The following is a 72,089-nucleotide window of genomic DNA, read 5'->3' as shown; positions in this document are numbered from 1 at the left end:
AGTCACAATCCATGAACACCTCAAAACTTGGTTCACGTTTCCCCTTGTAGATGAGAGGTTCAGGAAATTCGTAACACGGGAAATTCTCTCCTTCCTTGACGAATTGACCATTGAGCGTAAGGGGATAAGGATTTATAGTCATCTCCTTGTTTTCTTTTCGAGCTGCGTTCTGAGCAACCATCTTGATCACAGCTTGCTTCATATCTTCCTTTGTTGGTATGAATCCCAGGCTAAAAGTGTCCTTCTTTAACGAGCTTAGATGGCCCCAAAGTTCAGCTATCTTCTTTTTGATGCCAAGGGTCATCCCAGGGAAATGCCCTTGTTTCTTCATAATCGCATTGATGTTGTCTTTAGAATAGGGGTCAAACTCGAGGTGGCACTTTTCATCTTCCTCGATCATAAGCACATCTTCTAGAGAAAACCCCCAGAGGTCCTCATCTTCCTCATCATGCTCGACATGAACGATGGGGGTATCAATGACTTGAATACGCATGGGAGAGGCATCAATGGTGATTGGAACCCCTCCAACTATAGCTTTAATTTTCTGGTGCACTGTTGATGGGATCGCCTTCAACTCATGAAGCCAAGGGCGACCTAACAATAAATTGAAAGAAACCTTGATGTCCACCACCTGAAACTTGGTGCGACGTTCGATGGCTCCAGTAGTGATATTCAACATGATTGTACCCACGGCTTGACGGCGAGTATTATCATAAGCTCGGATCCCCTGAGTAGAGGGAATTAATTCTTCATCTTTTATGCCCAACTTCTTCGCAGTGCGCAACGGGCATACATTGATTGCTGAGCCATTATCAACTAGGCTCATGGGAACATTCATTTGCCTACACACCACAGTAAGGTGTAGGGCTTTGTTATGTTGATCCCCTTCCGGGGGCAAATCCTTGTCAGAAAAGGAAATCAAGTTATTAGGACTTGGCAATTCAATAGTGATAAAGCTGACTAGTCCTTGAGGAGTCATGTCACTATCAACTCCTATCTTCACGAGGGCATTCATCACAGCCTTCCGATGCTCATGAGACGTAGCCAACAGCTTCCAAACGTTCATTTCCACCTTGGTTTTCTGCAATTGCTTGATCACATCGTTGCTTACAGGGTCTATGGGATCGACTATTGGTTGTGCTTGCGGTGGAGGTGTAGGTGAAGTGGGTTGTTGTAACCTTCCAGTTCTAGTGAGAACCTTGACTTCAGGGTCTCCCCAAACATCTTTGCTATCTTTCAGATTAACACCGCCAAGAGATGAACAAACTATATCTTTGAGATAGACGTCTTCATCATCGCTATCCCAAATCCCGTTAACTTCTTCACAACTTGAAATATAAACAACTTCTAGTAAAGGTTCATCCACAGGTTGGATGATTATTGACGGATCAAAGGAGACTTCATCTCCCATGATAGCCAAAGCATCAGAAAGAGGACCTGTTTGAATATTAGGCTTCTTGCCCCCTGGAGGGACAGGAAGTTGATTATCATCAATCAAGTCCTGGATTGCATCCTTCAACTTCCAACACTTTTTAGTAGTATGACCTTTGCCTTGATGGAATTTGCAATGAGCATTGGGGTCATAACTAGCAGTTCTGTTCTCTGGTCGAGGTTCTGGAAAAGGTCCAATTGGCATAATCAATCCTTGACTATGCAAGCGATCAAAAGCAGCATCATAAGTCATTCCCAAAGGCGTGTAAACCCTCCTTGGCCTTTGGAATCTCTGAGGGGCAGCATTAAGAGCCAGCACATCATTGATATTGACATTGTTGGTAGCATTATTGGGCTTGGAAGACGAAGAAGAAGGACTGTCGTTCTTCTTGTTTTTCCAAGTGTTGTTGTTATTATTATTGTTGCTACCAGCAGTCTTCATCAGTTCATCTTCGATATTGATCCCAATATCGTATACAGCTTCAAAAGTGTTCAGTGGCAGAAATTTCAGGTGTTGCTTATACTTGTGAGTCAGATTTGCAATAAACAGGCGAACTATCTCTTTCTCCTTGGGAGGATCCACCAACAGTGCAGCTGTTTCCCTCCACTTGCTTAAATAAGTAGTGAAGCCTTCATTCTCTTTCTGTTTGAGAATGGAGAGTTCACGTGCAGATGTTACACTTGTAGAGGTTCATGAAACTTTCGGTAACGTCCTCCCAAGTTGCAACGTGCTTGGATTCTAGAGAGTAGAACCATTGTTGACAGGCATGCTCCAGGGAAAGAGGGAACACAGTAGGGAAGAGTGTCACATCTAACCCCTTAAGAGCCATGGTTGCAGAAAAAGGCTTTCAAGTGAAACATAGGGTTATCAGTAGGCTTGAACTTGGGAATGTCAGTAGTGGAAAACTTCTCAGGGAGCCTGTCCCTTATGTTCAGAGAAGTGGCAGGTTGTTCTACATAGGTGAACTCCTCAGAGATCTTACTCATTTGTTCTCTGATTTTGTCTATCGCTGCTACAGCGGCATTGCTTTGATTGTTCTGTTCTACCGTGTGAACACTGGTACTGAGTACTTCCATCATAGCAGATAACCTGTCAATGGCATGGTTAATGTTTTCCATATCTTCCTTAGTGGCCATTGGTTGAAAGTAAATGGGAGATGGATTTCGTGGGGATGCTTGTGGTGGTTTTCTTGTACGCCTCTTAGGTTGTTGAGGTAGCGACTCAAACCGTAACAATCTACCCCTGCTTTTTGACCAAGTGCTATGACATTGAAATAAACGCACATTTAATGACTAGACTTATCCTTGACCCATCCGGAAAATAAGAAGGGAAAGAAGAAAAAAAGTTTTGAAAACAAAGAAAGCATGTATGGGAGGATACCATCCGACTTACTCCTAAAAAAACGGAAAAAAGACGCAAAACTTTCCTAATGTACGGTCACGAACAAAATAGTGAATGACTCGAGGAAAAGGTGTGTGAACTCGACACGACTAGTGAGTGATTAAGTGAGGTTATGGACACGTGTTATGACCGTACAGCTATACATGACACCAAGCTGGACACATAAACCACATTCGTACGCACACAGAACCAAAAAAGGACTAACGGGACATTTTCCTAGGCACCGTGTCACAGTGCTGACTGTCGTGACACGGTACAGTCCACCGTCAAACGGTAGAAAGTCCCGTGTCACGGCAGATTTGCTGTGACGCGGTGCTCAGTTCCAGGCCTTTTTGTGACGTTTTTCCAGATTTTTATCGATTTTATGGTCCGTACTAATTACTAAGTGGAAATAAAAACCCTCGGTCATAGATTAGTCCAAAAACAAAATGAACAAACACATATGGGTTAGTACCAAATAAACCACGTAGCATTTAGTCATGATGATGCAAAAAGTTCTCAACCTAAGGTCAAGTTCTATGTTCGACTATGGTCAAGCTTTGGGTGTAAAAAGGGTACCATGGTTAAGAGTTTGGACGCGTTAGCAAGGCAGCCTCCCTTGAGGGTGTATGCCAACGGGCGGCTCCGCGAGTTCGTGATGAAATCGAACTCGACTCCATGGTTTGGGTGGATTTAATGACTCGGATGAACCCTTATTGCCATGAGCGTTTTTGGGTTGATAGAGCTTAAATCCCCCGGGGATAAGACGTATGTAGAACACATACGGTTTTTCAGAAAAATCGAAGGAAGTCGACTGTGAGAAGGTTGGGATTAATCTTTTTCCCACCGGTTCAAACTGAACCGGTGGCAAAAGGCTCCCCTCAAAAACCCGCCTAAATTTCCCTATATTTTCCCCACCGGTTTTTAAAAACCGGTGGCCTTAGGGCGGTGCCAATCTCCTTTTTTCACCTAGTGTTTGGTCCCAAATTCAGTCTAAACTTTTTAACTCTTTCCTTTCAATTTATTTAATTTAATTTTTTATTATTTCATTGAAGTTTACTAACGCGTGTATTTTGTTATTCGAAAGAGGTACGAGGCATCAAAGTATGTAATCTCATTGCTTTATTCTTGTAGAAAGCATGTTTATTATTTGATTAATTCCTAGTATTATGTTAGGGTGTTATTATTGCTTTCTAGAATCATGTTTAGGGTGCCTCTTATTCTTTCTAATATCATGTTAGTACCATGTTAGGTTTAAAGCTTTGATCTTTATTGCTTAGTGACATGCTAGGATTTGTTATTAATCTTGTTAGTATCATGCCTAGGATCTTGCTAATATATTTAAGCTTTGTTAATATGATTGCTATTGTTATCAAGCTTTATTATGATTATGGTTATTATTATGTTGCTTGATGTATTTTATTATTATTATTGCTTGATTACGCCTTTTATGCATGTTTAAAGGGAATTTGTATTTGAAATCACGCTTAATAAGATAATTAATAATTTGGTTTAGGATAATATGATTTTAATTTAAGTGATCGCCAATAATAGTTTTATTTGTGCATTAATATTCAACCAACATAGATAAACAGGTTTAGGATTAATATAATGTTTGCATGTTAATCAGAAAGCGCACATGAATATGAGTAGAATAAAGTAGAGGCCTATTTTATAGGGCGAGTCCTTTCTTTTGTAGATTGGATTCGTACCCTCATCCCCGAACCCTATTTGGTTCAAGACCTTATGGAGTTGACGATCTCCTAGATCGTTATGGGGTGTAACCTTCACCTTGTGATTGGTTTACAAGTTCCTAAAACTTGTTGGCGACTCTTTTGCTCTCTTTTCTTTCCCTCTGGACGCCACCATACTTAAGTGCATGATCACAGTGGGGTTCAAGCTTGGGGTTATAATGCTTGAAATATTCCCTACATGACCCCTTTCCTCCATTTGTTTCAAATATTTCAACATCGCAACTGCATCACCACCAGCCATTTTCTTCCTCCTTTCCTTGTAGACCTCATGCTGTAGGTCTTTCACAGTATACTCAAGGTCTCCATTTGCTTTAGAAGCAAAACATCCATGAATTTGTGTCATAGTCACACCTTGTTCAAAATAATCAACCAAGACCTTCCTAGCTCTACTATTAAATTTCTTCATTCTATACTCTTTCACTAACTTTGCCTTCCGTGGTGTTGGGTTGTGGGTATGTTCCAATTGCACTTTCTTTATTTCCCACTCCCCATCGTGGTTAACACTAGCATACACCTTAGCCTCACAGAGACATTTTTTGGACTTCCTCTTCCGTTGCCTTAAGTCTTCCGCAAACCCAACTCCCCCAATTACTCCTCCGGAACCAGACACATCCATAGCCTTAGCTCTTTTTTTTGCTTCCTTCACCGCTCTCATGTCTGGTCTTCCCCAGCATTCACACCTCCATGTGGTTGCAATACGATCTCTTACAACACCTTTTGAATACGCACCTTGTGCCCTTGTCACTCCAAAACCTTGTTCTTGAGCGTATTCTTTGTAGTAACTCTCCACATCTTGCCATGTATTAAAAATCATTCCAACCTTAGGAGGATCAACAAGGTTATTCACTACCCTAACATTATTACTCCCAACTAATGTCTTCGTTGTACCAATTGAGTTCATAGGAGACATAAACTGCTCTGCATCCTGCTCAAAACCCTCTTCTTCACTTACCATATCTTCAGTATCAGTTCGTTCCATATCACTCAATTCATCCATACTATCAGCAACAAAGACTCCAAACCATCCATACTTTGAAAATCCAACTTTTCAACACCATCCATGCTATTCTCCATTACTTGCACAAACAAAGTACTATATCTACTGCAGTTCTGTGTGTCAAAAATTGACTATTATAAGTATAAAACCATGAATCTATTGAATGATCTCCAAACATAAATATAAACTAAAACAGATTACACCTTTCTACCCACTATTACTATAACGATACAGATGTTAAGTGCTCTTATAAAAATGTTTGCTCATTATTCATAACACAATTCGATAATACTCCTTATCACACCTAATTCAGTAAGCTAATTACCTATTTCATATTTATACTGATGATGGCAAATGAAGCATTATCATACTATCATGATACAATTCCATCCCATAACTAGGTTAAGTACTGCATACATCTTTCGTTCTATTATTAACAGAGATCGATCATAATTTATCATCAACAATAGTAATCAAAATAAAGTATGATAATCAAGTTGTTTCATGCTACATTACTGTAGACACCTAAAAATGTCTCCCCAAAACCAAACCCGATGATGAACAACCTTTCACCGCTATTATTGGTCGGGTTCATTATTTAATCCCGAGAGTGCTTAAAAATCATATTTAATCAAATTCGTATTTCTAAATAGTCCATGGATCAGTCTTGGTGTTTGGTAAAAGCATAGTTTTAATTTCAGCCCAAAACCTTTTTTTATTTTATTTTATTGTTTTATTATTTATTTTTGGCCCAAACCTTTTATTTATTTCCTTTTATTTATTTTCTTATTTTAGCCCAATTTTTAATAAATCAGAAAATAGCCCGAAATTATCAATCGGCACTTAAAATGCTGAATGAAATTAGGGTTTAAAATGAATTTAGACGGAAAAAGGACAAAACTGTCCCGCGTCAGGGCAAGGAATCCCGCGTCACGGGGATCTTTCCCGTCTGACGGCAAAGAATCCCGTGTCACGGGAGACCTGATGTGACACGGGTACAGTATGTGTCCCTTCCGCGTAAACCCTAACGCGTATTCTTCCCCCGCTTTCTAAAATATCCCGTGTCACACAAAAGTGCAACGTGTCACGGGATTTTCTACCGTCTGAAGGTGGAGTTTCCCGTGTCACGGTACATTTTGCCGTGTCACGGGAAACTGTTCTAGGGTTTCTGTCATTTTAGGGTTCCGTGTGTTCCCTCAGCACATTTTTCTATAAATACCCCCTCATTTCTGATGTACGGGGCATCAATTAACTCTCTCATTTCTCTTCTATGCTCTAGCCTAAACACTAGCCTACCCTTCTAATCTTTCAAAATACCTTCCTTAAGCACTCCAAGGAGTCCGTACTTTACCCGGGGTTCTATCCTTAAACCAAGGCATGAAAGGTAGAACTGTTTGAGGGTTTGGCCCCAAATCAACTCATTTATTTTAATTTAATTTCATTTTAATTATTGTTTAATTAATTTTCCTTGAAGTTACTAACGCGTTTATTGTTTTTTATAGTAGCAAGCAAACAAAATCAAAGTAAGGAATCATGTTCCTTTTATTTCTATTATTTTTCTAACGATTTTATATTGTTGGATTTATTGCTATATTGCTTCCAATATTAATGTTTGTTTATTCTATATTTATTAATCACCATGTTTCATGTTGAAGGGAATATGTAATTGAAAATCACGACTAATAAGATAATTTGGACAACCGGCTTAGGTTCCTTTTAATCTTACTGTTAAATCGAAGTGATCACTAATAATTAGAGTTATGTGTTGCATTAATATTAAATCAATTTAGCATAATAATAGTTTGGAGAGAATTGAATATTTTGTTTGTATGCCTTTGAGATCACAGGAATGCTTTTCACAATAAGAATCGAGTAGAGGCCAATACGGGCGAATGTGACTCCATGACTCACTTCGTACCATCATCCTCGATCCTCCTTTCGTGGTTTCGAACCATATGGAGTTAGTAATCTCATGGATTATGAATGGGGTGTAACCTTCACGGGTCAATCGTTGTTGCCTTCGTTGTCCCTTAATCGTGGTTGCCTTAAATGATCCGTGAACGGTTTACAAGTTCCTTAAAAACTTGTTGGCGGCTCCCTACTTTCCTTCTCCCTAATCGTTGTCCCTAATCGTAATGTCAATTCCCACTTCCTATGAGTGCCAAGCATATTCACAACATGCTTTTTACGTAGGCGCACTTCAAACGACGCCTACATTTTGGCGACTCCACTGGGGAGGATTCTTGGTTATTTATCGATTTGAGTGATTGGTATTTAATCGAGATGAGTGGATGAGACTTGAAAGATTCTTGAAAAATATTCCTGTGATTAATTTGGCATTTTTGCATAAGCATAGACGTTTTAACGTCGAATTTAGATCTGTCCCGTAGGAAAAATTGAACAACTTGATTGCGTACGAAGAAAAACAGGGTACCAGTCAGATTTCCTGACTGTCGTGTCACGGCAGAGTATGCCGTGTCACGGTACAGTGTACCGTTTGACGGTACACTATACCGCGACACGGGAATTTCTGCCGTGTCACGGCAGTCCTTAAATCAGCTCGGTGGCTTATTTTCTTGTTATATAACTCAACCCCTTAACACTATTATCTCTCATCTCTTTCTCATCTCTCCTTCTCTCTCCTCCTTCGTCCTCTTCATTCTCGATCTGAGCTCTCTTCTCTTTCTAATCTCTCCTTCGTCCTCTCTCCTCCGTTCTCCTCCTGCGTCCTCCCTCCTCTTGCGTTCTCCTCCGTTCTCATCCATCTCTTTCTAATCTCTCCTTCATCCTCTCTCCTCCGTTCTCCTCCTGCATCCTCCTGCCCATTACCCACGAAATCACCACCACGCCACCACGAAATCACCACCAGCAACACCAACATCAACAACACCGACAGATCTACATCATCAATAGCAATTTACGCCCTTTTTCGCAGTTTCTGGGTGTGATGTTTTGAGGTTAGGGTTTCTAGGTTTAATTGATTTTATAAATTGTAATTGCTATGTTTAATTGATTTTGGAATTTTCTGGGTTTATGGGTTTAATTGATGAGTGTTTATGGGTCTATGTTTCTGGGTTTAATTTTATTATTCGAGGGTTTCTGAGTTTATGTTAAATTCAAAATTGCATGAGTGTTCTGTTGAAATTGCATGCGTTTTTTGGGGTTTAATTATGCGATTATAATCAATTTGGGATTTTAATTCGTTTTTCCTCAATTTTTCTGGGTTTAAGTTGTTTTTAATTAATTGATTTTTCTAGGTTTTTTTAATTTCTGGGTTGTTTTTAATTTGATTTTTTTTTTCGGGTTTTCTGGGTCTTTTGGGTTTTCAGGGATTTATGTTTCATGAGTTTTATTAATTTTTTTGTTTTAATTGATGCAAGTTTATTGATTTAGATCTTAATAAATCGAAGAATCAAGATGCAGGAATATAAATCGAAGAACCAAGATGGGGTTTTTTCATTTTGATGTTGTAGTAATTTTTTTTTTTGATTTATATTGTAAATTTTTTTTTTATACGTTAGTAATTTTTTTTGATTATATGTTGTAATTTTTCCGATTATAATGAATGAACTTGGTCGAAATTTTTTTGATGTTGAATTTTTTTTTTAGTTAATTGGTCAATTATATTTAAAGTGAAAAAGACAAAAAAAAAAATTACATATACATGTTATTGCCACCGATTAACCGGTGGCATTTATGCTAAATAAAACATAAATAAAATTATGGGTAGCATTTGGGCCACCGGTTAACCAGTGGCAATAATTGTTTTTGCCACCAGTTTTGAACCGGTGGCTTTTTACTGGAGTATTGCCACCCCCCAATTAGGCACCGGTTCAAAACCGGTGGGTTATGGGGGGTTTGAACCGGTGCCTAATTCGATTTTTCTACTAGTGAAACCCTCAGAAAATTATAAACCTTTCACGTCTAGGGCGAAGGCAACTTCGAACTTGTCTAGGTGTGTTTAAGTCTTGTGTATGCGGTATTGTGTTTGCAAAAGGGTTGGTTTAGAAAGAGAGAGAGAATATCAAGTAAGCCTTGATGAGAGTTGATGATTGAAAAAGGGGAGATATGACCTCTATTTATAGGGAAAAAGAGGGTCGAAGAATTAAGAAAAGAATCCGAATTCGAATCGAAATAAAACTCGTAGACAGCAGTTTTTGCGTATTTTGTTTCTATCATATCATTTGATCCAGAAGTCCAAATAAGTCATATAATATGTCGTTGGAAATCTCTTGAAGTCTAATTTCTAATTCAATTAGAATCAGATAAAAATATTTTGTAGATAAAAAGATATGTCCGAAATAGTGAAAGGGTGTCAGTTTTGGATAGAGTTTCGTATTCCTTTCATATCTTTTTTGTTATATCACGGAATTAATATTATAATATATCATTGGAAAGATAATTTCAAGATCTATCCAACCATATAATATTTGGATAAAAAATATGATGCACGAAAATAACATCAGACTGTCTTTGAACATGTTTAAATCCGAATAGAATTAGAACTTTAAAAAAGGAAAGTTTTAAGAAAAGGAAAGTTTATATTTAAATAGAATTCCTTAATCTTATCTTTTAAAAAAAGGATAATTAATATCTTTTAGAATCTTATAGAAGATTCTAATCAATAATAGTTAGATTAGGAATAAGATTAAACCTTTGGACCCTCCACATGATCATTGGGTCGTAGGTAAAATCCAATTTGGGCCCAGTTTAGTATTTTGGCCATAACTTCCTCATTATTCATCGGAATTGGGCTTATAATATATCGTTGGAAAGATCTTTTCAAGCCCCATTGAACTACACTATTATTGTACCGTTATCATGGACAAAAAAAACTATATTGGACATTTTTATAAAATAGAGTGGGTTTTCGAAAACAGAAAGAAGGATTTTAATAGAATCTAACCGCAACACTAAACTTTTCACACTTTCACTTCATTCAATTATCATTTGACGCGAAAGGTATTCATCACTGGGTTTGGTTTTGGGGAGACACAAATGGGTGTCTACAGGTCACAATTTCTATCATTTTAAAAGGTTAGACGAAGAGGGTAGGTTGAAGGATGTGCTATGGATTGATGGGCGGAGTAGAGCCGCTTATGAAGAATTTGGTGATGTTATTTGTTTCGATGCTACATATCTGGCAAATGAGTATGAATATTTGCTAATTTTGTGGGAATAAACCACCATGGTCAGACCATACTACTGGGATGTGCATTGGTTGCCCATGAGGACACTGATACATTTAGGTGGGTATTTCAGGAGTGGCTGTCATGTATGAAGAAAAAGGCTCCAACAACAATTTTGACTGACCAGGCGGCAACAATGAGGAAGTCCCTCAAGGAAGTAATGCCTCTGATGCAACATCGATGGTGCATATGGCACATTATGCGGAAAATTCCCGAAAAATTAGGGACATGTGAAAGGTATACTATTCAGTAGCGTAAAAATTTGAAAAACTTGAGTCATATTTGTTTAATTGCAATAAATATCTTATTGTATTGAATTTTAGGTACAAGGATTTCAAGGGGTTGCTTAAGGCTATTGTGTATGAGAGTTTTACTGTGGAAGAGTTTGAAACCGGCTGGGGTGCCCTAATAACAAAATTTAATTTGGAAAACAATGAGCGGCTATCATGCCTATACACTAAGAGGCATATGTGGGTTTCGGCGTTCATGGTAGAATATTTTTGGGCAGGTATGAAGACAACTCAGCGGGTGGAGGGTATTAATAGTTTTTTTGATGGTTTTGTGAATCGGAAGATAAAGCTTTTCGAATTCCCTGTCAAGTATGCTCTGGCCATCCAGAAACGTGTTCGTGATGAGGCTGCTGCGGACGCAAATTGTGCTAATTATGTAAGAATAACAGTCACCGGGATTAAGGCGAAGAAGTTTTTCCAAAAGATATACACAGACACCAAGTTTCAAGAGGCGCAAACAGAATGCACTCGAATCATGTACTGTCATTTTAAGGAGAATAGAAGGTTGGATGCAAATACAATTGAATATGAAGTCGAAGATAGGGTATGGGTTGTACCGGAAGGGAAAAGCGAAGAGGTCATCACCGATAGAAGAAGATATTTTACAGCTACTTTCAACAAGGAAACTAATGAGGTGGTATGTGAATGCCGCAAATTCATTACTCATGGCATAATGTGCAAGCATATGATCCAAATTCTTGATAAGAATCATGTTGTTGAAATACCTGAGAAATATGTTATTAGTCGTTGGCGCAAGGACATTATCAGGTACCACTCTGCAGTTGAGGTGTCCTACCACGACCTAGATGAGAATGGGGTTGCCAAAAAATACAACAAGTTGCTGGCTGGGTTTGAAGATATTTTCGGTGATGATGATTTGGTCGATGATGAGATTGTAGACATGGTAAGTACTGCTCTGAAGCAAATACGAAAGGAAGTGGAACAATGCAGGCTCAACAAGGACACAAAAATGTGTCCATTTCAGATCCTAATACTTTAAAAAGCAAAGTATCTGGAGTTGATGCAAACGTTAGTCCAAATACTATGTCTACTGTTCGTATGCCATATAATGTATACGAAAATACCGTGGACATGAAAATGGAGCCACCAATAGTACGTGGTGGCTTGGACAGTGTTGTGAAAGATCCTGTGAAAATTAAAAAACCTCGGGGGCGGCCTAAAGGTTCCAGAAATAAGAGTCATGCTGAAATGTGCTACAAGGACCAAGGCAAAGCAAGTAAGAAAGCAAGGGAGGCTAAGACCAAGAAACAAGGTAAAACATAGGAAAATATCGAAAGATTGACAAGGGAAAAACCCGTTCTTCCGCGATGCATTGATACCTCACCTAAAGGGTCCATCACTAGGAATATTGGAAAAAGAGAAATGGTAGTGTTAAGATTTATGTAACGGTGTGATTACATTACCGTTTCCTTTAACGTAAACTAACTTTGAAATGGTAATTGTAGGTGCGAAAACTCAAATCGTTGGACGAGTTTGTCCCGTTAGTGGAATTGATGAAACAGGTAAGATTAATGATTAGTATTTGTTAATGATAATGATAACTCAGATACTGAATATTAACTTTTTGTACAGAAAAAACTGATGATAAATTCAAAGTGTAAGGCGATCGAAGAGAAGCGAAGTGCATTGTAACACCCTAGAAATTCCTTTCCTTTAAAATACACTTTCCCCTCTTGAAAATACGTTTAAGGAATATCTAAGACATTACCGCCACCGTGAAAACGGTTAAGGCAACAATCAAAGATACACAGCGGAAGACTTGAAAGTCAAAACTAAGAAATAACACAATTTAAAAACCGAACTAATCAAAAGTAATGTTGAAAATCAACAAAACTGAGTTAAATAAAATCCACTACAACTTGGAACCACTTATGGCCCTTATTCAAAAACCGATCAATCAAATAATAGTGTTAGTCCAACAATCAATAAAACAAAATATCCCAAACATAAACATTTCACATCCTAGTGGAAACTAGCATAATTCTCTCTTCACTCATGCCCCATCATGAACATGCCTCAATACCTGAAAAGAGTATCTCTACTTGCCCCCACTACTCTCCATTAAAATGGATCATCGTAGGGCCAAGATAAAGACATAGCCAGACACAAACAATACACACAATCAGCAAAGCTGAGTACATAAGCGTATTTAAACACACTAACATGCAACTCCTAGCATCACACATACTTACCTCATTGCACCTGTTTACAAGCACACACAACAAACAACAAGACTCTTTAACTGGACACTAAATAATTTATTTGGTGTTGATTACGCATCGAACGGGTTTTCAACTAAACCAAACCTACCTCAATAAATTGAGGCCCACTGACACGGGAGCTAACCGTGCCAGCATCACCTATGCCACACCCATTGGTGGCGGAATTCCAGCGCATAATAATAATAATAATAATAATAATAATAATAATAATAATAAAAGGGAATATACAGCGTCCTGTACTCCATTAGAAGTTATGGTTAAATATAAAACCCCATAACTCCCCCCATATGTTCATACTCAAGGTATATACGTTCCAAGAGTTTTGGTGCGTAATCTCTTTCACTTTACGTTATTTACATATTATTAGACTTGGTGATGACTCTCAAAGCATAACAATTCAATCATCAATAATAATTCAATCACTCAAATATACCAAATTAATTCTTGAATATTTAGTGACCACATAATATTTAATGTTGAGCCCTTTTTAATTCTACCTCAGTGTCAAAGACACCTTAAACGCATAGAGCGCCAACAATCCTATCCCTCGGTGTTAAAAACACCTTAAGTGCACAAAGGCACCAACATACAATTTGTTCCTTGTGTACATAGACACTTATATAGCTCCTTCCTCATGCTTAAAGCATCAATAAAAATTATATGAACCATAATAAAATTCCTTTTCAATAATCCAAACATAATTAAACAATTAGTTTGATTAAACATGCTCTCTATCATGCCATAAATAAATATGTAGTCCATATAATCATGCCAAAATATAATTTTCCAATCCATAGATCATCACAAATAATTCATGCTTCACAATTCAATCACCAACACCAATAATTCACAATTCAATACATGAACCTTAGCATGATACTACTTGTAATTGATTGAAATTAAGCCTAGCATGATCCTACATCATCAAAATATGCTAAGTACGCGAACGTACCTTGAATATGATCTTAAATTCGCCACAACTAGTAAAAATCGCTTACTTCAAAGTCTCCTACACATTAAAATTATAATAGTGTATCAAAGTCCACTCTAAACAAATTTCCAGCAATATATACTATTTTAAAACCCTTCATAAATTAATTAGAATAAGCTGAAATTATATTTAGAACACCATAATTAAGTCCCCTTTAATGGGTAATTTAAATTTCCTTTAAAAAACATAATATTTAGGGTTCTACATAAAATTCCTGCACTATTTTACCAATTAAAACTTGCTGAAAATTAGTCTTAAAGCACTTAAATTGAAGATCTAAATATTAATACATCATATACTTTCATAATTTCATAAATCAAGAACCTAGGGTTTCAAAAATTGGGGCTTTTTAATTAAAACCAAATCTGAAAATTAATTAACATAATTACAACATTCAAACATCAAAATTAAATCCCAAAACTCATAATTTATAATTAGATCTAAGCATAGATTAAATTAAGGTAAGAAAGATTAAGTTTTTTTTTTTTTTCGAGAGCCAAACACGGCAGCAGCAGCCACCGCGGCAAGGCTGGGCTGCTGCCGCCTGCCGCCACAGCTGCTGGTCGTGCGCCTGTGGCTGTGGTGGTGTGCGGTGGTGGTCCGGCCACGTGTGTGGCTGTGGTGGTGGCCGGCCGTGAGAAAGGGGAAGGGGAAGAGGAAGAAAAAAAAGAAAGAAAAGTAAGGAGAAAAGGGGAGAAGCTTACCTTGGGTTTTCTCCACTCTTGGCAAAGTTGATTTGCCTCATGAGTGGGATATTTATACCCCTTCTCTACCAACCCTTTTACCCTAAACTTTCCTCATTTAATTTTCCTAATCCCTTCCCAAATAAAACTTGTTAAAATTAAACTTTCTTAAATTAAAACCCCATCTTTTAAAATAAAATAATTAAATAAACTTTCCTTTTATAATAATATTAATAAAAATGCTTTAATTAAAATGATTATAACTAATTAAATATTTTATTAAATACATACTTTAAATAAAATACGTATAAAAATACGGGGTATTACAGTCTACCCCCCTTAAAAAAAAGTTTCGTCCCGAAACTTGGGGAACGAAATTGAAACCTTTTTCTTAATTATGTATAATATTGCTGTACTTTTTGTCACCCTTTTACTGCTTTATGTCTCTTGAGGGCATAAATACTTGAAATACTTGTTAAAATTCGTACAAAGAGCACCAAAAATGACTGAAATTTGGGTAAAAGCGCGAAATTCTACCGCATTCTACCCCCCCTTAAAGAAAATGAGTTACGCCCCCGTAACTCTACATACCTGAAACAACTCTGGGTATTTCTTTTTCATTTCATTTTCTGCCTCCCAAGTGGCTTCCTCATATTCTTGGTTAGACCAAAGTACTTTTACAATCTTAACATTCTTGTTGCGTGTACTACGCACTTTGCTTTCAAGAATCGTAACAGGTCTCTCTTCATAGGTTAAACTTTGATCTATCTCGATGGTTTCTGGTTGTAGCACATGGGACTTATCAGGGATGTACCTTCTCAATTGGGACACATGGAATACATCATGTACTTTACTAAGCTCCATAGGTAAAGCTAACCTATAAGCTACCTTGCCTATTCTTTGCAGTATTTCATATGGACCGATGTATTTTGGACTGAGCTTTCCTTTCTTCCCAAATCTCATAACTCCTTTCATTGGTGACACCTTTAGCAATACTTTATCACCTATTTCATATTCTTCTTCCCTTCGCTTTAAGTCTGCATAACTCTTTTGGCGATCTTGAGCTGCCTGGATTTTAGCTTGAATTTCCCTTACTTGTTTGATTGTGTCTTCAATCATTTGAGGCCCAAGAACTATAGTTTCACTAATGTCGTTCCAACAAATTGGGCTACGACACTTTCTCCCATACAAGGCCTCGAATGGAACCATTCCAATGCTCGCATGATAACTATTGTTATAAGAGAATTCAATTAGATCCAAGCTATCCTCCCATCCTCCCTGGAAATCTATAATGCAAGCTCTCAACATATCTTCCAAGGTTTGAATGGTTCTTTCGGTTTGCCCATCTGTGGCAGGGTGGAAGGCTGTACTCATTTTAAGTGTTGTACCAAAGTTTTCTTGCACACTTTTCCAAAATTTTGAGAGAAACCTGGAATCTCTATCAGATACGATATCTTTTGGAACCCCATGTAATCTCACAACGTGCTTGATGTAAGCTTTTGCAAGTTGTTCCATTTTCCAAGTTTCTTTCATTGGTATAAACACTGCTGATTTTGTTAGTCTATCCACCACTACCCAAATGGTGTCATTGTCGCTCTTGGATTTAGGAAGGCAGGTCAAAAAGTCCATTGAAATGCAGTCCCACTTCTAGCTTGGGATTTCTAATGACTGTACAGTCCCTTGAGGCCTTTTGTGTTCTATTTTCACTTTCTGACAAGTTAAGCATCTTGCCACAAATTTAGCCACCTCGTTTTTCATTCTAGGCCACCAAAACATTTTCTTCAGATCCTTATATAACTTGTCTCCTCCCGGGTGTACTGAGTATGGTGTATTGTGGCCCTCTTCCATCAACTTTCTCTTCACTTCTTCACATTTTTGTGGTACACACCATCGACCCTTATACCTTAAACTCCCATCTTCGTGAACTTTGAAGTCTGTAGCTTTTCCTTGTTTAATCTTCTCACGGATCCTATCCAACTTCACATCTCCCTCTTGGTTCCCTCGGATCTCATCAAATATTGTTGGTTGGACACTCAGATTTGCAAGAATACCTGCTGGTAATCCCCATTCCACGACTTCTAAGTTCAATTTTGCCATTTCTCTACGTAACTCATTAGCTACTACTAGCGAGTTTAATCCATGACTAGTTTTACGACTTAAAGCATCCGCAACTACATTCGCTTTCCCTTCGTGGTATTGTATGTCTAAGTCGTAATCTTTTGTATACTCTAGCCACCTCCTTTGACGAGAGTTCAAGTCCTTTTGAGTGAAAATATACTTTAGGCTCTTATGGTATGTGTAAATTCTACATTTCACTCCATACAAATAATGACGCCAAATTTTTAGTGCAAAGATGATGGCAGCTAATTCCAGGTCATGGGTTGGATAGTTTACCTCGTGTGTTTTAAGCTGCCTTGATGCGCATGCTATTACCTTCCCATTTTGCATAAGCACGCATCCCAAACCATTCTTTGATGCATCACTATACACATCATACAACCCGCTATCATCTAGAAGTGTAAGCACTAGTGCTGTAACTAATTTGTGCTTTAAGAGTTGAAATGCCTCTTCACACTTCTCATCCCACTCAAACTTCTTGTCCTTCTTCATTAGAGTAGTCATAGGTTTAGCAATTTTGGAGAAATATTTAACAAAACGCCTATAATACCCTGCTAAACCTAAGAAACTTCTCACATCAAATACCGTTTTGGGTGTAGGCCAACTTTTCACAGCTTCTATTTTGGCTGGGTCTACTTCTACTCCATCCTTAGACACAAAGTGTCCTAGGAATGCTACCTTTTCCAACCAAAATTCACACTTAGAGAACTTTGCATAAAGGTGGTTTTCTCTCAGTGTTTGCAGAATTGCCCTTAGGTGATCTGCATGCTCTTCCTTGTTTTTGGAGTATACCAAAATGTCATCTATGAACACCACTACAAACTTATCCATAAATTGATGAAACACTCTATTCATTAGATCCATAAAGATTGCTGGAGCATTAGTCAACCCAAAAGGCATAACTGTGAACTCATAGTGTCCATACCTTGTCCTAAATGCCGTTTTAGGAATGTCCTCATCGGCAATCCTCAATTGGTGATACCCAGACCTCAAGTCGATTTTAGAGAACACCGTGGCTCCCTTCAATTGATCAAACAAGTCATCTATTCGTGGTAAAGGATACTTATTCTTTATCGTCACCTTATTTAATTCCCTGTAATCGATACACAATCGCATGCTTCCATCCTTTTTCTTCACAAATAGAACTGGAGCTCCCCAAGGAGAAGCACTTGGTCTAATGTATCCCTTATCCAGTAAGTCTTGTAACTGCTCCTTCAACTCACTCATTTCTGCAGGTGCCATTCGATATGGTGCCTTGGATATAGGGGCTGTTCCGGGAACTAAATCTATGGTAAAGTCGACTGCTCTCTTAGGTGGCATCCCCGGAATTTCATCTGGAAATACATCCAGGTACTCATTCACTACTGTTATAACCTCTGGGTTTGTCACTTGTTCATGGTCCATATCCCTGACGCTGCAAAAATATACTGGATGCCCTTTCTTCATATATTTTGCTAACTTTAGGACAGAAATTAATCTTGGGCACTTAGTCCTACCCTTCATCCAGTATGTCACTGATTCATTACTGCTTGTGACCATCTTGACTTTTCGTGACCTACAACTAATCTCAGCATTATACTTACTCATCCAGTCCATTCCCAGAATAATATCGAAGTCACTTAACCCAAACTCAATAAGGTCAGAAGGAAATATCTTTCCTTCTATTTCTAAAGGCACATTTCTAAATGCTTTAGTACAATTCACTACCCCACCTGTCGGAATAGTTATAGGTAAATCTACTGCTTTTACTGCTGTTAAGCAGTCCCTAAGTTTTGAAACAATACCTTTAGAAACAAAAGAAAAAGTTGCACCAGAATCAAACAATACTTTAACAAGAATAGAGTTAATAGAAAAAGTACCAGTAATAACATCATTTGTGGCCTCAGCCTCATGTCTACTCAGCACATTCAGTTTCCCAGCAGCTCCTCCCTTATTTTGGTTATTGTTATTATTGGGATTACTGTTCTTCACCCCATTTTGTTGTACTCCCTTGTTCCCATTAAAGTTGTTGTTGTAGTTGTTCCCTTGGAAATTCCTCTGGTTCCCTCCTGAGTTAAAGTTGTTCCGCCTATTCCCATTAGCATTTTTAGAGTAACACTCGTACTCCCTATGCCCCAGTTTGTTGCAAGCGCGACAAGTAACCATATTGCCTTCGCAATCCTTCCCAGGGTGGTTGTTATTACACCTCCTACAATGATAATACCTTACATTCCTGTTATTCCCCTGGTTATTGTTTCTAACCCCTCCATTGTTGCCACATCCACCTTGACGGTTATTATTATGGAAATTATTATTATTGGAGAAGTTATTGTTATGGTGGTACTTCTGCTTCTTAAAACCATTCTGGTTTCCCTGCTGGTTACCAGAAACTTGCACCACCTCCTTTCTCTTCTCTCTCCCTTCCATATCAGTTAGCTCCTTCTTCTTCTTTTCCTCCAACGCATAAAGGTGTGCGGCTCTTCCATACACCTCATCCAGAGTTTTAAATACTTGCCCGCACAGCTTTAATTGCAGATCCGTAGTTAAACCACTCTCAAACTTCCTAGCCTTGGCTTTTTCAGTAGCAACAGTCTCCTCAGCAAAACGGGACAACTCTATAAACTTGGTGTAGTACTCCGTAACTGACATCTTTTCCATTCTGAGGTTTGAGAACTCCTCAGCTTTCTGCTTTTGCAAAAAGCTAGGGTAAAACTTATCCCTCATTTTCTCTTGGAACTTGGTCTAGTTGAATCCAGGTAGGGTCCTAACAGTAGCTTCATTTTGCTGCCACCAAAGGTCAGCTTCACCCCTTAGGTAGTAGGTAGCACAGCCCACTTTCGAATCTTCAGGGCATCCCACCGCCTCAAACAGTTTTTCGAACACTCTCAACCAGTTTTCTAAAATGGTAGGGTCAGGCTCCCCTTGATAAGTGAGTGGCTTACTCTGTGCCACTTTCTTAAAAAGCTCCCCCTGAGCCTCCCCATTGCCAGACGTGTTTCTAGCCAGCTGTTGGGCAACTGGTGCTAATTGTCTTACTACCTCACTAAGTTCATTTCCACCAGTGTTGGTACTGCTTCCTCCTGCCATCTTTCTTCTCCTTAATTAAAAGAATCAGGTTCTAAATTAAATGTGGTTTAGGTTAGCTCCCAAGGCATTCACTCGCTAAGTTTAGAATTATCAAAGCTCGCACAATTCTTTTGAAGCTAATAAATTTTGAATTGGATTTACCAAATTCAAAGTTCATAGCTTTATCAATTAATTATTGATTGCTAACCAACCAAGCATTTAATAAAGTATCACATAAATAAATAAAATAGTTCCCATTAACCCTCGATATTTGAGACTAGAATTAAATTTGCTGGAATATGGTTTGAGAATTGAAATGACAATACAAGTTAAAATTATTTGGGGATGGAGTGGTTGTTGTAATTGAAATAAATAAATTAATAGGAAGTAGTAAGGAAAGAAAAGTGGAATTTTATTGATATGAATAAAGAATGAATACTGGAATATAAATAAGTATAATCACTAGCAAGTGTTCATAAGATCACTGAATGTTTGTGGCAATACCACTTATTACCTAGACTGCAAATAATAAGGATACTAAAAATGAACTAAGAGTCCTAATAAAAGAAATCATAATAATCAATCCTTTCGAACGTTGTCCCTTTTGTTAGTAGATTGCTTATAACTCGAAGGATCAAAGTCATTGTCATTAGATACCTCCATTGGTTCAGGTGACTCAGGTTCAGGTTCTACTTGGATGAATTCCCCCTCCTCTTCTTCATCTGATGATATGTCGATTATAATTGGAGTTGGAGGTGGGTTAGGATTGGATATCTCCATCATTGAACTGTCCCCCTCTTGTTGCTCTCCATTCTCCGCTTGGTTACCCCCTGATGATGCAGATGAGGAACTTTCTGGTTGTTGATTTAAAGGTGGGTTGTTCCCTACTGGGTTGTCATAGTAGTAGTTAGGGTAGGGAAGATTTAAACGCTGATAGTGAGCTCTTTCCACCCTTACAATGTAGTTAGTTAAATAAACATAATCAGGGTACCACTAGCCATAATAATTTTTGTACTTGTAGTAGTTTGGAACATCTCCTGGAAGGTAAAAGTCAGCAAATTTTTCTTTGATAGCAATATAAGGAGGCTCCTCTGGCAGACAGTGCACAATCATTGCTGAGATACGATCAGGGGTCTCAAATATTTTATCCCGCAAGACATTACTCCTATAAGAACAATAATATCTTATTTTCTCTACGAAGTCATAGGGGTGCTCATCGTTTTTCTTTATTAATGACCCCATTTGTGTGTACTTACTAGGAAAGTTAGGCATCCTGTAGAGGAAAAAGGCTTAGAAAAGAATTCCCTTCCCCAAAGAAATAAAATAAATAATACAATTCTTGTAAAAATTTAAGTTTGGTGTTCAATCATACAATTTGAATAATTCCCACAAAACAATACATATATTTCATGCTTCAATCAACAAGCATTTAATCATACAACATGCTTGAACACCCTAAAATAAAATTTATGCACGCAGGGAAGAAATTAAATTCTAGCCTATATGCCCTTTCCTTTCCTACCCAAGCTCACTAACATGTTAATAAAAGCTTTTAACACATAATTCTTACCTCAATCCTTGCTCCCTGCAAAAATTAACAAACTAAAAATATTTTACCCTGCTAAAAAAAAAAAAAAATTTTGAAACTATAGGGAGGCAAAAATTTCGGACACTTGAAAAAATTTCGAGTGTCTAAAAAAAAAAAAAAAAAAAAAAAAAAAAAAAAAAAAATCGGACCAATTAAAAATAAAAAAAAAAAATTTCGGCCCAAAAATAAATAAATAAATAAATAAAAATTTCGGACCTCCCTAAAAAAAAAATTAATTAAAATAAAATAAAATCGGAATGAAATAGACATAATAAAAATTAAATAAGCACTTGGCCAAGTTTAAATCATAAAAAAAACATGTTTTCGTGTTAGTGGTAATTTAAAATCTCAACCAAAGCTCTGATACCACTTTGTAACACCCTAGTATTCCTTTCCTTTAAAATACACTTTCCCCTCTTGAAAATACGTTTAAGGAATATCTAAGACATTACCGCCACCGTGAAAACGGTTAAGGCAACAATCAAAGATACACAGCGGAAGACTTGAAAGTCAAAACTAAGAAATAACACAATTTAAAAACCAAACTAATCAAAAGTAAAGTTGAAAATCAACAAAACCGAGTTAAATAAAATCCACTACAACTTGGAACCACTTATGGCCCTTATTCAAAAACCGATCAATCAAATAATAGTGTTAGTCCAAAAATCAATAAAACAAAATATCCAAAACATAAACATTTCACAACCTAGTGAAAACTAGCATAATTCTCTCTTCACTCATGCCCCATCATGAACATGCCTCAATACCTGAAAAGAGTATCTCTACTTTCCCCCACTACTCTCCATTAAAATGGATCATCGTAGGGCCAAGATAAAGACATAGCCAGACACAAACAATACACACAATCAGCAAAGCTGAGTACATAAGCGTATTTAAACACACTAACATGCAACTCCTAGCATCACACATACTTACCTCATTGCACCTGTTTACAAGCACACACAACAAACAACAAGACTCTTTAACTGGACACTAAATAATTTATTTGGCGTTGATTACGCATCGAACGGGTTTCCAACTAAACCAACCCTACCTCAATAAATTGAGGCCCACTGACACAGGAGCTAACCGTGCCAGCATCACCTATGCCACACCCATTGGTGGCGGAATTCCAGCGCATAATAATAATAATAATAATAATAAAAGGGAATATACAGCGTCCTGTACTCCATTAGAAGTTATGGTTAAATATAAAACCCCATAACTCCCCCCATATGTTCATACTCAAGGTATATACGTTCTAAGAGTTTTGGTGCGTAATCTCTTTCACTTTACGTTATTTACATATTATTAGACTTGGTGATGACTCTCAAAGCATAACAATTCAATCATCAATAATAATTCAATCACTCAAATATACCAAATTAATTCTTGAATATTTAGTGACCACATAATATTTGATGTTGAGCCCTTTTTAATTCTACCTCAGTGTCAAAGACACCTTAAACGCATAGAGCGCCAACAATCCTATCCCTCGGTGTTAAAAACACCTTAAGTGCACAAAGGCACCAACATACAATTTGTTCCTTGTGTACATAGACACTTATATAGCTCCTTCCTCATGCTTAAAGCATCAATAAAAATTATATGAACCATAATAAAATTCCTTTTCAATAATCCAAACATAATTAAACAATTAGTTTGATTAAACATGCTCTCTATCATGCCATAAATAAATATGTAGTCCATATAATCATGCCAAAATATAATTTTCCAATCCATAGATCATCACAAATAATTCATGCTTCACAATTCAATCACCAACACCAATAATTCACAATTCAATACATGAACCTTAGCATGATACTACTTGTAATTGATTGAAATTAAGCCTAGCATGATCCTACATCATCAAAATATGCTAAGTACGCGAACGTACCTTGAATATGATCTTAAATTCGCCACGACTAGTAAAAATCGCTTACTTCAAAGTCTCCTACACATTAAAATTATAATAGTGTATCAAAGTCCACTCTAAACAAATTTCCAGCAATATATACTATTTTAAAACCCTTCATAAATTAATTAGAATAAGCTGAAATTATATTTAGAACACCATAATTAAGTCCCCTTTAATGGGTAATTTAAATTTCCTTTAAAAAACATAATATTTAGGGTTCTACATAAAATTCCTGCACTATTTTACCAATTAAAACTTGCTGAAAATTAGTCTTAAAGCACTTAAATTGAAGATCTAAATATTAATACATCATATACTTTCATAATTTCATAAATCAAGAACCTAGGGTTTCAAAAATTGGGGCTTTTTAATTAAAACCAAATCTGAAAATTAATTAACATAATTACAACATTCAAACATCAAAATTAAATCCCAAAACTCATAATTTATAATTAGATCTAAGCATAGATTAAATTAAGGTAAGAAAGATTAAGTTTTTTTTTTTTTTTCGAGAGCCAAACACGGCAGCAGCAGCCACCGCGGCAAGGCTGGGCTGCTGCCGCCTGCCGCCACAGCTGCTGGTCGTGCGCTTGTGGCTGTGGTGGTGTGCGGTGGTGGTCCGGCCACGTGTGTGGCTGTGGTGGTGGCCGGCCGTGAGAAAGGGGAAGGGGAAGAGGAAGAAAAAAAAGAAAGAAAAGTAAGGAGAAAAGGGGAGAAGCTTACCTTGGGTTTTCACCACTCTGGGCAAAGTTGATTTGCCTCATGAGTGGGATATTTATACCCCTTCTCTACCAACCCTTTTACCCTAAACTTTCCTCATTTAATTTTCCTAATCCCTTCCCAAATAAAACTTGTTAAAATTAAACTTTCTTAAATTAAAACCCCATCTTTTAAAATAAAATAATTAAATAAACTTTCCTTTTATAATAATATTAATAAAAATGCTTTAATTAAAATGATTATAACTAATTAAATATTTTATTAAATACATACTTTAAATAAAATACGTATAAAAATACGGGGTATTACATGCATGCTCATCTAATGTAGTCTCAAAGAAGAGAAGAAGGTGAATGATAATGGGAATTGGGAAGGCTGAAGCTGACATGTTGTAGACACCCATTTGTGTCTCCCCAAAACCAAACCCAGTGATGAACACATTTTGCGTCGAACCATAATCGAATGAAGTGAAAGTGTGAAAAGTCAAGTGTTGCGGTTAGTTTTTATTAAAATTCTTTCTCTCTGTTTTTGAAAACAACTCTATTTTATTAAAAATAGCCAATCCTCTTTAGTTAGGTCCGTGACATGGGTCCAATAATAGTGTAGTTGGATGGGGCTTGAAAAGAGCTTTCCAACGATATATTATAAGCCCAATTCCGATGAATAATGAGGAAGTTATGGCCAAAATGCTGAACTGGGCCCGGTTTGTTCTTTACATGCGGCCCAATGATCTAGAGGAGGGCCCAATGTTCATTATTATTCCTAAAATATTAGGATTAATTATGGTCTTTTAGAATTCTCTAGAAGAATCTTTTAAATATTAATAGAGTTAGGATTAATAATTATATTATGATGAATTTTATTTGGATAAAAATATTATTATTTCATTAAAATATGATTTTAGCTTCTGTACAGATTCCATGGATCAAATTTGGTTAAAGATTGGATTCTGTGTGGAAAGCGCGTAAAAACCCAGCTATCGCCAAACGACAGGTCTGTCGCCAAGCGACAAAGTGGTTTTGCAGCGACAGCTTGTAGTTTTATTCCTTATCAAATTCTATGCTTTTTCGGATTATTTTTCTTATAAATAGGGTCCTGAAACTCCATTTTTATTCATCAACAATCAATTCATAATCACCTAATCTCTCTCTCCTCTCTCTTCTCTCTTGAGCATTAAGCTTTCTTTCTCTCTCTATTGCTAGCTTTTATCAAACACAATTCCGCATACACAAGATCTAGATACACCTAGCCAAGTTCAAAGTTCCCTTCGCCCTAGACGTGAAAGGTTGATAATTTCGGAGGGTTTGGTCCCAAATCCAGTCTAAACTTTATTTCTCTTTCTTTCATTATTTAATTTATTTCTTTAATTTATTATTTCATTGAAGTTTACTAACGTGTGTATTTTGTTATTAGAAAGAGGTACGAGGCATCAAAGTATGTAATCTTATTGCTCTAGTCTTGTAGAAAGCATGCTTATATTATTTTAATTCCTAGTATCATGTTAATTAGGATGTTTTTATTGCTTTCTAGAATCATGTTTAGGGTGCCTTTTACTATTTCTAATAGCATGTCAGTACCATGTTAGGTTTAAAGCTTTGATCTTTATTTCTTAGTGACATGCTAGGATTTGTTATTAATCTTGTTAGTATCATGCCTAGGATCTTGCTATTATTATTTAAGCTTTATTATTTAACATGATTATTGTTATTGTTATGCTTATTATTATGTTGCTTGATATTATATTATCGTTGTTGCTTGATCACGCCTTTTATGCATGTTTAAAGGGAATTTGTATTTGAAATCACGCTTAATAAGATAATTAATAATTTGATTTTAGGCTAATATGATTTAAATTCAAGTGATCGCAAATAAAAGCTTTATTTGTGCATTAATATTGATGCGTGCCATTTTTGGCACTCATAGGGTAGGTTTCTTCGTATTTTTATGCATGCTTTTAGCCTTTTATTTCGTGTTTTTACGTAATAAAGCTTGATTTGCGTGCTTTTGTATTATTTTAGAGAAATGCATGCTTTTAATGGTTTTCTTATCATTTTATTCATTTCTCGGCTATTTCTATCGCTTCTCCGTTTTTTTGTCTTGTTTTGTAGGTACAACGCGGGCTATATGCATGGAAATTGAAACTAGAGCCCACTAGGATCAATATGCACTTTTCGGAATTGAATTTGAGTTTGAAACAAAGGAAAACAAAGGATTGCAAAGTATCAAATAGGACCTTTGTGCATTGTTTCAGCCATATCTCGAGTTCTACAAATCGGATTGATGTGATTCAAGTTGGGTTGGAAACTAGACTTGAAGAGATTTCCAATGATAGGTCGCACGCCTTCATACGCTTCATAGATCAGAAGTTACAGCATTCTAAAGTTGGCTCTGGAAAACTGCCACGGGCGCGGGCTACAGTACCCGCTGGCGCGGGGTTGCTACTGCTCCAAAACTGCCGTATTTGGGTAGTAAGCACCCGCGGTTGTCCCGAGGGCGCCCCGCAGGCGCGGGCTTGGGCCGCGGGCGCGGCTATCGGGGTGTCCGTCTTTCTCCGCGGGCGCGGCCGAGTTCTCCACGGGCGCGGCCGATTTCTCTGCGGGCGCGGGTTTCCGGGTCTTTTACGATTTTTTGAAGCTTCTTTTCTCCTTTTGTTTATATAGTTTTTTTTGGTTTCCTTTATTCTTCATTCATTTAATTCTTTAGTTTTAGAATAGTTTTCTCTCTCTTAGGTTGAGAGCTTCTCTCTCTAGATTAGACTAGCTTAGGAGTAGTTTTAGAGAGAGAAAGTGAAGAATTTCAATGGTGATTGAGAGATTGAAGATGCAAGTGTGACAATTGTGTTGGAGATCATCTTAATTATCAATGAGCATTTCTAAACTCTATCTCATTCAATTGCTTTGTTTAATTTGATGTTTGTTTGGATTGATTTGATATTAGATGTTTGATTAGAGTAATTGTTCTTGATATTTTGTTGATTCTTGCTCTCTATAGTTGATAGTAGATTTGATCATGTTTCTTGATTAGTTTACTTGCTAGGGTTTGGGTAAACATGTGTGATTGATGGATTGAGATTAGTTTGGGAATTTGAGTAGTTCTTGTGTTGTGATTAAATTGATTCATAGAGGTTTGCATGTTGCATAAGTTTGATTGGAGTGGCTAACCATGATTGCTAGCATTGATTGCATGATTGAATTGATTGACATGACCACTTGATTTCGATTTGATCATAATTAGTTGAGTATTTGATTATGTTTCTTCATATTGTTTAGCACTAGAGAAATCTATGTTAGAGATGTGAAGATGATTAATTGAATGCTCCTAATTTCTCCTACTATTTGTGTTTGCATTGCTTGGATTGCTTGACTCCCTAATTAGCTTGATTATCATGAATGCATGTTGATCCCCATCCCTAGTGTTTCATTTGTTTGCTTGGTTTAGGAAGTAGAATAGCGCTACCTTTCACCTTAGACTTCGACCTAGCTTAGGCGTAAATTAGAAATACTTTAACATAACCGTTTCTAGTGGTTCGACCCTTGACTTACCTCTATACTTGTATTTAGGTAGTTGAGTGATTATAAATTTGTGTTTGACCGTAGGGTGGATTAGTTTAACGACCTAGTTTTCCCCACGTCAAAATGGCGCTGTTGCCGGGGAACGGTGTCTATGATTGAGTGTTTTTTATTGCTTGAGTCTAAGTCTTTGTGTATACTTTTCTTTTATTTCTTTTTGTTTGCTTTGTCAAAATGGCATGTCTCTCATTTCCTCAGTTTGACAATGAGCCCTTTTGTGAATATTTTAATAGACTAGAGGGATTTCTTGATTGTAATTGTTGTAGCCTTTGGGAGGCTTGTGAGATTTGTTATTTTGGTTTGAATGAGCAAACTAGGGAAGAAGTTGAATGCATGTATAATGGTGAATTAAGAGCATTGTCAATTGATGATGAGTGAAATACGAAACTCTATCCAAAACTGACACCGTCCCACAATTTCGGCCATATCTTTTATTCTACAAAATATTTTAATCTGATTAGAATTGTGTTAGAAAGTAAATTAAAAGAGCTTTCCAACGATATCTTATTCATCTTATTCCAATTTCTTGATCAAAAGATATGATAAAAACAAAAACTGCAAAAACTGCTGTCTATCGCAAGAGTTTTATCCGATTCGAATTCTTATCTTTTCTTGATTCGACCCCTTTTTTTTCCCTATAAATAGAGGTCATATCTCCCGTTTTTCAATCATCAACAAGCTTGATCATCAAATCCTTCTCTCTTCCTCTCTTTTCTATTAAAAATCATTATCTTCTCTTTCTCTTATATTCTAAGCCTCAAACCTATATTCCTAACTACATCATTCTTCCCCTAAGCACTCCAAGGAGTCCATATTTAACCTGAGGTTCCGTCCTTAAACCAAGGCGTGAAAGGTATAATTAACTGAGGGTTTGGAATACTTTTCATAATAAGAATCGAGTAGAGGCCAATACGGGCGAATGTGACTCCATGACTCACTTCGTACCATCATCCCCGATCCTCCTTTCGTGGTTCCGAACCATATGGAGTTAGTAATCTCATGGATTATGAATGGGGTGTAACCTTCACGGGTCAATCGTTGTTGCCTTTCGTTATCCCTTTTCGTGGTTGCCTTTTATGATCCGTGAACGGTTTATAAGTTCCTTAAAAACTTGTTAGCGACTCCCTACTTTCCTTGTCCCTAATCGTGTCCCTAATCGTATATGTCAATTCCCAGTTCCTATGAGTGCCAAGCATATTAACAACATGCTTTTAACGTAGGCGCACTTCAAACGACGCCTACAATATGCATGGGGAAAGAATGTATTGAGTAGGAAGATGATGTAGATGGAAGAATTAGGAATAGGATGGACCCCAAACTCAAATGACGGAAAAACGACTCATGCACGAACCTAAGACATGGTCATGATGACATATACAAAGTGTGTGCATTATAAGAGTGTGTGAGTGACATGCTTTGACTCTAGTGTATGACCATGGGACTTAAGTGCCTAGATTCAATTAAAGACTTGGACATGGTTTGAACTGTTAATAAATCGGTAAACTGGTTAGTAGACTTTTTAATTAGACTCGTCGTGATGACTCGAACAAGAAACTGAACTGTCGCTATAAAAACAGGACTGTCGCCACTGTCTAAAGCCTGTCGCCAGGCGACTGACAATAAACAGAGGCGCCACAGCCCAGATTTCTGCGCCATATGGAACATTAACCTGGACTGTTTCCAGTAATTTTACTCTAAAGGGACATGCCTAAAGTCATACTAAGTCAAGTTGATTAATTAATTAGACAAAGTCCTTTTTAGTCATTAGTCAATTCATTTAGTCTTAAACACAAATCAAACAAACGGTTAGCACATATATAGTATGGACAAGCAAGGATGCACAAGTAGTTCTTATAGTCACAATACGATGCAATGAGTTTGCAACCTAACCATGGCTCTAGTTCTCTAAAGTTCAAGGATATGGTTTAAGTCAAAAAGGGTTCATGGTTATGAGTCCAGATGCATCACGCGGAAGCCTAACCTTGAAGGGTTGGCGCGTATGGATGGGACCCCGCAAGTTAAAAAAAAAAACTTGCTTCCACGGTTTGGTGGATTCACTAACTCGCACGTACCCGTCGTTGCCAGGAGCGCTCAATTGGGTAGATGGAGCGTGAACCCCCAGAGGGTTATGGCCATATGTAGAACACATATGGGTTTCAGAAAAGTGAGAAAAACTCAATTAGGAAGTAGAATCGAGCCAACAGTACTAGAAATGGTCAAAACAAGAAGGCATAGTTCTGGCTCGGTATTGGAAGAAATTGGCGCCAGACTACAGGAACTGTCGCCGCAAAAGAACCTCTGTCGCCAAGCGACAGTAATGTCGCCAGGCGACGGTCTCTGTTTTCTAGACGCTAGTTCCTACATGCCTCAGCAGGTATATGTGTTCTTAGAATATTCCAGGTTTCGCAGTATTATTTCAATTCTAGATGTGAAAGATATTTCTCAAATTTCCTACGTGTAAAATCCTATGTTTTTTACTCATTTCGGATGGTCTATCCAATGAGGACCGTTTTTTATGCATATGACAATAATGTTAATCAAAATTACGCACATGAAATACTTAGAATTTTTCGAGTCTCATCCGCTCATTCTAAATTATTGACAAAATAAATTTCAGGAATTAAAATAGAAATCCTCCCCAGTGGAGTCGCCAAAAAACTGTAGGGAATATTTCAAGCACTACAACCCCAAGCTTGAACCCCACTGTGATCATACACTTAAGTATGGTGGCGTTCCAAAGGGAAGAAAGCTAGAGCAAAAGAGTCGCTAATAAGTTTTAGGAACTTGTAAACCAATCACGAGGTGAAGGTTACACCCCTTAAACGATCCAGGAGATCGACAACTCCATAAGGTCTTGAACCAAATAGGGTTCGGGGATGAGGATATGAATCCAATCTACAAAAGAGAGAACTCGCCCTATAAAATAGGCCTCTACTTTGTTCTACTCGTATTCATGTGCGCTTTTTGACTAACATGCAATCATTAGGTTTAGCCCTAAACCTGTTTAATCTATGTTGGTTGAATATTAATGCACAAATAAATCTATTATTGGCGATCACTTGAATTAAAATCATATTAGCCTAAACAAAATTATTAATTATCTTATTAAGCGTGATTTCAAATACAAATTCCCTTTAAACATGCATAAAAGGCGTGATCAAACAATAACAATAAAATAAATATCAAGCAACATAATAATAAGCATAATCATAATAATAATCATAATATAATCATAATCATGATAAGGCATAATAAAGCTTAATAATAATAGCAAGATCCTAGGCATGATACTAACAAGATTAATAACAAATCCTAGCATGTCACTAAGCATTAAAGATCAAAGCTTTAACCCTAACATGGTACTAACATGATAACATGATATTAAAAATAATAAGAGGCACCCTAAACATGATTCTAGAAAACATAAATAACATCCTAACATGATACTAGGAATTAAAATAATAAACATGCTTTCTACAAGAATAAAGCAATAAGATTACATACTTTGATGCCTCGTACCTCTTTCTAATAACAAAATACACAAGTTAGTAAACTTCAATGAAAATAATAAAAATAAAGAATTAAATTAGAATCAAATTAAATAAAGTTTAAACTAGATTCAGACCAAACCCTTAGAAAATATTAAACCTTGCACGTCTAGGGCGAAGGCAACTTCGAACATGGCTAGGTGTTTCTAGATCTTGTGTATGTGGAATTGTGTTTGTAAAAAGCCAGTTTAGAAAAAGAGAGAGAATAGAGAGAATTGATGATTGAAAACGGAGGTCGAGGACCCTATTTATAAGAAGACAGTCCGAAAAATCATAGAATTGATACGGAATAAAACTACATGTTGTCGCCAACAAACCGACCTTGTCGCCAGAAATTTATCTTGTCGTCAGGCGACAGACTTGTCGTTTGGCGACCAAGACAGTTTTTGCGGATTTTGTTTTTATCATATCTTTTGATCCAAACGTCTAAATAAGTAATATAATATGTCGTTGGAAAGATCTTAAAGTCTACTTTTTAATGCAATTAGAATCAAATTAAAATATTATGTAATTAAAATGATATGGCCGAAATAGTGGAAGGGTGTCAGTTTTGGATAGAGTTTCGTATTCCTTTCATATCTTTTTCCTTATATCTCGGAATTAATATCATAATATATCATTGAAAAGATAATTTCAAGATCTATCCAACCATATAAAATTTGGATAAAAAATATGAGGCAAAAAAATATTATCTTACTGTCTTTGAACATCTTTAAATCTGAATAGAATTAGGACTTTTAAAAAGGAAAGTTTTATTCAAATTCAAACTCAATGATCTTATCTTTTCAAAAAAGGATAATTAAGATCCTTTAGAAACTTATAGAAGATTCTAATCAATCCTAATTAGTTTAGGAATAGGATTAAACCTTTGGACCCTCCACATGATCATTGGGTCGTAGATAAAATCTGGTTTGGGCCCAGTTTAGTATTTTGGCCATAATTTCCTCATTATTCATCAGAATTGGGCTTATAATATATCGTTGGAAAGGTCTTTTCAACCCCATCCAGCTACACTATTAGTGGACCGTTATCACGGATCAAACTAAACTGGATTGGACGTTTTCATAAAATAGGGTTGTTTTTCAAAAACAGAAAGAAAGATTTTTAAATAAAAATAACCGCAACACTTGTCTTTCCACACTTTAACCTTATTCGATTATGGTTCGACGTTAAAGGTATTCATCAATGGGTTTGGTTTATAAGGGGTGAATTTGCTAGAACGCAATCGAAATCAGAGCCTCTCTCTCTAAGAATTCTCTTTCTCTCTCGAAAAGGTCAATGAGTTGTGAAAAGTGAAGAGGAGAGTTGGGGGGTAAATCCTTATTTATAAGGGGTGAAACGGTGGAAATCCTCATCACACCTACGTTAAAAGAGCCATTTTTACTGTTCACCTTTCACGGGTGGACACGTGTCACAGGCGCCACGTGCCACCTGTGAGGGGCAAATGTTTAGGGGATTTTTACCCTAGACACTTGGACCTATGAGGGGCTGCCACGTGTCAGAGGTTGGCAAGTCATCTCTGACCAATCTCCAGCTGACACGTGGCCTTCCCATATATGTTTCCAGAGTTGCGGCCTTCAAAGGCCCAATTTCCCAAAAACCGCACTTTTGCGTCGCAGCCCACTTGCCCTAGGTCAGAATGACCTAGTGGAGGGAACTTTTCCCCATGACCCTATAAGTAGGGAGATATTCGCCCATTTTGGGGGCATTCACAATCATTTATTACATCCACTTTCTCTCTCATCAGAGAATACCTGAGATTGGAATCCAAGCAGATCCCCACCTTAAATTCCGCAATTTTTATCCTTCTTCAAGTTACTAACTTGAGCGTTGGAAGCGGAGCACCACCCAATCGGTGTCTCCGTTGTTTTTGCAAGTACAGAGCCAGCAGGACCAGTCTTCGAGTTGTAACTCTCCCAAGGGACAAAAACACCCAAAACAGAAACTATTAGTGGACCTTCCCCATAGAAAAAGATATCATCTACTTAAAACACGTAACAAATAATAATACTCACATTGCAAAAGGTGTAGAAACAAAAAACCAATTTTTTAAAACAATAAGGCAAGCAGCACCCAATCTTCTAAGGGTCGAATGTGCTTTAGGGGTAGTCCTTTGTGGATAATTAGTCTTTTATGAGTTAAGACCTTTGATTACCAGATTGAATTAAGATTTAATCAAAAGCAATGTTAAATACGGGTCTGGGCCGCACCCATCACGGGAGAGTGCAAGTCCACCACTTTACAAGACCAAGGAGGTTCCACCTCAAAACCATATGGCAATGAGGGGAGTAGCCCCTTAGCCTTATATTGTGGTGGTAACTCTTGAATTCTTTCAATGTGGGATTTTATTACCGCTACACTCCCCCTTTAGTGTTTAGTGTTTTTAGTGAGGGACAAGAGAATGCTCAGATGTGGGTTGTTCATGGGCTCAACAAGCAGTTTTACAAAAATTAACATAAAATAAAGTAGGCAGCACAACAAGAGTACTTGGATAAATTATTGACTTTGCCTTGAATCACAGTTGGAGCTTAAACCTGATTGATACCTTTAGTAAATTACTAAGTAGCTATTCATATGCTAAACCAATCTAGTCTTGCTTAGAGTGCTATGCTAGCTCTAGGCTTAGAAAAACCAAGGAACGTAATTCATTTTTTTAGGTGTTGTGTATTTTCTACCAAGAACCCTAAATTACAAAACTGCTCTTGATGGGACTTTCATACCCAATGACTTTTCTTTTCCGACTGAGTGCCAACCATTCTCATCCTTTAAGCACAACTGCTTTTGGCACTTAATCTATAAATTATCTGCTAAATATGAAAATATGACTGAAACTAATGTTACCTTAGATTCTCAGTTTACTAGCTACTACGATTATCAACTAGGTAGCTTAACTTTTGAGTTTATGGTTGAGTTTCATGATGTCATTTCCTTTGCTTAAGACTATAATCAACTTCAGTACCTAATTATTTACTTCTTATGTTTTTGGTTTTGATTCATGACATGATCCCATTTAATTGTAGGTCACCCAGACTCCCTTAATTGTCTCGGTAACAAACTGCACCTTAAATATTTTTTGTTGCCTTGTCCTAAACAATCTGCAGAAAACCTAAATCAAGAAGGCGATGGCTATTAAGGCTTCCTTAAGAAAAGCTTTTGGACTTGACTTGGTCAAAGCACAATAACATAGTGTAACCAATTCCACCGAATTCACTATAGGCAGTGTGCCATGTCTCCATTTCCCTACCTGTTCTCGAAATTTAATACCTCACTTATTCTTCAATTCGTAGTGTAACAACGCACCAAACACATTGAGGTGGAAATCCACCGTGTTTGTGCAAAGGTGGCCCATGGTCAATTCATGTTTTTCACCGTTCCTTCATCTTTTCGGATTTCTTCACTAAAGATCTGCCTTCTACTTAGCTCATAGACTTCCAGTTCAGTCTCAAATTCCAACACCCTCCGACCTCAATCTCAACCATGGGGGTGTGATAAAGTAATAATTGATACATAAATTTTATATATATATATATATATGTAGAGTTGTCAAGTATATACACTGGGATAAATCTTCCTGTTAATATTGTATTTTGTTATATATACTGGAATATAACATATCCCAATTGCAATGCACCCTCACCCACCACCCGTGACTTTGGTATACAGTAGAAGACAGAAACAGAGGCAGCAAATTACCAACAACAACAGCATGACTTGGCCAAGGAAAAGGGGAGCTGAGAACCGTTGAAGGAGCAGGGGATAGGAAGCTTTAGCCTTTTGTTTGTACTGAACTAAAGTAGTTAAATGCCAATGGAAACCTTTCGAAGCTTTAAGCATAATTATCAATCAAACACGCAATCTTACGCCTATTACAATCTTGTTGCACGCTAGTCCGTTGCACCAATTTGGGGACAGTGTCAAAAGTTAAATGAGATGTTTCTGAGCCAAAACCTACATTTAGGAGAACTTTAAATATTGAGGCGCACCCAGTTAATCTTGTTGATTGATGTAATATGTTAATCTTGAACGACAACTCAGCAAGTCGTGGAACCCGGTGTTGAGTCAACATTAGGAAGGAACACGTAGATCGAGTTCCGTTAACTTGTGACAATTAACACTAACTTCGTCAGTTGGTAGAATAGTCAATTAACGGTGACGTTGTATTAAGTGCGACTTTAATTTTTGGTAGTTGGCTGTTCATCGCAAATTCAAATAATAGTCAGTTTGTTTGATTGAAGCACAGCTGATCAGCACCAAAATCTGATCGGTAATAGTCAGTATGTATCGTGATTGAACGACAATCTTCGTTGCGAAAGATGTGATGAAAGAGCATATGTGAATAAAGGTAAATTTTCTAAAAACCCTTAATTATTAGTTGGGGTTTCTATGTAAACATGTATATGTAATTGTAGGCGTCGTTTAAAGTGCGCCTACGTAAAAAGCATGTTGTGAATTTGCTTGACACTCATAGGAAGTGGGGATTGACATTACGATTAGGGACAACGATTAGGGACAAGGAAAGTAGGGAGCCGCCAACAAGTTTTTAAGGAACTTGTAAACCGTTCAATTCTTATTGTGAAAAGCATTCCTGTGATCTCAAAGGCATACAAACAAAATATTCAATTCGGTCCAAACTATTATTATGCTAAATTGATTTAATATTAATGCAACACATAAGTCTAATTATTAGTGATCACTTTGATTTAACAGTAAGATTAAAAGGAACCTAAGCCGGTTGTCCAAATTATCTTATTAGTCGTGATTTTCAATTACATATTCCCTTCAACATGAAACATGGTGATCAATAAATATAGAATAAACAAACATTAATATTGGAAGCAATATAGCAATAAATCCAACAATATAAAATCGTTAGAAAAATAATAGAAATAAAAGGAACATGATTCCTTACTTTGATTTTGTTTGCTTGCTACTATAAAAAACAATAAACGCGTTAGTAACTTCAAGGAAAATTAATTAAACAATAATTAAAATGAAATTAAATTAAAATAAATGAGTTGATTTGGGGCCAAACCCTCAAACAGTTCTACCTTTCACGCCGTGGTTTAAGGATAGAACCCCGGGTAAAGTACGGACTCCTTAGAGTGCTTAAGGAAGGTATTTTGAAAGATGAGAAGGGTAGGCTAGTGTTTAGGCTAAAGCATAGAAGAGAAATGAGAGAGTTAATTGATGCCCTGTACATCAGAAATGAGGGGGTATTTATAGAAAAATGTGCTGAGGGAACACACGGAACCCTAAAATGACAGAAACCCTAGAACAGTTTCCCGTGACACGGAAAAATGTACGGTGACACGGGAAACTCCACCGTCAGACGGTAGAAAATCCCGTGACACGGTGCACTTTTGTGTGACGCGGGATATTTTTAGAAAGCGGGGGAAGAATACGCGTTAGGGTTTACGCGGAAGGGACACATACTGTACCCGTGTCACATCAGGTCTCCCGTGACACGGGATTCTTTGCCGTTAGACGGGAAAGATCCCCGTGACGCGGGATTCCTTGCCGTGACGCGGGACAGTTTTGTCCTTTTTCCGTCTAAATTCATTTTTAAACCCTAATTTCATTCAGCATTTTAAGTGCCGATTGATAATTTCGGGCTACTTTCTGATTTATTAAAAATTGGGCTAAAATAAGAAAATAAATAAAAGGTTTGGGCCAAAAATAAATAATAAAACAATAAAATAAAATAAAAAAGGTTTTGGGCTGAAATTAAAACTATGCTTTTACCAAACACCAAGACTGATCCATGGACTATTCAGAAATACGAATTTAATTAAATATGATTTTTAAGCACTCTTGGGATTAAATACTGAACCCGACCAATAATAGCGATGAAAGGTTGTTCATCATCGGGTTTGGTTTTGGGGAGACATTTTTAGGTGTCTACAGAAGCCCCCACTTTGACTGAGTTTGTAGAAACGTAAGTTTCGAAAACGATAGTCAAAGTAGTCGATAGGGACGGAGAATGATTTAAGACGTTCTGCGATACTAAATCACTCTGTATACGCCGATACCTGCAGAAAAACGTTAGTTCTACAGATAAAAGTGTATTGGTGACAAATGATGCTTGGTATCTTCCTATGCTTGAAGGAATCCACCGGATGATGTTTCGTTGAAATGCTTTCCATGCCTGAGGAAAGCTGACTGATGAATTTGGTAGCTTTCTATGCTTGAAGAAATCTACCGGATAACATTTTCCATGCTTGAGGAAAATCGAGAGACGATTTTGGCGGTTTTCTATGCTTGAAGAAATCCACCGATAATGCTTTCCATGCTTGAGGAAAACCGACAGATGAATACTTTCCATGCTTGAGGAAAGCCGACAGATAAATACTTTCCATGCTTGAGGAAAGTCGATAGATGAATACTTTCCATGCCTGAGGAAAGTCGATAAATAAAAACTTTCCATGCTTGAGGAAAGTCGATGAATGAAATAATCGCTGACTTCTTCATGTTGAGAGGTGACAACGACCGACAATTTTCCATGCTTGAGGAAAAATTTGTCTATTTGAAATCACAAGTCTCTATGTATCGAGAACCTTGCGTCGGAATAATAGTGGTTCGATTGTCCCCGAACGTGGGCCGTAGATGATTTACCTTCAAGTCGACTGTTTGACCATATTAGTTGTTAGAAATGTCGAAAAATTGACTTGATGCTTCTTAGGGGCAAAATGGTAATTTTGGTACCCTTTAAATACCAGTTAGAATTTTCTGCGTAATCTCAGCGAAAAATTAACTGCCCAAAAACTGCGGAAAATTGTGCAATTAGTCAAAAGAGCCAGGAATATTCGCTGACAGCTTCGAGGAGCGTGTAGGACACACGCATAGTCACCGTGCCACGTGGCAGCTTGCCGTGACACGGTAACTCATCCCGTCAGACGGGAAACAAAACCGTGTCACGGGGCAAGTTTTACCATTCAAACTGGTCAACGGGAACGGGGTGGTTACAACGGCTTTATTTTAGCTTTTAAATTCCATCTCCTACTTCACCATTTCGCCATTTTCATTTTTTTTGCAGCTCATACTTCTCGATTTTTTTTATTTTCCCTTTTTTTTTCTTCTGCTCAATTCACCGAGCCTCGGCACAGGTCACCGGCACTCGTTCCGCAACACCGTGACGCGGACCTGACAATCGTGACGCGGTGGTTTTGTTTTTGTTCTGTTGCTGCTGCTGTGGCGTGAGGGAACCGCAATTGCTAGAGGTTCGTTGCTAGTGTCAGGGAGGTCCACCGTCACTGCTAGAGGGTCACCGCCGTCAATAAATACTACCATGACACGGGCTTCAGCCACCGTGTCACGGTTTTGCTCTCCCGAGCCGTTGTGAGCTATGCTTTGCCGGAGCTATTTTCGAATTTTTGTTGCTCGGTTTTTCACCAAATTAACTCCAACTTTTGCTATATTCTTCATATTCAAGCCTCTACAAGGATCTATGTAAGTTTCCTTTGATTTTTGCCTCGAATTTGCTTCAAATGAGTAATTTCATGAAAAAACCATTAAAAATCAATTTGGGGATTTTTGATTTTGAGTTTTTATGTTCAAATTTTTGCCATGAATATACTTGTATATGTATGTGTATGCTTTTGTGAGAAATTGGAGACAAAAATTGCATGATTTGGTGGAAAATTGAACAAAAACACCATTTTGAGTACTACTTCTTGTGAAATGATGTCGTTGTTGCTCATGTTGTTTCTTTGCACTTGAAATGGTGAAATATTGGTGGTAGATCTTGTAGAATATGCCATGATATGTTGATCTATTGTTTTGTGCATTCGAAACATAATTTTGTGTATGTACTATATTGTCATGGAGAACATAGTATCATGCGGCTAGGAGAACTATAGTATTAGTTTGTCATGGAGAAACTTAATATTAGCAATAATTCTATTATTTTGCTAATTTTTAGCCTTGAGGAAAAAATTTAGCGTATAATAGAAAATGCAACCGGAGGTAATTGATAAGCCATTTTTGAATAAATAAATAAATAAATAACTTAGGAAATGATGCTAAGCATTTAGATTTTTATTTTTGAAATAGCATGCCTAGACGGCGGGATTGCGATCTTTCGACACGTGGCCGGCGTCAGGCTTTTCGGGAGGACACTCCCACAGTTCCTGAGGGTGCGGAGGACGACGCCCTAGATACCGAGCCGCGCGCTTCTTCGAGTAGAGTTAGATGGGTTCCACCTCCATGGACACCCGACCAGTTGGTTTTCTGTCGTGAGAACCACATTTCTCACCGCCCACTTGCCGGCATAGTCGATGGCACGCTTCGCCATCATGGATCCGGAGCTGGAGATTTTATTCCTCGACTGCATGAGATTATCACGAGGGATCCTGTTACGAATGCCTTGTGGATATCTGCTGGTTTAGTGGATTTCTATTCTGCAGTTGTAGGGTTTCGCAGCCCCCGGGGTTGCGGCCCGACAATCGTTCGTGCATTGTTGGAGTATTTCTGGGATACTACCAAAACTTTTCATTTTTCTTGGGGGGAGATGACAGTGACCCCACTGGACTTCAGCATGATTACCGGTCTGCGCTTCACCGACCAGGCCATACGACAGTTTCCTGACCTTAGCTGGGGGGCACCTGAGGTAGCAGATCTGTTGGGTCCGGTCGTTCAGTATATTAGGACTCGGCCGGTACCTCGAGGTGGTCCGAGGAGCGGGCGATCAGAGCTGGCTTCCGTTCTGGCCCAGGGTTTTGACATGGAGGAGACGTCTCCCGAGCAGCGAGTGCGGATCTTCATTTTGATTCTGATTTCTATGACTCTTTCTCCCGATAGGAGTTCACGCTCGCTCGTTTGCTATCTTCCTTCTTTAGTCAGGATTGACGAGATAGGATCCCTTAGCTGGGCTAGCGTTGGATATGCGGATCTTCTTTTGTCGCTACGTCATGGCTGCAGGCAGCTGAATGACCAATCCCCCGTGACTGTTTACGGCTTATGGAGAGTCGTAGAGGTGATGATCTTTCCTTTTCTTGTTTTGCTCCAATCTGTTTGACTCATGTGCTCAGAGATTAAGTTTTCATTGCAGCTTTGGTTCTATGAGTATTTCCCAAGATTGGCCCCTCGTCGACGTCGTGGAGCGATCCATGACTTCCCTATTGGAGATAGCTGGCGTGACCGAGGCGAGTCACGAGTGGAGTCTGTCTCTATGCTGCGCGGGTTGTTACGCCGAGGCACCTCTTCTGTTGGTGTAAGAGTTAATTTTGCAGCCTACCATTCTTTATCTTGTCGTCATTTTCAGCATCTTATTACAACTTTTTATGGTTTTCAAGTGGCTATTGACGTCCAGTATCGGCCTTGGGCTAGGATGACTGACCTTCCTGAGGCCCTGCAGCTTTCAGCGCGCCGTACTGTTTTTGTTGGTACTGGTCGCTTCAATATCTTGGAGAGCGTGTCGTTTGCCAGCACAGTGATGATCGCTTCGTGGTGCCTTTGCCTCCACCAGAGTCGATGTTGGACTCACGCCTGCTCATGGAGTTGATAAACAGCGGAGAGCGGTTCACTTTCCCTTGGCAGGGGCTCGTGCAAATGGAGGGTGATTACTCGCGGGACGTGCTTTCCCTTTTGGCTCCTCCACCCCGTCTTCCCGAGGTATGGTTTCTTTTGAGAATTTTATCACTAGTCTCTGTTTAAATCGTCGAATAACTTGATTATTCGATCGTATTTTCAGACGACTGTTCGTCCTGTGGGGAGGATTAAGGTGCCACCTCAATCTGTCCGTTACCCAGGGCCTATTGGTATTACCGAGGACCACATTGCTGACGCGCTAGAGGGTTACAGACAGGCGCAGGAGTCTTTGCCTGACGTGTTTGAGCCGGTAAGCTTCTGACATATTGTTCACCCTTTTTTAATACTTCTTGTTACCGATTTTCTTTTGCTTTGTTCTTAGCCTACTCACCCGGAGATGATGGGATTCATGAAGCTGGTTGACGCCTTGAAGTATTGCATCATCAAGCTTCGGTGTGGCGCGAGTTGTCGAGGCAGTTCTAGTGATGTTCTTGAGGTATGTCCACCTTTTTATTTTACCATTTGTTCTATCTTGCATCATTGACATCTTTGATTTCGTGTTTTTCAGGAGCGACGGAGGTCCCGATCGCGCTCGAGGAATAGAGACTCGGACGAGGGGGAGCCTAGTCATGGCAGACGATCTCCACTGGTTCGTCGGCATTCTCGGTCTCAGCGGGAGCCTCTGCTTTCTCAGCCGTCTCGTGAGACTCAGTGGCAGCAGCCTCATTCATTTTCGCAGCCGTCACAGTCTAAGTTCACTCCAGTCATCACTCCTGTGGATCGGGGCATATATTCAGCTCCATTGTCCGGGGCGATACCTTCACCGGTGCCTGGCTTCTTTTCAGTTCCACTGTTTGGGACGATGACTTCACCGACGCTTCCTACTTCTTGGAGTCAGTCTACGCCGTTTACCAGCTGGACGGGCCCTGCTTTGACCACGTCTTCTACTGGAGTTATTGGGACTAGTAGGGACACTACTCCTCGTACTCGGATGATTGAGGGACTCTTTGGTTCTCAGCCCCTGTATACTCAGGATACTCAGGCTGGAGATGATACTGATAGTAGTTCTAGAGATTTTTGACCGAGGGTTTATATTTGTACTTTGCTTGATGACACTTGACACTATCTATGTATTATGACTTACTTTGTATATTTTATTCACACTCTATGCTTTTGATTTTATTTGATGTGTATGTTAGTGTGTGCTTGAGACTGATTGTGTGTGACTGTGTGTTTAACGACGCGAAAAAAAACTGTTATTTTTCGTAAGTGGAGGGTACCGACCTTCTCCCAAAAGAAAAAAACAAAAGAAAAAAGGAATAAAAAGGCTAATTTTACAACTCTCCTAGAATAAAATGGAGCGAGTTTAATAACTTCCCCAAAAATAAAATGAGCAATAAAATGGAGCAAGTTTAGCAACTTCCCCAAAAAATAAAATAAAATAAAAAGGAGCAAATAAAATAAAATAAAACAAGGCAAATAAAAATAAGGTAAAAACTTCCCCAAAAATAAAAATAAAAAGGGAGAATTTTATTGGGAATAAAACTCTCGAAATAAGAGTGGAAGATAAACGGTAAACAAAAATATCTGGAAAAATAGGTCAGGGATAAAAAATAGAAAGTGCGTGCGCACCGTGACACGTAATATTGTACCGTGTCACAGTAAAATGTCCCGTGACACGGTACGGGTTCCCGTGTCACGGTGGGAATTCCCGTGTCACAGTGGATATTCCCGTGTCACGGGGATAAAAAAATTGCAGCCGCGTTTTATACGCGTGTAACTTGATAAATTTTTCCACATTCCGACCCTTTTCGCCTATAAAATACGACCCATAATTCATGATATGCATAATTACAAAATACAAAATAATTAGAATTTTATATTTCAATAATAATGTCTCAGAATTTTGTTAACATTTTGCGTGATTGGTCATATTCTTTGACTGCTGCTGACAAAAGAGAATTGGAGTTGTTTTATGTGAGAGGTTTATTAGCCCTGAGACATGTCGTTATTGAGCATGATTTTCTGAGGGCAACCTTAGATTACTGGTGTCCAGAAACTCTTTGCTTTAAGTTTGATTATGATGAACTCTGCCCTCTGCCAGAGGAATTTGCTGCCATCTTTGGCTTTCCTGCTAGGAATCTTGTTGCCATGCCTACTCTGCGCGAATACTATTACCAGGATTTTGAACGTCATCTGAATTTGAGAGATCCTGATTTGAATAGGATTGTGTGCGGTAATGAAGTAGATCTACAAAAGCTTGCAAATTTATATTTTAATCGCCCTGTCTCTGAGTCATATCATGTATACCGTAGAAGGGCTTATATTTTTTGCATGTTTAGCAAGCTTTTATTTGCAAACGGTAGGGTAGGACATGCTTGTTTAGCGTCTGTGCTTGAACATGTTGAATCTGGAAGATCCCCTATGCCTAATTACCTTGGAGAAACTTTGCGCGGCCTTGACGAAGCAAAATCTAACCGGAAAGCCATCAGGAAGGGCTCTCTAGTACTGCTGCAAGTAAAGACGGCCTCTGATTAGTTCCCGTGACATCTGGCAAGCACCGTGTCACGGTATAGCTCTCCCGTGACACGGTGCAGTCTGCCGTGTCACGGTGGAAAATCTGCTTTTTTTTTTTTTTTTTTTTTTGCAGATTTGGTTGATGGAGCGTTTAGAACTCTTTAAAGCCCCCGACGATATTGAAAAATATGGTCCCAATGATCTAGTCCGAAGGAAGAAAAATTACTCTGCAAACATGTCGTATGATGATTGGAAGGTGTTCTTTGCAAAGAGAGAATTTTCCATTCGATAACCGTATTGGATGGTTGGGACGCATGATACACCGTATTGCCGTATTCCTAGTATATCAAAGTTGACTTTTTATTGTCCTTCTCGAGTGATGCGACAATATGGACTTGAACAAGTAATTCCACGCTATAATGATAGTCCTCGTTAAGTATCATTGCATGAAAGTAATGTTCACAAGTATGAGCTCTATTGGATTGCAAGACCTATGTGGACCGTTTCTGCGAGGGATCAAGCTCCGCCCCCTTTATCTAGTGCATACAAGGCATGATTGAATCCTCGAAGTAGAAGGGAGAGGTTTGGATCACGTAAATTTGATATGAAGGAACGACTTGGAAGTAAGAAGGCGCCCCCTAAAGATCGTCTTGGTCCGAGAACACAAGGAATTGAGTTTAAAACTCCTATAATGCCTAAGAAGAAGACTTATGTGAAAGGAAAGGGTAAAGAAAAGATGGTTTATAGGGAAAAGCAACCTAAGAACTATAAGAGGGATGAAAGGGGTGAGAGTTCGACAAGAGGTGTGACGGTTCGGGCTACAAGGGACACACTAATGGTGAAGGCCGACTTGGTGGACAAGAAATATGAAGCTTCGAAAGTGAAGAAGGATTAGACCAATTTTGCTTTGCTTTTATGATTTAAGTTTAATTTTTAAATAAGGCGTATGATGCCAATAATTGTAGTCACATTTATTTCAAAAATAGCATATTTATTTTTGCCTTAAAAATTACAATGACTTTTTTTTTTTTTTTTTTTTTAATCCGAGTCAAGAAGTCGGACGCAATGGAAGAATAATAATAATTGACGAATAAAATATTCGAAAAGCAACAAAAATAACAAAATTTACAACATCGTATAGCCATGTCACGGAAAAATCTGCCGTGTCACGGTTAATCAAAGTGTGTCACGGTAAAATTTGGAGTGTCGCGGTTGCAGTTTGAGTGGTGCAGCATTAATAATCAAAGACAGGTCTGCCGTGACACGGTGATTTCTACCGTGTCACGGTGGGTTCTGCCGTGTCATGGTAAATTTTACCGTGGCGCGGTGGCTTCTACCGTGTCACGGTGGATTCTCCTTTGTAATTTTGTTGCGTTTTTCTGCCTTGTGTGCCATATTTAGTCGACGAAGAAGGGATTTTTGTTTTTAAAGTGGCCGGGCCCCCTTGAGGGGTTGCCTACATATCCTTAAAAAGGAATCAGGCTAAACGTAGCTCTATTGGGTCATGAACCCATGCAACTAAGCATAAAACTTCTTGAGATAATCCAAATTGGTTAAGTTGTGGAACCCATTACCATCCATGTCTACCAATTGTGCTGCTCCGCCAGACAAAATAGATTTGACAATATATGGACCTGACCAGTTCGGTCTAAATTTTCCTCTTGGATCGAGCACGTTTTTGCGAAGTGCTTTAAGTACCAAATCACCTTCCTTAATATTCCTAGTCTTGACTTTTTTATTAAAATGTCGTGCCATACGTTGTTGGTAGGTTTGGACATGATGCAAAGCTGCCAAGCGTTTTTCGTCAAGTAAGACTAGTTCATCATATCTTGCTCTAATCCAGTCGACTTCATCTAATTGGCTTTCCAATGCAATTCGTAGAGAGGGGATTTCGAGCTCTATTGGTTGTATGGCTTCCACTCCGTAGACCAAAGAGAATGGGGTAGCCCCCGTTGATGTACGAACAGAAGTTCGATAACCCCAAAGGGCGAAATGTAGCTTGCTCGGCCAATCCTTATAATTTTCCGTCATCTTTTCGATGATAGTTTTCACATTTTTATTAGCCGATTCGACTGCACCATTTGTTTGTGGTATGTAGGGTGATGATCTGTGATGCTTGATATTATATTTCTTTAGTAATTCTGCACACTCGGCTTGGAAGTGTGTCCCATTGTCACTGATCATTTCGTGAGGTACCCCATAGCGGCATATGATATTTTTCTCAATGAATTGAGCTACATGTTTTGCCGTTAACATAGCATATGAGGCAGCTTCGACCCATTTAGTGAAATAGTCGATTGCTACGAGGATGAATTCATGTCCTCCTTGCCTGGTGGAGTTATTTTGCCGATGATGTCAATACCCCAAGTAGAGAAAGGCCATGGGGAAGTGTATGTGTAGAGAAGCGAAGGTGGAACGTGCTGCAAATTTGCGTAGACTTGACACTTCATACATTTCTTGACGTATTCGTGACAATCTCTCTCCATAGTAGTCCAATAATATCCTTATCGTTGAATCTTTTGGACTAACATCTTAGCGTTCATATGTGTTCCACATATTCCGGCATGAAGGTTCTCCATGGTCTTATGTGTTTCTTTCCCAGCTATGCACAAGAGATTTCTCCCTAGCGCAGTCCTTTTGTGGAGTTCTCCCCTGATGAGCACATATTGTGAAGCCAGGAGCCTCAAAGAACGGTGTGCCCTTTTATCAGTATTAGGAGGGTATTCACCCTTGGTCACATAGTTAAGGATATCCATATACCATGGTTCTTCATCTTCTTCTTGTGACTCTTGTTCATCATCAAGTGCGTGAACATAGGCTGGCTCGTATCTTCGCTCTATAGTTAGCGGCATCCTAATTGTGTCCGTTGGAATGCGCACCATTGATGCTAACTTTTCCAGTGCGTCAGCAAATTGGTTTTCTTCTCTAGGCAAGTATGTGTATTCCACTTCATCTAGTTGCTCCGTGAGAGTTTCCAGATGAGCTTGATACGTAGCGAGACTTTCACTTCTCACCTTCCATCTCATAGAGATCTGGTTAATGATTAGTGATGAATCACCGTAAATTCCGAGCTTCTTAATTCCCAAGGCCACCGCTGTTTCTAATCCCAAAATGCATGCTTCATACTCCGCAGCATTGTTGGTGACATCAAAGTCGAGTTTCATGGAAATTGGGATGTGCTCTTCACTAGGTGATACGAGCAAGACCCCTACACCACACCCTCTTTGGTTTGAAGCTCCATCGAAATAGAGCGTCCATCTATGGTCTTTAGTCATAAGTAGGTCTTCGTCAGGGAAATCATATTCATCTTCTTCTTTCTCAACTTCTTCCAGTGGAAAGTCCGCTAGGAAGTCATAAACCGCAGAACCCTTGATGGCCTTTTGTGGTACGAATTTTAAGTCAAACTGAGCAAGGTTGACTATCCATCTTGACAACCTACCATTGAGTGTTGCTTTTTCGAACAAGTATTTGAGAGGATCCATCTTGGACACGACATGTACTGTATGAGTAAGCATGTAATGCCTTAAATTCTGTGCAACCCACACAAGTGCGAGACACAACTTCTCAAGTAATGTGTATCGTGTCTCATATCCTTGAAGCTTCTTGCTCAAATAGTAAATTGCATTCTCCTTGCTTTCAATTTCTTGTGCTAGCATTGCCCCCATCGTTTCTCTTGTGACCGTAAGGTAGAGTCGAAGAGGAAAGTCAGGCATTGCTGGTGCTAGCACAGGTGGGTTGGACAGGTACTCTTTGATCTTGTCGAAAGCTTTTTGGCAATCGTCATCCCATGTCACTGGAACATTCTTCTTGAGCTTTTTTAATATAGGTTCGCATATCGCTGTGAGTTTGGATATGAACCTACTTATGTATTGCAATCTTCTAATAAAGCCTCGAATCTCCTTCTCAGACTTGGGTGGTGGCATGGCCATGATTGCTTTGACTTTCGTGGGATCTATTTCAATCCCTCGAGAACTGATCACATAGCCAAGCAATTTGCCTGATGTAACTCCGAATGCACACTTTGCTGAATTTAATCTCATGTTGTACTTGCAGAGTCTTTCAAAGAACTTGCGAAGTGCAATGATGTGGCCTGGGCGATCTTTTGATTTGGCGATCATATCATCAACATAGACTTCCACCTCTTTGTGCATCATATCATGTAACAATGTTGTGGCTGCTCTTTGGTAGGTGGCACCCGCGTTTTTCAACCCGAATGGCATTACCGTAAAGCAATATGTTCCCCACTATGTGATGAATGTGGTTTTCTCCATGTCTTCCTCGGCCATAAGCACTTGGTTATATCCAGCGTAACCATCCATGAAGGAAAGGAGTGCATGGTTTGCTGTGTTGTCGACCAGAATGTCAATGTGAGGTAGAGGGAACCCATCTTTGGGACTTGCTTTGTTAAGATCCCTGTAATCAACACACATTCTGACCCTTCCATCTTTCTTTGGGACTGGAACCACATTAGCTATCCATTCCGGATACTTGGATACCTTGATGAAACCTGCAGCTAGTTGTTTTCTGATTTCTTCTTTGATCTTGAGAGCCACATCCGGCTTCATACGACGCAACTTTTGCTTGACGGGCTTTATACCTGGAATGAGTGGTATCGTATCTTGTGCAATATCCCTGTCAATACCTGGCATGTCTTGGTAAGACCAAGCAAATACATCAACAAATTCACTAAGTAAGTTAATTAACTCTTTGCGTTCTTCTTGACTTAGTGTTAATCCAATTTTTACTTCTTTGGTAGTCGTATCATTAGAAATATTGATTGTTTCTGTATCTTCGATAATTGCCGTTTTATTATCATGTTCTTCCATTGCTTTTATTATCTCTTTGTCATTTTTATCATTAGCAAAGCAATATTGATCAGGGTTGGGGGAATGACACACATTGTAAGCAAAGGTACTCATTTTATTGAAATCATTGGCTATTACATCAAGGAGGGCAAGGTCAACTGCAACCTCGCCAGAATTAGAAAGGGAAGACTCAACAAGAGGCTCAGCACTAGAGGGAACTACAGAAAAAGACTCTATAGCAGAGAGGGGGTCGGCCTTAGATCCTAAGGGTTCATTAACAGACTCAAACTCGAACTCGGACCCAGACGATTCAGGTTCATCAAACATGGGGCCTTCGCCAGTGGTTACTTCAAGTTTTTCTCCATTCGGCATGGTAACCTTCACCGTCTTGTTCCATCCTTTCGGAACACCATCAGCTGGGGCAATTAACTCCGAGGGATCAAAATCTTTGCTTGACACGACCGCTTGAATGAGCGTAGAGTCGTCATTGTTGGTGGGTCTAGGTTCATTTTTTTCTAACCCGAAAAGAAGATTAATGCTCATATCATCGGAACCTAGGCTGGTTGGTTCTTCAGCTGTTGAGGAGACATCACCTTGTCGATGAAGTCACAATCCATGAACACCTCAAAACCTGGTTCACGTTTCCCCTTGTAGATGAGAGGTTCAGGAAATTCGTAACACGGGAAATTCTCTCCTTCCTTGACGAATTGACCATTGAGCGTAAGGGGATAAGGATTTATAGTCATCTCCTTGTTTTCTTTTCGAGCTGCGTTCCGAGCAACCATCTTGATCACAGCTTGCTTCATATCTTCCTTTGTTGGTATGAATCCCAGGCCAAAACTGTCCTTCTTTAACGAGCTTGGATGGCCCCAAAGTTTAGCTATCTTCTTTTTGATGCCAAGGGTCATCCCAGGGAAATGCCCTTGTTTCTTCATAATCGCATTGATGTTGTCTTTAGAATAGGGGTCAAACTCGAGGTGGCACTTTTCATCTTCCTCGATCATAAGCACATCTTCTAGAGAAAACCCCCAGAGGTCCTCATCTTCCTCATCATGCTCGACATGAACGATGGGGGTATCAATGACTTGAATACGCATGGGAGAGGCATCAATGGTGATTGGAACCCCTCCAACTATAGCTTTAATTTTCTGGTGCACTGTTGATGGGATCGCCTTCAACTCATGAAGCCAAGGGCGACCTAACAATAAATTGAAAGAAGCCTTGATGTCCACCACCTGAAACTTGGTGCGACGTTCGATGGCTCCAGTAGTGATATTCAACATGATAGTACCCACGGCTTGACGGCGAGTATTATCATAAGCTCGGATCCCCTGAGTAGAGGGAATTAATTCTTCATCTTTTATGCCCAACTTCTTCGCAGTGCGCAACGAGCATACATTGATTGCTGAGCCATTATCAACTAGGCTCATGGGAACATTCATTTGCCTACACACCACAATAAGGTGTAGGGCTTTGTTATGTTGATCCCCTTCCGGGGGCAAATCCTTGTCAGAAAAGGAAATCAAGTTATTAGGACTTGGCAATTCAATAGTGATAAAGTTGACTAGTCCTTGAGGAGTCATGTCACTATCAACTCCTATCTTCACGAGGGCATTCATCACAGCCTTCCGATGCTCATGAGACGTAGCCAACAGCTTCCAAACGTTCATTTCCACCTTGGTTTTCTGCAATTGCTTGATCACATCGTTGCTTACAGGGTCTATGCGATCGACTATTGGTTGTGCTTGCGGTGGAGGTGTAGGTGAAGTGGGTTGCTGTAACCTTCCAGTTCTAGTGAGAACCTTGACTTCAGGGTCTCCACAAACATCTTCGCTATCTTTCAGATTAACACCGCCAAGAGATGAACAAACTATATCTTTGAGATAGACGTCTTCATCATCGCTATCCCAAATCCCGTTAACTTCTTCACAGCTTGAAATAAAAACAACTTCTGGTAAAGGTTCATCCACAGGTTGGATGAGTATTGACGGATCAAAGGAGACTTCATCTCCCATGATAGCCAAAGCATCAGAAAGAGGACCTGTTTGAATATTAGGCTTCTTGCCCCTTGGAGGGACAGGAAGTTGATTAGCATCAATCAAGTCCTGGATTGCATCCTTGAACTTCCAACACTTTTTAGTAGTATGACCTTTGCCTTGATGGAATTTGCAATGAGCATTGGGGTCATAGCTAGCAGTTCTATTCTCTGGTCGAGGTTCTGAAAAGGTCCAATTGGCATAATCAATCCTTGACTATGCAAGCGATCAAAAGCAGCATCATAAGTCATTCCCAAAGGCGTGTAAACCCTCCTTGGCCTTTGGAATCTCTGAGGGGCAGCATTAAGAGCCAGCACATCATTAATATTGACATTGTTGGTAGCATTATTGGGCTTGGAAGACAAAGAAGAAGGACTGTCGTTCTTCTTGTTTTTCCAAGTGTTGTTGTTATTATTATTGTTGCTACCAGCAGTCTTCATCAGTTCATCTTCGATATTGATCCCAATATCGTATACAGCTTCAAAACTGTTTAGTGGCAGAAATTTCAGGTGTTGCTTATACTTGTGAGTCAGATTTGCAATAAACAGGCGAACCATCTCTTTCTCCTTGGGAGGATCCACCAACAGTGCAGTTGTTTCCCTCCACCTGCTTAAATAAATAGTGAAGCCTTCATTCTCTTTCTGTTTGAGAATGGAGAGTTCACGTGCAGATGTTACACTTGTAGCGGTTCATGAAACTTTCAGTAACGTCCTCCCAAGTTGCAACGTGCTTGGATTCTAGAGAGTAGAACCATTGTTGACAGGCATGCTCTAGGGAAAGAGGGAACACAGTAGGGAAGAGTGTCACATCTAACCCCTTAAGAGCCATGGTTGCAGAAAAGGCTTTCAAGTGAAACATAGGGTTATCAGTAGGCTTGAACTTGGGAATGTCAGCAGTGGAAAACTTCTCAGGGAGCCTGTCCCTTATGTTCAGAGAAGTGGCAGGTTGTTCTACATAGGTGAACTCCTCAGAGATCTTACTCATTTGTTCTGTGATTTTGTCTATCGCTGCTACAGCGGCATTGCTTTGATTGTTCTGTTCTACCGTGTGAACCCTGGTAGTGAGTACTTCCATCATAGCAGATAACCTGTCAATGGCATGGTTAATGTTTTCCATATCTTCCTTAGTGGCCATTGGTTGAAAGTAAGTGGGAGATGGATTTCGTAGGGATGCTTGTGGTGGTTTTCTTGTACGCCTCTTAGGTTGTTGAGGTAGCGACTCAAACCGTAACAATCTACCCCTGCTTCTTGACCAAGTGATGTGACATTGAAATAAACGCACATTTAATGACTAGACTTATCCTTGACCCATCCGGAAAATAAGAAGGGAAAGAAGAAAAAACGTTTTGAAAACAAAGAAAGCATGTATGGGAGGATACCATCCGACAAAAAAACGGAAAAAAGACGCAAAACTTTCCTAATGTACGGTCACGAACAAAATAGTGAATGACTCGAGGAAAAGGTGTGTGAACTCGACACGACTTGTGAGTGATTAAGTGAGGTTATGGACACGTGTTATGACCGTACAGCTATACATGACACCAAGCTGGACACATAAACCACATTCGTACGCACACAGAACCAAAAAAGGACTAACGGGACATTTTCCTAGGCACCGTGTCGCGGTGCTGACTGTCGTGACACGGTACAGCCCACCGTCAAACGGTAGAAAGTCCCGTGTCACGGCACTGTTCACCGTGTCACGGCAGACTTGCTGTGACGCGGTGCTCAGTTCCAGGCCTTTTTGTGACGTTTTTCCAGATTTTTATCGATTTTATGGTCCGTACTAATTACTAAGTGGAAATAAAAACCCTCGGTCATAGATTAGTCCAAAAACAAAATGAACAAACACATATGGGTTAGTACCAAATAAACCACGTAGCATTTAGTCATGATGATGCAAAAAGTTCTCAACCTAAGGTCAAGTTCTATGTTCGACTATGGTCAAGCTTTGGGTGTCAAAAGGGTACCATGGTTAAGAGTTTGGACGCGTTAGCAAGGCAGCCTCCCTTGAGGGTGTATGCCAACGGGCGGCTCCGCGAGTTCGTGATGAAATCGAACTCGACTCCATGGTTTGGGTGGATTTAATGACTCGGATGAACCCTTATTGCCATGAGCGTTTTTGGGTTGATAGAGCTTAAATCCCCCGGGGCTAAGACGTATGTAGAACACATACGGTTTTTCAGAAAAATCGAAGGAAGTCGACTGTGAAAAGGGAAAATAAGCCACCGAGCTGATTTAAGTACTGCCGTGACACGGCAGAAATTCCCGTGTCGCGGTATAGTGTACCGTCAGACGGTACACTGTACCGTGACACAGCATACTCTGCCGTGACACGGCAGTCAGGAAATCTGACTGGTGCCCTGTTTTTCTTCGTACGCAATCAAGTTGTTCAATTTTTCCTACGGGACAGATCTAAATTCGACGTTAAAACGTCTATGCTTATGCAAAAATGCCAAATTAATCACAGGAATATTTTTCAAGAATCTTTCAAGTCTCATCCACTCATCTCGATTAAATACCGATCACTCAAATCGATAAATAACCAAGAATCCTCCCCATTGGAGTCGCCAAAATGTAGGCGTCGTTTGAAGTGCGCTTACGTAAAAAGCATGTTGTGAATATGCTTGGCACTCATAGGAAGTGGGAATTGACATTACGATTAGGGATAACGATTAGGGACAAGGAAAGTAGGGAGCCGCCAACAAGTTTTTAAGGAACTTGTAAACCGTTCACGGATCATTTAAGGCAACCACGATTAAGGGACAACGAAGGCAACAACAATTGACCCGTGAAGGTTACACCCCATTCATAATCCATGAGATTACTAACTCCATATGGTTCGGAACAACGAAAGGAGGATCGGGGATGATGGTACGAAGTGAGTCATGGAGTCACATTCGCCCGTATTGGCCTCTACTCGATTCTTATTGTGAAAAGCATTCCTGTGATCTCAAAGGCATACAAACAAAATATTCGATTCGCTCCAAACTATTATTATGCTAAATTGATTTAATATTAATGCAACACATAACTCTAATTATTAGTGATCACTTCGATTTAACAGTAAGATTAAAAGGAACCTAAGCCGGTTGTCCAAATTATCTTATTAGTCGTGATTTTCAATTACATATTCCCTTCAACATGAAACATGGTGATCAATAAATATAGAATAAACAAACATTAATATTGGAAGCAATATAGCAATAAATCCAACAATATAAAATCGTTAGAAAAATAATAGAAATAAAAGGAACATGATTCCTTACTTTGATTTTGTTTGCTTGCTACTATAAAAAACAATAAACGCGTTAGTAACTTCAAGGAAAATTAATTAAACAATAATTAAAATGAAATTAAATTAAAATAAATGAGTTGATTTGGGGCCAAACCCTCAAACAGTTCTACCTTTCACGCTGTGGTTTAAGGATAGAACCCCGGGTAAAGTACGGACTCCTTGGAGTGCTTAAGGAAGGTATTTTGAAAGATTAGAAGGGTAGGCTAGTGTTTAGGCTAGAGCATAGAAGAGAAATGAGAGAGTTAATTGATGCCCCGTACATCAGAAATGAGGGGGTATTTATAGAAAAATGTGCTGAGGGAACACACGGAACCCTAAAATGACAGAAACTCTAGAATAGTTTCCCGTGACACGGCAAAATGTACCGTGACACGGGAAACTCCACCGTCAGACGGTAGAAAATCCCGTGACACGGTGCACTTTTGTGTGACACGGGATATTTTTAGAAAGCGGGGGAAGAATACGCGTTAGGGTTTACGCAGAAGGGACACATACTGTACCCGTGTCACATCAGGTCTCCCGTGACACGGGATTCTTTGCCGTCAGACGGGAAAGATCCCCGTGACACGGGATTTCTTGCCCTGACGCGGGACAGTTTTGTCCTTTTTCCGTCTAAATTCATTTTTAAACCCTAATTTCATTCAGCATTTTAAGTGTCGATTGATAATTTCGGGCTATTTTCTGATTTATTAAAAATTGGGCTAAAATAAGAAAATAAATAAAAGGAAATAAGTAAAAGGTTTGGGCCAAAAATAAATAATAAAACAATAAAATAAAATAAAAAAGGTTTTGGGCTGAAATTAAAACTATGCTTTTACCAAACACCAAGACTGATCCATGGACTATTTACAAATACGAATTTGATTAAATATGATTTTTAAGCACTCTCGGGATTAAATACTGAACCCGACCAATAATAGCGGTGAAAGGTTGTTCATCATCGGGTTTGGTTTTGGGGAGACATTTTTAGGTGTCTACAGTAATGTAGCATGAAACAACTTGATTATCATACTTTATTTTGATTACTATTGTTGATGATAAATTATGATCGATCTCTGTTAATAATAGAACGAAAGATGTATGCAGTACTTAACCTAGTTATGGGATGGAATTGTATCATGATAGTATGATAATGCTTCATTTGCCATCATCAGTATAAATATGAAATAGGTAATTAGCTTACTGAATTAGGTGTGATAAGGAGTATTATCGAATTGTGTTATGAATAATGAGCAAACATTTTTATAAGAGCACTTAACATCTGTATCGTTATAGTAATAGTGGGTAGAAAGGTGTAATCTGTTTTAGTTTATATTTATGTTTGGAGATCATTCAATAGATTCATGGTTTTATACTTATAATAGTCAATTTTTGACACACAGAACTGCAGTAGATATAGTACTTTGTTTGTGCAAGTAATGGAGAATAGCATGGATGGTGTTGAAAAGTTGGATTTTCAAAGTATGGATGGTTTGGAGTCTTTGGTTGCTGATAGTATGGATGAATTGAGTGATATGGAACGAACTGATACTGAAGATATGGTAAGTGAAGAAGAGGGTTTCGAGCAGGATGCAGAGCAGTTTATGTCTCCTATGAACTCAATTGGTACAACGAAGACAGTAGTTGGGAGTAATAATGTTAGGGTAGTGAATAACCTTGTTGATCCTCCTAAGGTTGGAATGATTTTTAATACATGGCAAGATGTGGAGAGTTACTACAAAGAATACGCTCAAGAACAAGGTTTTGGAGTGACAAGGGCACAAGGTGCGTATTCAAAAGGTGTTGTAAGAGATCGTATTGCAACCACATGGAGGTGTGAATGCCGGGGAAGACCAGACATGAGAGCGGTGAAGGAAGCAAAAAAAAGAGCTAAGGCTATGGATGTGTCTGGTTCCGGAGGAGTAATTGGGGGAGTTGGGTTTGCAGAAGACTTAAGGCAACGGAAGAGGAAGTCCAAAAAATGTCTCTGTGAGGCTAAGGTGTATGCTAGTGTTAACCACGATGGGGAGTGGGAAATAAAGAAAGTGCAATTGGAACATACCCACAACCCAACACCACGGAAGGCAAAGTTAGAGAAATAGTATAGAATGAAGAAATTTAATAGTAGAGCCAGGAAGGTCTTGGTTGATTATTTTGAACAAGGTGTGACTATGACACAAATTCATGGATGTTTTGCTTCTAAAGCAAATGGAGACCTTGAGTATACTGTGAAAGACCTACAACATGAGGTCTACAAGGAAAGGAGGAAGAAAATGGCTGGTGGTGATGCAGTTGCCATGTTGAAATATTTGAAACAAATGGAGGAAAGGGGTCATGTAGGGAATATTTCAAGCATTATAACCCCAAGCTTGAACCCCACTGTGATCATGCACTTAAGTATGGTGGCGTCCAAAGGGAAAGAAAAGAGAGCAAAAGAGTCGCCAACAAGTTTTAGGAACTTGTAAACCAATCACAAGGTGAAGGTTACACCCCTTAACGATCTAGGAGATCGTCAACTCCATAAGGTCTTGAACCAAATAGGGTTCAGGGATGAGGGTACGAATCCAATCTACAAAAGAAAGGACTCGCCCTATAAAATAGGCATCTACTTTATTCTACTCGTATTCATGTGCACTTTCTGACTAACATGCAAACATTATATTAATCCTAAACCTGTTTATCTATGTTGGTTGAATATTAACGCACAAATAAAACTATTATTGGCGATCACTTAAATTAAAATCATATTATCCTAAACCAAATTATTAATTATCTTATTAAGCGTGATTTCAAATACAAATTCCCTTTAAACATGCATAAAAGGCGTAATCAAGCAATAATAATAATAAAATACATCAAGCAACATAATAATAACCATAATCATAATAAAGCTTGATAACAATAGCAATCATGTTAACAAAGCTTAAATATATTAGCAAGATCCTAGGCATGATACTAACAAGATTAATAACAAATCCTAGCATGTCACTAAGCAATAAAGATCACAGCTTTAAACCTAACATGGTACTAACATGATATTAGAAAGAATAAGAGGCACCCTAAACATGATTCTAGAAAGCAATAATAACATGTTAACCAGTGGCATTTATGCTAAATCAAAAATAAATAAAATTATGGGTAGCATTTGGGCAACCGGTTAACCAGTGGCAATAATTGTTTTTGCCACCAGTTTTTAACCGGTGGCTTTTTACTGGAGTATTGCCACCCCCCAATTAGGCACCGGTTCAAAACCGGTGGGTTATGGGGGGTTTGAACCGGTGCCTAATTCGATTTTTCTACTAGTGAAACCCTCAGAAAATTATAAACCTTTCACGTCTAGGGCGAAGGCAACTTCGAACTTGTCTAGGTGTGTTTAAGTCTTGTGTATGCGGTATTGTGTTTGCAAAAGGGTTGGTTTAGAAAGAGAGAGAGAATATCAAGTAAGCCTTGATGAGAGTTGATGATTGAAAAAGGGGAGATATGACCTCTATTTATAGGGAAAAGAGGGTCGAAGAATTAAGAAAAGAATCCGAATTCGAATCGAAATAAAACTCGTAGACATCAGTTTTTGCGTATTTTGTTTCTATCATATCATTTGATCCAGAAGTCCAAATAAGTCATATAATATTTCGTTGGAAAGCTCTTGAAGTCTAATTTCTAATTCAATTAGAATCAGATAAAAATATTTTGTATATAAAAAGATATGTCCAAAATAGTTAAAGGGTGTCAGTTTTGGATAGAGTTTCGTATTCCTTTCATATCTTTTTCGTTATAGCACGGAATTAATATTATAATATATCATTGGAAAGATAATTTCAAGATCTATCCAACCATATAATATTTGGATAAAAAATATGATGCACGAAAATAACATCAGACTGTCTTTGAACATGTTTAAATCCGAATAGAATTTGAACTTTAAAAAAGGAAAGTTTTAAGAAAAGGAAAGTTTATATTTAAATCGAATTCCTTAATCTTATCTTTTAAAAAAAGGATAATTAAGATCTTTTAGAATCTTATAGAAGATTCTAATCAATCATAATTAGATTAGGAATAAGATTAAACCTTTGGACCCTCCACATGATCATTGGGTCGTAGGTAAAATCCAATTTGGGCCCAGTTTAGTATTTTGGTCATAACTTCCTCATTATTCATCGGAATTGGGCTTATAATATATCGTTGGAAAGGTCTTTTCAAACCCCATTGAACTACACTATTATTGTACCGTTATCATGGACCAAAAAAAACTATATTGGACATTTTTATAAAATAGAGTGGGTTTTCGAAAACAGAAAGAAGGATTTTAATAGAATCTAACCGCAACACTAAACTTTTCACACTTTCACTTCATTCAATTATCATTTGACGCAAAAGGTATTCATCACTGGATTTGGTTTTAGGGAGACACAAATGGGTGTCTACAGGTCACAATTTCTATCATTCTAAAAGGTTAGACGAAGAGGGTAGGTTGAAGGATGTGCTATGGGTTGATGGGCGGAGTCGAGCCGCTTATGAAGAATTTGGTGATGTTATTTGTTTCGGTGCTACATATCTGGCAAATGAGTATGAATATTTGCTAATTTTGTGGGAATAAACCACCATGGTCAGACCATACTACTGGGATGTGCATTGGTTGCCCATGAGGACACTGATACATTTAGGTGGGTATTTCAGGAGTGGCTGTCATGTATGAAGAACAAGGCTCCAACAACAACTTTGACTGACCAGGCGGCAACAATGAGGAAGACCCTCGAGGAAGTAATGCTTCTGACGCAACATCGATGGTGCATATGGCACATTATGCGGAAAATTCCCGAAAAATTAGGGACATGTGAAAGGTATACTATTCAGTAGCGTAAAAATTTGAAAAACTTGAGTCATATTTGTTTAATTGCAATAAATATCTTATTGTATTGAATTTTAGGTACAAGGATTTCAAGGGGTTGCTTAAGGCTATTGTGTATGAGAGTTTTACTGTGGAAGAGTTTGAAACCGGCTGGGGTGCCCTAATAACAAAATTTAATTTGGAAAACAATGAGCGGCTATCATGCCTATACACTAAGAGGCATATGTGGGTTTCGGCGTTCATGGTAGAATATTTTTGGGCAGGTATGAAGACAACTCAGCGGGTGGAGGGTATTAATAGTTTTTTTGATGGTTTTGTGAATCGGAAGATAAAGCTTTTCGAATTCCCTGTCAAGTATGCTCTGGCCATCCAGAAACGTGTTCGTGATGAGGCTGCTGCGGACGCAAATTGTGCTAATTATGTAAGAATAACAGTCACCAGCATTAAGGCGAAGAAGTTTTTCCAAAAGATATACACAGACACCAAGTTTCAAGAGCTGCAAATAGAATGCACTCGAATCATGTAATGTCATTTTAAGGAGAATAGAAGGCTGGATGCAAATACAATTGAATATGAAGTCGAAGATAGGGTATGGGTTGTACCAGAAGGGAAAAGCGAAGAGGTCATCACCGATAGAAGAAGATATTTTACAGCTACTTTCAACAAGGAAACTAATGAGGTGGTATGTGAATGCCGCAAATTCATTACTCATGGCATAATGTGCAAGCATATGATCCAAATTCTTGATAAGAATCATGTTGTTGAAATACCTGAGAAATATGTTATTAGTCGTTGGCGCAAGGACATTATCAGGTACCACTCTGCAGTTGAGGTGTCCTACCACGACCCAGATGAGAATGGGGTTGCCAAAAAATACAACAAGTTGCTAGCTGAGTTTGAAGATATTTTCGGTGATGATGATTTGGTCGATGATGAGATTGTAGACATGGTAAGTACTGCTCTGAAGCAAATACGAAAGGAAGTGGAACAATGCAGGCTTAACAAGGACGCAAAAATGTGTCCATTTCAGATCCTAATACTTTAAAAAGCAAAGTATCTAGAGTTGATGCAAACGTTAGTCCAAATACTATGTCTACTGTTCGTATGCCATATAATGTATACGAAAATACCATGGACATGAAAATGGAGCCACCAATTGTACGTGGTGGCTTGGACAGTGTTGTGAAAGATCCTGTGAAAATTAAAAAACCTCGGGGCGGCCTAAAGGTTCCAGAAATAAGAGTCATGCTGAAATGTGCTACAAGGACCAAGGCAAAGCAAGTAAGAAAGCAAGGGAGGCTAAAACCAAGAAACAAGGTAAAACATAGGAAAATATCGAAAGATTGACAAGGGAAAAACCCGTTCTTCCGCGATGCATTGATAACTCACCTAAAGGGTCCATCACTGGGAATATTGGAAAAAGAGAAATGGTAGTGTTAAGATTTATGTAACAGTGTGATTACATTACCGACTTTCCTTTAACGTGAACTAACTCTGAAATGGTAATTGTAGGTGCGAAAACTCAAATCGTTGGACGAGTTGGTCCCGTTAGTGGAATTGATGAGACAGGTAAGATTAATGATTAGTTTTTATTAATGATAATGATAACTCAGATACTGAATATTAACTTTTTGTACAGAAAAAACTGATGACAATTTCAAAATGTAAGGCGATCGAAGAGAAGCGAAGTGCATTGTAACACCCTAGAAATTCCTTTCCTTTAAAATACACTTTCCCCTCTTGAAAATACGTTTAAGGAATATCTAAGACATTACCGCCACCGTGAAAACGGTTAAGGCAACAATCAAAGATACACAGCGGAAGACTTGAAAGTCAAAACTAAGAAATAACACAATTTAAAAACCGAACTAATCAAAAGTAAAGTTGAAAATCAACAAAACCGAGTTAAATAAAATCCACTACAACTTGGAACCACTTATGGCCCTTATTCAAAAACCGATCAATCAAATAATAGTGTTAGTCCAACAATCAATAAAACAAAATATCCAAAACATAAACATTTGACATCCTAGTGGAAACTAGCATAATTCTCTCTTTACTCATGCCCCATCATGAACATGCCTCAATACCTGAAAAGAGTATCTCTACTTGCCCCCACTACTCTCCATTAAAATGGATCATCGTAGGGCCAAGATAAAGACATAGCCAGACACAAACAATACACACAATCAGCAAAGCTGAGTAAATAAGCGTATTTAAACACACTAACATGCAACTCCTAGCATCACACATACTTACCTCATTGCACCTGTTTACAAGCACACACAACAAACAACAAGACTCTTTAACTGGACACTAAATAATTTATTTGGCGTTGATTACGCATCGAACGGGTTTCCAACTAAACCAAACCTACCTTAATAAATTGAGGCCCACTGACACGGGAGCTAACCATGCCAGCATCACCTATGCCACACCCATTGGTGGCGGAATTCCAGCGCATAATAATAATAATAATAATAATAATAATAATAATAATAATAATAATAATAATAATAATAATAATAATAATAATAATAATAATAATAAAAGGGAATATACAGCGTCCTGTACTCCATTAGAAGTTATGGTTAAATATAAAACCCCATAACTCCCCCCATATGTTCATACTCAAGGTATATACGTTCCAAGAGTTTTGGTGCGTAATCTCTTTCACTTTACGTTATTTACATATTATTAGACTTGGTGATGACTCTCAAAGCATAACAATTCAATCATCAATAATAATTCAATCACTCAAATATACCAAATTAATTCTTGAATTTAGTGACCACATAATATTTAATGTTGAGCCCTTTTTAATTCTACCTCAGTGTCAAAGACACCTTAAACGCATAGAGCGCCAACAATCCTATCCCTCGGTGTTAAAAACACCTTAAGTGCACAAAGGCATCAACATACAATTTGTTCCTTGTGTACATAGACACTTATATAGCTCATTCCTCATGCTTAAAGCATCAATAAAAATTATATGAACCATAATAAAATTCCTTTTCAATAATCCAAACATAATTAAACAATTAGTTTGATTAAACATGCTCTCTATCATGCCATAAATAAATATGTAGTCCATATAATCATGCCAAAATATAATTTTCCAATCCAAGATCATCACAAATAATTCATGCTTCACAATTCAATCACCAACACCAATAATTCACAATTCAATACATGAACCTTAGCATGATACTACTTGTAATTGATTGAAATTAAGCCTAGCATGATCCTACATCATCAAAATATGCTAAGTACGCGAACGTACCTTGAATATGATCTTAAATTCGCCATGACTAGTAAAAATCGCTTACTTCGAAGTTTCCTACACATTAAAATTATAATAGTGTATCAAAGTCCACTCTAAACAAATTTCCAGCAATATATACTATTTTAAAACCCTTCATAAATTAATTAGAATAAGCTGAAATTATATTTAGAACACCATAATTAAGTCCCCTTTAATGGGTAATTTAAATTTCCTTTAAAAAACATAATATTTAGGGTTCTACATAAAATTCCTGCACTATTTTACCAATTAAAACTTGCTGAAAATTAGTCTTAAAGCACTTAAATTGAAGATCTAAATATATATACATCATATACTTTCATAATTTCATAAATCAAGAACCTAGGGTTTCAAAAATTGGGGTTTTTTAATTAAAACCAAATCTGAAAATTAATTAACATAATTACAACATTCAAACATCAAAATTAAATCCCAAAACTCATAATTTATAATTAGATCTAAGCATAGATTAAATTAAGGTAAGAAAGATTAAGTTTTTTTTTTTTTTTTCGAGAGCCAAACACGGCAGCAGCAGCCACCGCGGCAAGGCTGGGCTTCTGCCGCCTGCCGCCGCAGCTGCTGGCCGTGCGCCTGTGGCTGTGGTGGTGTACGGTGGTGGTCCAGCCACGTGTGTGGCTCTGGTGGTGGCCGGCCGTGAGAAAGGGGAAGGGGAAGAGGAAGAAAAGAAAGAAAGAAAAGTAAGGAGAAAAGGGGAGAAGCTTACCTTGGGTTTTCTCCACTCTAGGCAAAGTTGATTTGCCTCATGAGTGGGATATTTATACCCCTTCTCTACCAACCCTTTTACCCTAAACTTTCCTCTTTTAATTTTCCTAATCCCTTCCCAAATAAAACTTGTTAAAATTAAACTTTCTTAAATTAAAACCCCATCTTTTAAAATAAAATAATTAAATAAACTTTCCTTTTATAATAATATTAATAAAAATTCTTTAATTAAAATGATTATAACTAATTAAATATTTTATTAAATACATACTTTAAATAAAATACGTATAAAAATACGGGGTATTACAGTCTACCCCCCTTAAAAAAAAGTTTCGTCCCGAAACTTGGGGAACGAAATTGAAACCTTTTTCTTAATTATGTATAATATTGCTGTACTTTTTGTCACCCTTTTACTGCTTTATGTCTCTTGAGGGCATAAATACTTGAAATACTTGTTAAAATTCATGCAAAGAGCACCAAAAACGACTGAAATTTGGGTAAAAGCGCGAAATTCTACCGCATTCTACCCCCCTTAAAGAAAACGAGTTACGCCCCCGTAACTCTACATACCTGAAACAACTCTGGGTATTTCTTTTTTATTTCATCCTCTGCCTCCCAAGTGGCTTCCTCATATTCTTGGTTAGACCAAAGTACTTTTACAATCTTAACATTCTTGTTGCGTGTACTACGCACTTTGCTGTCAAGAATCTTAACAGGTCTCTCTTCATAGGTTAAACTTTGATCTATCTCGATGGTTTCTGGTTGTAGCACATGGGACTTATCAGGGATGTACCTTCTCAATTGGGACACATGGAATACATCATGTACTTTACTAAGCTCCATAGGTAAAGTTAACCTATAAGCTACCTTGCCTATTCTTTGCAGTAATTCATATAGACCGATGTATTTTGGACTGAGCTTTCCTTTCTTCCCAAATCTCATAACTCCTTTCATTGGTGACACCTTTAGCAATACTTTATCGCCTATTTCAAATTCTTCTTCCCTTCGCTTTAAGTCTGCATAACTCTTTTGGCGATCTTGAGCTGCCTGGATTTTAGCTTGAATTTCCCTTACTTGTTTGATTGTGTCTTCAATCATTTGAGTCCCAAGAACTATAGTTTCACTAATGTCGTTCCAACAAATTGGGCTACGACACTTTCTCCCATACAAGGCCTCGAATGGAGCCATTCCAATGCTCGCATGATAACTATTGTTATAAGAGAATTCAATTAGATCCAAGCTATCCTCCCATCCTCCCTGGAAATCTATAATGCAAGCTCTCAACATATCTTCCAAGGTTTGAATGGTTCTTTCGGTTTGCCCATCTGTGGCAGGGTGGAAGGCTGTACTCATTTTAAGTGTTGTACCAAAGTTTTCTTGCACACTTTTCCAAAATTTTGAGAGAAACCTGGAATCTCTATCAGATACGATATCTTTTGGAACCCCATGTAATCTCACAACGTGCTTGATGTAAGCTTTTGAAAGTTGTTCCATTTTCCAAGTTTCTTTCATTGGTATAAACACTGCTGATTTTGTTAGTCTATCCACCACTACCCAAATGGTGTCATTGCCGCTCTTGGATTTAGGAAGGCAGGTCACAAAGTCCATTGAAATGCAGTCCCACTTCTAGCTTGGGATTTCTAATGACTGTACAGTCCCTTGAGGCCTTTTGTGTTCTATTTTCACTTTCTGACAAGTTAAGCATCTTGCCACAAATTCAGCCACCTCGTTTTTCATTCTAGGCCACCAAAACATTTTCTTCAAATCCTTATATAACTTGTCTCCTCCCGGGTGTACTGAGTATGGTGTATTGTGGCCCTCTTCCATCAACTTTCTCTTCACTTCTTCACATTTTTGTGGTACACACCATCGACCCTTATACCTTAAACTCCCATCTTCGTGAACTTTGAAGTCTGTAGCTTTTCCTTGTTTAATCTTCTCACGGATCCTATCCAACTTCACATCTCCCTCTTGGTTCCCTCGGATCTCATCGAATATTGTTGGTTGGACACTCAGATTTGCAAGAATACCTGCTGGTACTCCCCATTCCACGACTTCTAAGTTGAATTTTGCCATTTCTCTACGTAACTCATTAGCTACTACTAACGAGTTTAATCCATGACTAGTTTTACGACTTAAAGCATCCGCAACTACATTCGCTTTCCCTTCGTGGTATTGTATGTCTAAGTCGTAATCCGTTGTATACTCTAGCCACCTCCTTTGACGAGAGTTCAAGTCCTTTTGAGTGAAAATATACTTTAGGCTCTTATGGTCTGTGTAAATTCTACATTTCACTCCATACAAATAATGACGCCAAATTTTTAGTGCAAAGATGATGGCAGCTAATTCCAGGTCATGGGTTGGATAGTTTACCTCGTGTGTTTTAAGCTGCCTTGATGCGTATGCTATTACCTTCCTATTTTGCATAAGCACGCATCCTAAACCATTCTTTGATGCGTCACAATACACATCATACAACCCGCTATCATCTAGAAGTGTAAGCACTGGTGCTGTAACTAATTTGTGCTTTAAGAGTTGAAATGCCTCTTCACACTTCTCATCCCACTCAAACTTCTTGTCCTTCTTCATTAGAGTAGTCAAAGGTTTAGCAATTTTGGAGAAATCTTTAACAAAACGCCTATAATACCCTGCTAAACCTAAGAAACTTCTCACATCAGATACCGTTTTGGGTGTAGGCCAACTTTTCACAGCTTCTATTTTGGCTGGGTCTACTTCTACTCCATCCTTAGACACAAAGTGTCCTAGGAATTCTACCTTTTCCAACCAAAATTCACACTTAGAGAACTTTGCATAAAGGTGGTTTTCTCTCAGTGTTTGCAGAATTGCCCTTAGGTGGTCTGCATGCTCTTCCTTGTTTTTGGAGTATACCAAAATTTCATCTATGAACACCACTACAAACTTATCCATAAATTGATGAAACACTCTATTCATTAGATCCATAAAGATTGCTGGAGCATTAGTCAACCCAAAAGGCATAACTGTGAACTCATAGTGTCCATACCTTGTCCTAAATGCTGTTTTAGGAATGTCCTCATCGGCAATCCTCAATTGGTGATACTCAGACCTCAAGTCGATTTTAGAGAACACCGTGGCTCCCTTCAATTGATCAAACAAGTCATCTATTCGTGGTAAAGGATACTTATTCTTTATCGTCACCTTATTTAATTCCCTGTAATCGATACACAATCGCATGCTTCCATCCTTTTTCTTCACAAATAGAACTGGAGCTCCCCAAGGAGAAGCACTTGGTCTAATGTATCCCTTATCCAGTAAGTCCTGTAACTTCTCCTTCAACTCACTCATTTCTGCAGGTGCCATTCGATATGGTGCCTTGGATATAGGGGTTGTTCCGGGAACTAAATCTATGGTAAAGTCGACTGCTCTCTTAGGTGGCATCCCCGGAATTTCCTCTGGAAATACATCCAGGTACTCATTCACTACTGTTATATCCTCTGGGTTTGTCACTTGTTCATGGTCCATATCCCTGACGCTGCAAAAATATACTGGATGCCCTTTCTTCATATATTTTTCTAACTTTAGGACAGAAATTAATCTTGGGCACTTATTCCTACCCTTCATCCAGTATGTCACTGATTCATTACTGCTTGTGACCATCTTGACTTTTCGTGACCTACAACTAATCTCAACATTATACTTACTCATCCAATCCATTCCCAGAATAATATCGAAGTCACTCAACCCAAACTCAATAAGGTCAGAAGGAAATATCTTTCCTTCTATTTCTAAAGGCACATTTCTAAATGCTTTAGTACAATTCACTACCCCACCTGTCGGAATAGTTATAGGTAAATCTACTGCTTTTACTGCTGTTAAGCAGTCCCTAAGTTTTGAAACAATACCTTTAGAAACAAAAGAAAAAGTTGCACCAGAATCAAACAATACTTTAACAGGAATAGAGTTAATAGAAAAAGTACCAGTAATAACATCATTTGTGGCCTCAGCCTCATGTCTACTCAGCACATTCAGTTTCCCAGCAGCTCCTCCCTTATTTTGGTTATTGTTATTATTGGGATTACCGTTCTTCACCCCATTTTGTTGTACTCCCTTGTTCCCATTAAAGTTGTTGTTGTTGTTGTTCCCTTGGAAATTCCTCTGGTTCCCTCCTGAGTTAAAGTTGTTCCGCCTATTCCCATTAGCATTTTTAGAGCAACACTCGTACTCCCTATGCCCCAGTTTGTTGCAAGCGCGACAAGTAACCATATTGCCTTCGCAATCCTTCCTAGGGTGGTTGTTATTACACCTCCTGCAATGATAATACCTTACATTCCTGTTATTCCCCTGGTTATTGTTTCTAACCCCTCCATTGTTGCCACGTCCACCTTGACGGTTATTATTATGGAAATTATTATTATTGGAGAAGTTATTGTTATGGTGGTACTTCTGCTTCTTAAAACCATTCTGGTTTCCCTGCTGGTTACCAGAAACTTGCACCACCTCCTTTCTCTTCTCTCTCCCTTCCATATCAGTTAACTCCTTCTTCTTCTTTTCCTCCAACGCATAAAGGTGTGCGGCTCTTCCATACATCTCATCCAGAGTTTCAAATACTTGCCCGCACAGCTTTAATTGCAGATCTGTAGTTAAACCACTCTCAAACTTCCTAGCCTTGGCTTTTTCAGTTGCAACAGTCTCCTCAGCAAAACGGGACAACTCTATAAACTTGGTGTAGTACTCCGTAACTGACATCTTTTCCATTCTGAGGTTTGAGAACTCCTCAGCTTTCTGCTTTTGCAAAAAGCTAGGGTAAAACTTATCCCTCATTTTCTCTTGGAACTTGGTCCAGTTGAATCCAGGTAGGGTCCTAACAGTAGCTTCATTTTGCTGCCACCAAAGGTCAGCTTCACCCCTTAGGTAGTAGGTAGCACAGCCCACTTTCGAATCTTCAGGGCATCCCACCGCCTCAAACAGTTTTTCGAACTCTCTCAACCAGTTTTCTAAAATGGTAGGGTCAGGCTCCCCTTGATAAGTGAGTGGCTTACTCTGTGCCACTTTCTTAAAAAGCTCCCCCTGAGCATCCCCATTGCCAGATGTGTTTCTAGCCAGCTGTTGGGCAACTGCTGCTAATTGTCTTACTACCTCACTAAGTTCATTTCCACCAGTGTTGGTACTGCTTCCTCCTGCCATCTTTCTTCTCCTGAATTAAAAGAATCAGGTTCTAAATTAAATGTGGTTTAGGTTAGCTCCCAAGGCATTCACTCGCTAAGTTTAGAATTATCAAAGCTCGCACAATTCTTTTGAAGCTAATAAATTTTGAATTGGATTTACCAAATTCAAAGTTCATAGCTTTATCAATTAATTATTGATTGCTAACCAACCAAGCATTTAATAAAGCATCACATAAATAAATAAAATAGTTCCCATTAACCCTCGATATTTGAGACTAGAATTAAATTTGCTGGAATATGGTTTGAGAATTGAAATGGCAATACAAGTTAAAATTATTTGGGGATGGAGTGGTTGTTGTAATTGAAATAAATAAATTAATAGGAAGTAGTAAGGAAAGAAAAGTGGAATTTTATTGATATGAATAAAGAATGAATACTGGAATATAAATAAGTATAATCACTAGCAAGTGTTCATAAGATCACTGAATGTTTGTGGCAATACCACTTATTACCTAGACTGCAAATAATAAGGATACTAAAAATAAACTAAGAGTCCTAATAAAAGAAATCATAATAATCAATCCTTTCGAACGTTGTCCCTTTTGTCAGTAGATTGCTTATAACTCGAAGGATCGAAGTCATTGTCATTAGAATCCTCCATTGGTTCAGGTGACTCAGGTTCAGGTTCTACTTGGATGAATTCCCCCTCCTCTTCTTCCTCTGATGATATGTCGATTATAATTGGAGTTGGAGGTGGGTTAGGATTGGATATCTCCATCATTGAACTGTCCCCCTCTTGTTGCTCTCCATTCTCCGCTTGGTTACCCCCTGATGATGCAGATGAGGAACTTTCTGGTTGTTGATTTAAAGGTGGGTTGTTCCCTACTGGGTTGTCATAGTAGTAGTTAGGGTAGGGAAGATTTAAACGCTGATAGTGAGCTCTTTCCACCCTTACAATGTAGTTAGTTAAATAAACATAATCAGGGTACCACTGGCCATAATAATTTTTGTACTTGTAGTAGTTTGGAACATCTCCTGGAAGGTAAAAGTCAGCAAATTTTTCTTTGATAGCAATATAAGGAGGCTCCTCTGGCAGACAGTGCACAATCATTGCTGAGATACGATCAGGGGTCTCAAATATTTTATCCCGCAAGACATTACTCCTATAAGAACAATAATATCTGATTTTCTCTATGAAGTCATAGGGGTGCTCATCGTTTTTCTTTATTAATGACCCCATTTGTGTGTACTTACTAGGAAAGTTAGGCATCCTGTAGAGGAAAAAGGCTTAGAAAAGAATTCCCTTCCCCAAAGAAATAAAATAAATAATACAATTCTTGCAAAAATTTAAGTTTGGTGTTCAATCATACAATTTGAATAATTCCCAAAAAACAATACATATATTTCATGCTTCAATCAACAAACATTTAATCATACAACATGCTTGAACACCCTAAAATAAAATTTATGCACGCAGGGAAGAAATTAAATTCTAGCCTATATGCCCTTTCCAAGCTCACCAACATGTTAATAAAAGCTTTTAACACATAATTCTTACCTCAATCCTTGCTCCCTGCAAAAATTAACAAAATAAAAATATTTTACCCTGCTAAAAAAAATAAATTTTTGAAACTATAGGGAGGCAAAAATTTCGGACACTTGAAAAAATTTCGAGTGTCTGAAAAAAAAAAAAAAAATTCAGACCAATTAAAAATTAAAAAAAAATTCAGACACCTTAAACGCATAGAGCGCCAACAATCCTATCCCTCGGTGTTAAAAACACCTTAAGTGCACAAAGGCACCAACATACAATTTGTTCCTTGTGTACATAGACACTTATATAGCTCCTTCCTCATGCTTAAAGCATCAATAAAAATTATATGAACCATAATAAAATTCCTTTTCAATAATCCAAACATAATTAAACAATTAGTTTGATTAAACATGCTCTCTATCATGCCATAAATAAATATGTAGTCCATATAATCATGCCAAAATATAATTGTCCAATCCATAGATCATCACAAATAATTCATGCTTCACAATTCAATCACCAACACCAATAATTCACAATTCAATACATGAACCTTAGCATGATACTACTTGTAATTGATTGAAATTAAGCCTAGCATGATCCTACATCATCAAAATATGCTAAGTACGCGAACGTACCTTGAATATGATCTTAAATTCGCCACGACTAGTAAAAATCGCTTACTTCAAAGTCTCCTACACATTAAAATTATAATAGTGTATCAAAGTCCACTCTAAACAAATTTCCAGCAATATATACTATTTTAAAACCCTTCATAAATTAATTAGAATAAGCTGAAATTATATTTAGAACACCATAATTAAGTCCCCTTTAATGGGTAATTTAAATTTCCTTTAAAAAACATAATATTTAGGGTTCTACATAAAATTCCTGCACTATTTTACCAATTAAAACTTGCTGAAAATTAGTCTTAATGCACTTAAATTGAAGATCTAAATATTAATACATCATATACTTTCATAATTTCATAAATCAAGAACCTAGGGTTTCAAAAATTGGGGCTTTTTAATTAAAACCAAATCTGAAAATTAATTAACATAATTACAACATTCAAACATCAAAATTAAATCCCAAAACTTATAATTTATAATTAGATCTAAGCATAGATTAAATTAAGGTAAGAAAGATTAAGTTTTTTTTTTTTTCGAGAGCCAAACACGGCAGCAGCAGCCACCGCGGCAAGGCTGGGCTGCTGCCGCCTGCCGCCGCAGCTGCTGGCCGTGCGCCTGTGGCTGTGGTGGTGTGCGGTGGTGGTCCGGCCACGTGTGTGGCTGTGGTGGTGGCCGGCCGTGAGAAAGGGGAAGGGGAAGAGGAAGAAAAAAAAGAAAGAAAAGTAAGGAGAAAAGGGGAGAAGCTTACATTGGGTTTTCTCCACTCTGGGCAAAGTTGATTTGCCTCATGAGTGGGATATTTATACCCCTTCTCTACCAACCCTTTTACCCTAAACTTTCCTCTTTTAATTTTCCTAATCCCTTCCCAAATAAAACTTGTTAAAATTAAACTTTCTTAAATTAAAACCCCATCTTTTAAAATAAAATAATTAAATAAACTTTCCTTTTATAATAATATTAATAAAAATGATTTAATTAAAATGATTATAACTAATTAAATATTTTATTAAATACATAATTTAAATAAAATACGTATAAAAATACGGGGTATTACATGCATGCTCATCTAATGTAGTCTCAAAGAAGAGAAGAAGGTGAATGATAATGGGAATTGGGAAGGCTGAAGCTGACATGTTGTAGACACCCATTTGTGTCTCCCCAAAACCAAACCCAGTGATGAACACATTTTGCGTCGAACCATAATCGAATGAAGTGAAAGTGTGAAAAGTCAACTGTTGCGGTTAGTTTTTATTAAAATTCTTTCTCTCTGTTTTTGAAAACAACTCTATTTTATTAAAAATATCCAATCCTCTTTAGTTAGGTCCGTGACATGGGTCCAATAATAGTGTAGTTGGATAGGGCTTGAAAAGAGCTTTCCAACGATATATTATAAGCCCAATTCCGATGAATAATGAGGAAGTTATGGCCAAAATGCTGAACTGGGCCCGGTTTGTTCTTTACATGCGGCCCAATGATTTAGAGGAGGGCCCAATGTTTATTATTATTCCTAAAATATTAGGATTAATTATGGTCTTTTAGAATTCTCTAGAAGAATCTTTTAAATATTAATAGAGTTAGGATTAATAATTATATTATGATGAATTTTATTTGGATTAAAATATTATTATTTCATTAAAATACGATTTTAGCTTCTGTACAGATTCCATGGATCAAATTTGGTTAAAGATTGGATTCTGTGTGGAAAGCACGTAAAAACCCAGCTATCGCCAAACGACAGGTCTGTCACCAAGCGACAAAGTGGTTTTGCAGCGACAGCTTGTAGTTTTATTCCTTATCAAATTCTATGCTCTTCCGGATTATTTTTCTTATAAATAGGGTCCTGAAACTCCATTTTTATTCATCAACAATCAATTCATAATCACCTAATCTCTCTCTCCTCTCTCTTCTCTCTTGAGCATTATAGCTTTCTTTCTCTCTCTCTCTTGCTAGCTTTTATCAAACACAATTCCGCATACACAAGATCTAGATACACCTAGCCAAGTTCAAAGTTCCCTTCGCCCTAGACGTGAAAGGTTGATAATTTCGGAGGGTTTGGTCCCAAATCCAGTCTAAACTTTATTTCTCTTTCTTTCATTATTTAATTTATTTCTTTAATTTATTATTTCATTGAAGTTTACTAACGTGTGTATTTTGTTTTTAGAAAGAGGTACGAGGGATCAAAGTATGTAATCTTATTGCTCTAGTCTTGTAGAAAGCATGCTTATATTATTTTAATTCCTAGTATCATGTTAATTAGGATGTTTTTATTGCTTTCTAGA

The 72,089-nt window shown here is 38.2% G+C and overlaps 2 protein-coding genes across 2 annotated transcripts; one reads left to right on the top strand and one right to left on the bottom strand.

Annotated features, from left to right (window-relative positions):
* The first annotated feature begins 55,735 nt into the window (after nucleotides 1-55,735).
* On the top strand, nucleotides 55,736-59,518 carry LOC145613904 (protein FAR-RED IMPAIRED RESPONSE 1-like). Its single transcript, XM_081668941.1, has 4 exons — nucleotides 55,736-55,963; nucleotides 58,302-58,465; nucleotides 58,552-58,894; nucleotides 59,012-59,518. Exons 1-4 carry the CDS (start codon nucleotides 55,736-55,738, stop codon nucleotides 59,516-59,518), a joined length of 1,242 nt encoding a protein of 413 aa, XP_081525067.1.
* Nucleotides 59,519-61,798: 2,280 nt separating this feature from the next.
* LOC145613903 (uncharacterized) lies at nucleotides 61,799-67,663 on the bottom strand. The gene is made up of 8 exons (XM_081668940.1): nucleotides 66,961-67,663; nucleotides 66,457-66,861; nucleotides 65,767-66,381; nucleotides 65,523-65,640; nucleotides 64,913-65,138; nucleotides 64,383-64,738; nucleotides 63,194-63,293; nucleotides 61,799-61,813 (listed from the first exon to the last, which is right to left on the bottom strand). The coding sequence occupies exons 1-8, from the start codon at nucleotides 67,661-67,663 to the stop codon at nucleotides 61,799-61,801; spliced, it is 2,538 nt and encodes an 845-aa protein (XP_081525066.1).
* Between the last annotated feature and the right edge of the window lie 4,426 nt (nucleotides 67,664-72,089).

The sequence above is a fragment of the Chenopodium album genome, chromosome 25, assembly GCF_948465745.1.
Source record: "Chenopodium album chromosome 25, dcCheAlbu1.1, whole genome shotgun sequence".
NCBI lineage: Eukaryota > Viridiplantae > Streptophyta > Magnoliopsida > Caryophyllales > Amaranthaceae > Chenopodium > Chenopodium album.
The sequence above is the reverse complement of the archived record's forward strand: the minus strand, read 5'-3'. Positions and strand labels throughout refer to the sequence as shown.

Coding starts and splice junctions, on each gene's coding strand:
- LOC145613904 (XM_081668941.1), top strand. CDS start 55,736: ATGAAGAAATTTAATAGTAGAGCCAGGAAGGTCTTGGTTGATTATTTT. Junction 55,964..58,301: donor AAATGGAGGAAAGGGGTCAT/GTAGGGAATATT, acceptor TGGGTATTTCAG/GAGTGGCTGTCATGTATGAA. Junction 58,895..59,011: donor ACGCAAATTGTGCTAATTAT/GTAAGAATAACA, acceptor TGTCATTTTAAG/GAGAATAGAAGGCTGGATGC.
- LOC145613903 (XM_081668940.1), bottom strand. CDS start 67,663: ATGGCAGGAGGAAGCAGTACCAACACTGGTGGAAATGAACTTAGTGAG. Junction 66,862..66,960: donor GGAGGTGGTGCAAGTTTCTG/GTAACCAGCAGG, acceptor ATAACCGTCAAG/GTGGACGTGGCAACAATGGA. Junction 63,294..64,382: donor CACGAAGATGGGAGTTTAAG/GTATAAGGGTCG, acceptor CCAATTGAGAAG/GTACATCCCTGATAAGTCCC.